Source organism: Daucus carota, chromosome 9, assembly GCF_001625215.2.
Source record: "Daucus carota subsp. sativus chromosome 9, DH1 v3.0, whole genome shotgun sequence".
Lineage (NCBI taxonomy): Eukaryota > Viridiplantae > Streptophyta > Magnoliopsida > Apiales > Apiaceae > Daucus > Daucus carota.
Genome location: NC_030389.2, coordinates 32,289,760 through 32,342,682, shown reverse-complemented (window position 1 = coordinate 32,342,682; position 52,923 = coordinate 32,289,760). Strand labels below are relative to the sequence as shown.

Here is a 52,923-nt window from a genome sequence, read left to right as displayed (position 1 = left end):
TATAATAAGCCAAGATGAGTATAATTTGTAGTCCAAGGTTTTAGTTATATTTTTTGGTTTGATACTCTCCTTTTGGTACTACAACTCTACAAATGTGGAGTCTATTAGTATTATTATATTGTTAAACAGTTTCAAATACTAAAAACACTCCTAACAATCCATTATCATATAATATTTCATTAAAAAAATTATAAATAATAAAATGATGTTAAAATTTAAATTATAAATAATAAATTACGAACTATATACCCGCCCGTGCACGGGTTAAAGGCTAGTTTGTATAAGTCATATTTGTCCAAAAAAAAAAAACTTGCTGCTGATGGTATCACTAACAATCCGCATCCAAATCATTCAATGTGACAAGATCCCAGTTCGGTTAATTTTCACTAGACCAAGACCTATAATTTTCTGCAATATAATTTGGTTTTATATGATTTGTCGGATGATAACATAGATGGCAGAGCATGGAATATTGGAATGAAAGTTTGAGAAGACGATTACATGGGGCACTTGAGTGGGCACACGCATGTAAACAAATTGGTCCCCATGTTCTCTTTAAACTTTTATATGACCTTTTTCATATAAATATGTTAATTAGTTTTTATCCAAAAAGTGTAGATTTTTATAATTCCGTTTCGATATTCAAAGATGTGATGATTACTGTCTGCATCTCCACTAGCTAAATCACGAGAATAAAACAAGGCCTTGTTCGTGGAGGTGGGGTGGGGATTATCATGATCTCAGTCCCACGCTCTCATGACGTTTGCTTTATTTCTCTATTCATCATGTGTGTACGTATAATCTTTTACAAATCGGTTCATGCTCGAACCGGACCAATACTCGTCCGGATCTGTAAGTCATTTTAGCCGAGTATCGGATGTTAATGGAATGGAGAAGAATAAAACAAAAAATTGTATAGAAGTTATATGAAGAAATAAGAAATTATGAAACAATAATATTTAATATGAGTAAGTCTAAATATTTCACGAGAAGATTACAAGAAAAATGATGAAATTTGGAATAAGCATTTTTTCCGAAACACGTGGTTAGATTTTAGTTCAAATAATATAGAATGAAATGATTGAAGTAATGAATTTATTTTTAATATTTTAGCTAATCACCCCAAATTTGTAGCACAAATTTCATTTTATTCTTCTCTCACTTCATTTCATCCAAGTAAACACTTAATAATTTGGTTGAATATTTAAATTTTTATCGATTTCTAGTTTTTGCTATAGTTTTTTGGACTTGCACAACAGAATGGAGATGCCAATTCTTTTTAATCATTTTTCTAACATGTATCATATTCTCGTACACACCCTAATAATAACTTTTAAGTTAGATGGAAAATATTAATTGGTGAAGATTTTTATACATGTATGCATTATTTCTTCAAAAAAGAGGATTTTTCAATAGGAATCTCCCGACTAGCTTTATAGCCAACACATGTAGGTAAATCGGACTAATTGAGCGATAAAACCCCGATGGGTATATACATTATTATTATTAATGAAAATGATTAATATATAATGAACAACTGGGTGGGAACATAGAAGAGGGAGAATCGAACCGGAACAGTATCAGCTTTTCTAATGAATCTTAAAATTTCTTATTTTTAACTCCCTGTAATAATTGGTGATGAAATCTGGGTAGAAAAGTCACTCTCATAAAATTCTTGAGGAATTACTTGATCCTGTAGCGGATCGAAATGAATAGATCTTTCGAAGTGAAAGATCCTTAATACATCAATCACAGCTTCAAATAATCTAACTGATGGATACAGCTAGGGTCTAAAACTGTCCATACGCAAAAGTCAGCTTCTCTCGATTCATAGAATCTCAGAATTGGAACATTCGGGACCATGCTATTGCTGAATATAAAGAATACGACATACTGCGTATGTTGATTCAGTGTACATAGGATATTCTCTTGGACTCGGCGACAAGGCATAATAATTTAAAATGAGGAAACATGACTTGATTCGGTTCGGTTTTCGACTAAAATCGGTACCGTAACAATATATTTTTTAATACCAAAATTATAGAATCAAAATTATAGAATAAGAGACTAGAAAATATATATTGTTGCAGTACCGATTATAGTAATACCAAAAATCTACAATGGAGTCAACTAAGAAATTTCATTCATTGTGTCGGACTAGAAAAGTTTTGCAAATTTAATTCCGTGTAGAAGTATCACTCACTGAAATATTGAGCAAAGACGTTAACATTTCACTGAGAGGCAGGATTGGCCGATCATCGATATTGCATTCAGTGCTACCACCATAATCATTCTCCTTGAATTTGACTAGACTACTGTCATGATCAGGAATTCGACGATCATATATGCACACACCCGTTTTAGGCCACGATGATCTTTAATTACAGGACTACAGGCAGCATTGTCATAAATACAGATGTCATAAATACAGATGTCGTGGTTTGGATCATGTGATTTCTACCTATTTGGATCATGTAACTTTTCCATAGATATTATCCTTTGGATCATGTGATTTCAACATGATTAACGGAAACGAAAATATTAACCATGCCAATGGATCATGTAATTTCTTTATAGATATTATCATTTGGATCATGTGATTTCAACATGACTAGCGGAAACGAAAATATTAACCATGCCACATGCCAGAATCTCACGTTCCAAACGGTCCCGTAGATAAGCAGGCAGGTTGTTAAAATGTTTGTGTTGAGTGCGCTATTTCCCGAGCCTCTGTGCAAATCGGCAAAGCATGGCTATAGAGATCTGAAACCGAAATTAATTGATTAACCTGTATATCCAGAATTTATCTAGACTTTATTGGAGATTTTTTTTTAATAAATGAAGAATTTTGGACAAATCATACCCAATTATGACATCCCTCCTCTCCCACTTCGCACAAAAGTAGAATTGGACGAACGACGAGAAGTAATTAGTAAATCGATGATATATTTTTAAGAATTAGTCAAGGATTTTTCATATGGGGATATTTAGAATATTGCATACAAGCGTAAGATGTAAATAATGGGAAAAAATTGTTTGAAATAAGCTTTCAATTACAATATGCCAGTTTAACGTAATAAGCTTTCTTATTTAATGTGTTTATACTTTAAATTAGTTGGTGAGAGCTAGAACGAGAACACAGCAACTAAAACAAGTCACTTGAGAAATAAACGTATAAACCGGTCACTGCAAGCTTAGTTAACTAAACAAGTCACTTGAGAAATAAACGTATAAACCGGTCACTGCAAGCTTAGTTAACTACTCGCTTGAGAAAGCAAAGTACAAAAACATAATCAATCAACAAACTATCCAGAGTAAAATTCACAAGCATAACAGACGAGCGAATCTGGAAACTCGTGAACACGGTAAGCTACTGAACAAGCAAAGCACACAAACACAATTACCAAACGACTCGAGAGTCCAGAGTAAAATTCACAAACATAATAGCCGAGCGAATCCGAAAACTGAAAACTCAGAAAACAAAATAATTACTCCCTCTGTCCCATTTAATTGTATACGTTTCTTTTTAACTGTTCGACACGCATTTCAATGCTCTTATAAAATATAGTTCCATAACTTATTTTTCAGATTTTCTTTTTCTGAATAAAAATAGAACATCCAAACTTTAATTCAGAAAAAGAAAATTTTAAAAATAAATTACACAACTATACTTTACAAGAGCATTAAAGTCCGTGCCGCGTCCCCGTCCCCCAATGTATACAATTCAGGGGGACGGAGGGAGTAAGCCCTTAAGGATTAAAATATTTTTGTACGAACAACTCCTGAATAAAATCTTGACCTCAAACTCTCTTCAATTTGATTACGAGTCAATTACAACCCTAAATGCTATGAAATTATGGAAAACAAAATCAAACTCAAAAATCTAAAATTTAAACAGGAGAAAATAAAACCAGCATGGATGGTTTATGCAATAATAACACCTAAATTGAAATTCATTCCAAATATTAGTTACACACACATAAATTCAGAAGTCTAGTTCATCTATTTCAAATTCGTACTAATTAAAAAACACTTATATATAATAAAACCTTCTTATTAATATAAAAGATAAAGAAAACAGCAATTTCGTCCATTAACCAAAATCATTAAATATAACATTTAAAGAGTTTGTCTAAAGGTGAACGCAAGCCAGCCTAAATGGTTTGATAGCGATTTTTACCTAAATCCAAACAAAGCAATAATACACTAGTCAAAATTGACATAGATATTAGATAGAGAGATCTATGTCAAAGTTGACTTAGATATAGAAGTGTAATTTTTTTCTTCTCTCTTTTTGCGAAGGTGATCTGATTTAGACATAGATATTACCACTCCCTTCCCAACTTCCTTCACTAGTCAAACAATAATACTAAGATTGCCAGACACCAACTAGTAACTAACAAAGTAACACACCACTGACCAATGAGATATCACATAATACATGCACACAACAGAGATGAGGGGCAGATACAGAGATCCAATGGTATTTGGGGCTTTCTGACTATTCTTCATCACTACTATACACACTGCCACTTAAACTTGCAATAAAAAAAACAAAAACAGAATAAAGTACTGCCATTCACACTTCGGATCCTGTCAAACAATAACTGCCCATTTGAAATTTCAAATTCTTCGCTTACCAGAAGAAGTGGCACTCCTTGCCCATGTTGATGGCTTGAATCCTCCAACCAGTAAGTTGGATGCTGCAGCAGCATCTATTTTTCTTCTTTTGCTCGCCAACTCCAACTGCTTTGTAGTAGACGCAGAAGTATTAGAGAATATTGAAGAAGACCTAATCAAGGCTCGTTTTTCAACCTGGTTCTTGTGGAACTTGTAAGGAAATTTTATACGTGATGCAGTTGCAGTATCTTCTTCAGATGGTGGAAGAAGCCGAATGCCAATTCCCATTTTCCTGGAAGCTGCCTCTTCTTCAGCAACTCTTTTCTTTTGAGCCTGCAAAATGTATCTGGTCAGTATAATTACAACCTAGAAAAAACTAAATGAATTCGAAATTAGTAAGAAGCACACCCTAAGTTTGGAGCGGAGGGCTTTGTTTAAAGCATAATCGTCTGCATGCCTTGCATCAGATACACGTTGCAGGCGCACAAGTACAGGCTCTGCTGCTTTTTTCTTTTTTACATCCTCTTCCTGGTGCTCAAGACGGTAGAAGGGGTCTGACAGCTTACTTTTTTCTAGAAAAATATGAATAAATATGTATTAACATATTGAATGTACTTTCTTGATGTCCATGCAGATATACAAACACACTGTTTTTAAGATAACATAAATTATCTGTAAATGGGGGGAGGGGGGAAGTAACAGGTGAATATTACATGATTTCAGAACCTTTGCAGCACCGATTATGAGGCATATGAGGCATATAAGACTAATCATCATTCCCCCACCCCTCTTTTTCCCAAACATTAGATGTGCTCACAAATGCTTGGACTTGTAAATTTCTATAATGACAACAATACTAGGAAATTCAAAAGACATTCTTGTACTTTTACCATGAACAATATGGTAACCATCAGTAAATAAAAAGTGACCCATAAGTATCACCTTCATCTACCGGAAGTGCCAAGGTTTCAGCATCTTCGTTGTCATAATCTTCAATCTTTTGTTGTGCACCACTAATTATCACATATTGGCAATTCTTTGGATCTGTCTGGATGACAATCTCATGTCTGCAGCATGCAGCCTTCATGGTGAAGCTCCATATCTGTAAAAAGCAAATAAGAAGTCACGACTATTGTCTGGAAACAAGGACAGTGACTAAAGCATCTACAGTGAATTTTAGCTGACCTTCGTGGAATAATAATTTCCAACTTGTTTTTTCTCTGCATTGAACCTCACACCCTTGGCAATCATAGAATTGCACCCACCACACCATATATTGTAAGGCATCTCGAACCTGGAGGGTAAACGGTTTTAATTTCAGATATCTAGCCTTATATTACACAACTCATTATTTGATTATTTTGGTGGTCGTTGCTCAGAAGGAAATACAAAAATAGAAAACCTTCACGTTCTACAAACTTTATGTATAATTCACACGTTTTTACAAGACCTTTCATATTAGCAGAAGAACCAAAACCACTATGCATTTCCCAAGTTACTAATAGCATAGATGTTCCTACAACTAGAAGTTCATGTTGTGCCAATGCTGGAAGTTGTATTCCCTTCAAATCTTTGAAATTATTTAGGCAATTATCATCCTCCAAACAGTTTGGTGGCATTCTAGGGAAAGCACTCTTAAATTGTATTTAAGAACACGAAATTTATTCCAAGGGACATGAATTGAGATTTCATTAATTCTCAAATTTATGCCTAAAGTCAAATGATTTGGACTTTGATCAAATCTGGAACTTGACATGAAATTCAAGTTCCCAAACAAGTCATTAATCCTTATATAAGCAAATGCTCCTTTCTGGAGTTCAAGACTTCTTTTATATGTCCGAACCTTCGAGTAAGTTTCTCGATCAAGTAGTGGTAACACCACCAAAGATATAGGAGGTCGTTCTTTCCTCAATAACAAAACTTGCCAAATTATTAAGGAAACACAGACATGCCCTATCAATAACTTAAAATTGATGATTAAAGAGTTGGGGAAAAATGTGGGTTGCCAAACAAGTCAAAGACATTAAAGCATTGCTCTTCCTTGTACCTTATAATCAATATACCCTGATCTAATTTTCTGGCTCTCTCCCTGAGGGCATGCTGGCCGTTGAACTTGTTCAAAGAACCCTGAAAATTTAATTAGTGTAAGATTTTAAACAATTAACATTATTACAAGGCAATGTAGACACACAGTGACACAGACCTCCATTCTAGCATGCAGTTTGTGGTTATAAAACTTAAAAACCAATATAAACATACCTGGTCCGGTGTCCATTCTGGAGGGTAGTAGAAATTGTCCGCTCTAGCAGCTGCAAGTGAAGACTGGAGGACAAAAAAACTGACTGTCAGCACGAAAGTATATAACTAAAAAAAACACGGTGAGTCGGTGACATATAATTAAACACATAAACAGTATTAAAACACTCCCTTTATCTAAAAATAAGTGTGCAATCATGTCTGACTTTTATAATTGTTGTGATCATTCAACTTAGTTCAGATCCTAGCTTTCAATAATGTTAAAGCCAGTAGACTCGAAGTTTCACATGTTCACTATTAATTTGGAGAAGTACTAGCCGAGAGCACAAAAAGTATAGCACAAATGAAAATTTTAATAATGTATGACATAGATTTAAGGTCCTTTGTAATGTAAGGCACATGATATAATGTCTGAATGGAATTTAAAAGTTTAACATAGAAAGAAGCAAAACCACAGTTAAACCGCAGCTGTAAGAGACTGTTAGCAGCTCAATGTTTAGCTCGTAAATCGAACCTAGCTTGAGCTCAATTCCAAGGTTCCATTAACAAACCAAGCTCGCACATGGCGACACTTAGCAAAAGCTAGTGAGCAACTTGGGTTATACACATCTATAGGCTGGTGCACAAGCTCGATTAGATCTTTATGAACAAGCTCACAAAAACTATTTTGATTACTTGTTACATATAAACATGATTGTCCAATTACAGCTAAAATAAATATCAGACTACAGTAACATGTATATTACATTTGATACATGTTTTCAGTAACAAGCAATCACGTATAAAATGATGATGGTTAATCCATATTCTATTTCCTCTTTATATTCATATCCAATGGTAATTATAATTTATTATATTCAACGACAACCAAATCGTAAACATGATTAATAAAATCAGGTAGCTGGTTTTAAGCTCACAAACACTATAGTTCCTCAACGAGCAGCTCGAGATCAACCTTGTCTATTTACAAACATAATTACAAGCTACAACCCAGAAAATCCCAAAAAACTATAGCAATTTCAAATCAATATTATGCAGCATCAAATCCAAAAAAACACAATTTCATCCAATCAATTATTTCTTGCAACAAATTTCATTTATCGATTCACCGAAAAATCCCTTAATCATAATCACAATCAAATAAAAATCATGAACACAATTGATTAAAATTTGGATAATACACATATAATCATGTCTAATAACCCTAATTCTAGATATATAAATACACCTATACATACAAGAGAGATATAATGGGATCGACTGATCATACCATTTGTTCTGATTGATCTCAAGTGTATCAATTGATCAATTTGGCTTGAGTTATTGAATTTGATCAACTTGTATGATTTTGATTTTTGATAACAACAATATGCTTAAACGACGATGTTATAAGACCGAAGTAGAAAGTCCGGTCAGTTCATATAATTGGGCTTTGGGCGATCTGTGATACTCCCTCCGTCCCACAATACATGTCCCTTTGACTTTTTTCACGTAATTTGAGGTGCAAATAAAACATATGTCTATATATTATTTTTCAAATTTTCTTTTTCTGAATAAAAATATGGATGTTATACTTTTATTCAGAAAAAAAAAAATTTGAAAAATAATGTATAGAAGTATGTTTTATTTGCACATCAAAGTACGTGCAAAAAGTCAAAGGGACATGTATTGTGGGACGGAGGGAGTATTAAATTTAAGGCCCACCAGGCCACTGAATACATGTAGTATTGTAGTGCCTATCTATTTAAGAAAATAATAAAAGAATTAATTACATTAATTACAATATTTTCATTGTTTTTAAAAAATTCAAAACATAAAAACATCAGATGCTGGATATTTTATAATTTAAATCCAACTAAAATAACTGGTATATATAAACACCAATATTAAAAATATAATTTTAATTTATCTAAATGTAAAATCATGATTGTAATAAAATCATAATCAATTACACGAACTAATTAAATCACATGCCACGCTGCAGAGAGAACCAATGCTTAAAATAGAACCACAGAACCACTAAGGTTCTGCTACGGAACCTTATATTTTTCATAAATTTTCAGGATTTTAATCTAAATACATGTTTTGCGTATCATCGTGTGTGTTCAAATATAATTTTAAAATATAATACATAAATAAGATATTTTTTTCATTTCAAGTTCTCTTGCAAAATCGTAACTAATACTCTTTTTCATTTGAAGTTCTGCTGCAGAACCCTAACTAATATTAGAAATAAGGTAATGATTTTAAGGTTCTCTCCCTAATGGTTCTCTCTTGGACATGACCCTTAAATTACATAATGAACAAACACATAAAATAAATTTAACAACTAACTCACATAAATTCATAAATTTTCACATAATACACAAAAAAAATAGAATTTCAATATCTCGTAACGTGGAAAATAATTAAATAATTATTTTTTTAAAACCTCCTCAAACTGGAACAAAATATAATACTCCCTCTGATCCATTATATAAGTCGTTATACTTTTTACACGTACATTTAGAAGTTTTGACCATATAGAAAATATTAATATTTTTGTAATTCTTTTTTTCCGAATAAAAATATAACATAAATATTTTTATTCAGGATTTTTTTTAAATATATCAATTTTAAATATGTAGTCAAACCTCTTAAAGATACGCGTTAAAAGTCAAACGCCCTATATAATGGACCAGAGGGAGTATTTTATTCCTTTCTTAAAAAAAATCATTCATATCGATAATAATATCTGAAAAATCTGGTTTTAGGTACCGATAAATGCATAAATTAAGCTAGAAAGGGGGTTGAATAGCTTAATGTTCAATTTAAAAATTATAAATGTTTTTGAAAAATATTTTCCAAATTTTAAAATATTTTTACCGAGTTATTAAGTGTGCGAATGTTTAGAACAAGGCAAGTAAATACAACACGTTCAATTTTATCCTAGTTCGCGATGACACAACCTCTAATAGATTCGCTCACCCTTAGTCCAGTCCTCGAGCTCCTCTCCGGACTCAAGATTTTTCACTATAAGAAAGATGTACTCCATATAGTTGGCGGAGAAGCCTTTACAATCTAATCTTACAAATATCTATCTTGGTTCGTAACTACCCGTTACAACATCACAATAAATGTAAAAAAATCTCTACGTAACTTATCTTAGAATGTAACTCCCAGTTACTTTCTCAAAGTCGTTATAGAACCTTGGCATAGTCTTTGTATTCCTAAGCTCCTGCTGGTCTTGAATCTTAGGTCTTTTCTTTTTTTCACGGTGCAAAGACGACTAACTCCCTGTTAGTTCGTCTAGGACTTGGGTCTTTGAACAAGAATCACTTCAATTCACTTCAACTCAGTGCAATAGTTAGAATACAATATCTATGACAAACAAACAGTTATAGAAGATATGTGATAGGTGCATATTTTTGTATATTTTAAATGCCTAATTATTGATTGTTCTCACTTATTTATTTGTTTATTTGTCTTTTTTTAGGAAAATTGCAAAAGCTTGAAGAAATAAAAGAATAAAGCAAAAAGGAAAAAAAAATGGGAAGAAAAGGATCATAGGGGAATATTCTCAAGGAAGCATCTAGATGGGATACCTACACCCCCCCTCTACCCTAATTTCCCCCTATAAATACACACCTCCCCATCATGTTTCAACCAACCTAGGAGTTCATATTTTTAATAGCCTCTCTTTTATGTAGTAGATCTAGTAGTAACACTCTAAATTTGTAAACACTTTTATTATATCAATACAAGTATTCATTTTTGTTCTTAAATCTTGCTCTTTACTTTTACTTCTAGGCTATGAAATCTTTCTCTAACCACATGAGACTCAAAATTACTTGTGTATTGAAAGGAGCCTAATTATATGTTTTAAGCTTGCATTTTTTAGTATTTAGATTGAGCCCTTTTTAATTCTCAATATTATTAGTGGGTTCAATGGTTTAGTATTCTAGATTTTGATTTTAGCTTGTAGTTTGATGGGGTTTTGTTAGAGACTTGGTAGATAAGCTAGTTTTGAAGTTTTGTGTGATTTGGAGTTAATTTGGTATGCTTTGGTGTTTCTCTTTGTTCTTGATTTTGGGGCGTTTTGGTGTAAATTTTAGTTTATGATTTTGACTTGAGGTTAGTGGGTTTTGGTTAGTTATATTTTATATAGGCTAGATTTGAAGTTTGGTATAGTTTGGAGTTGTTTTGGTTTGGTTTGAATCTTGTTTTGATCAAGAAATGGGTAGTTTAGGGACTATTTAGTGTAGAATTTAGTGTTAAATTTGGTTTAGAGGTTAGTGGAGTTTGATTAGAAATATTTTGAATGGCTAGATTTTCCGGTCAAATTAATTTTCCGGCGAGATTTAAGCTATTCCGGGCACCTCCATAAATTCCGGTAGTTAGCTTTTGGTGGATCTGCGACAGCGTCAGCGCGTACTCGAATACTACTGATCTGGTTGATTTCTTAGTTTACTGTTCTTTTTTTATTTCTTTTTTTTTACGCCACGCTGCTTTTGTTTTATTTTCTGTTTTTTTTTTTTAGTTTTTATATTATTCTGCTGCCTGCTTGTATTACTGTTTCTCGGTTACATTGCTGTTCTTGTTGTTTTACGAGTTCACACGGTATCGAACAGACACTTCACTGCTGCTTAGTTTTCGTTTTCTTTTGTTTCTTTTTTATTTTCTTTTTGTTGATTTAGAAAAATCAAAACTCTCTCACCCAAAAATTTAATTGTTCTAATTCGCCTAAATTAGAAATTAGGGAATTTGTGAAAATAATTTAGTCTCTTGGGTACGAATCTAAATATACTAAAACGGGATCGTGCACTTGCGATTTTTAGCACATCAATATGGTTTTGAACTAGTATGTTACAATACTAGTCTAGAAAATGACAATAATATTCAAGCTATAAATATTAAAGTCAAGTTAAGTATACTTTCTTTGGATCTATTATATATGATCAGGTATACGATTAATTACTCCAAGAATGATTAAGTTGGGAGTAATTAAAGAAGTCTTACTTTTTAAGCTTCCTTTTGATTCAATATATAAATCAAAGAATACTTAATTTATAAAACTCCGTTTTGAGATATAATGAGAGATCTCGAAGATTGTAAATTATCATTTCTTTAACTTTGTGCACAACTTGTTAAAGCCAAGAAAAATTATACTACACAATATGTGGGTGGCTAACCTCTTTGAGTTTTGATGTTTGAAGTTTAGAATATAAGAAAGCTTTCTCGAACAATTGTTCAAAAAATTCGATATCTTTCCCGAGATAATAAAGTTAAGTTAGTTTGGGATCGAATAAACTTTCTTTAGCTTCTTCAAAGTTTAGCCAAGATAATAACAACAACAAGAAGTTACTAAACTTTGCTTTTGAAGCTATAGTGATCAAAAGCTCTTTTGGTCGTATATATCTCTCTCACACAACACGAAAGCGATAGATGGAAGAAAGACTATGCTTTTATCACAAATTTGGCTCTTGTCAAATATATCTCTTGTAGATATAATATACTCTTTGAAACTTTGTTCAAATCTTTTGTCTCTCGAAGAGATCAAGTACTTTCGCGGATGTTCGTTTCTTTGTTCTCTTTAAAAGAGAAAGATATATCTTACATATCTTAAACCAATCCGGATCTTTTGGTCTCCTTTAGAGAACTTTGTTAGAGCACTTGTAAAGATGAATAGAGGTCAAGTACAAAGTTCTAAAACAAATATGGTCGGTAAGACAAAAATAAGAAGCTAAAGAGTTACCACTTTAAAGAGATGATCGGAAAAGTTCGCCGAAAAAATTCACCAGAGTTTCGGCTGGATTTTACCACCTGGACGAACTTGGGCAGCCATAACGGAGGCCGGAAAGTGCGCGTCTGAATTTTGACAATCAAAACCTTGTATATATTAATATATATTTAAGAGAGAGAAGGTTTTAATGAAGAGGTATTGAAGAGAGAGAATATTAACTTGGATTTATTGAACACTTCTAAAAATCTCAGCAATTTCTTGGCTCTTAGCTTGGGAGCATTTGGTGTGTTGGAGGTAGGTATTTATAGAGGGAATTGAGTGTGGTGAATGATTGAGATGAAAGGAAAATAAAGGGTGGAGATTGAAAAGGTTGTCACATCCTCGTCCCAAATAAATGCTTATTTAATACTTTTGAATTTATTAAAATAGTTTTTGGAATTTTTAGATTTAACAAAAACATTTTGTTTTTAGAATTTATAAGAAATTTGTGAATAGTGAAGTGGCCCTATAAAGGAGAAAGGGCATGAAGGGGTAAAAATAAAAGTCTCAAAACAATTTTTAGATATTTTATAAATTACCAGAGCGGATAAATAGTGTATGAAAATGCAGTCGGAATTTTAAGATTTTGCTCTGAATTGTGACTATAAAATCAAGTTAGTAGAAAATAAGGAAAAATAGAAAAGACCCAAATTGAGCCAAGAATTTTTCTAGAGCCTCTAAATAAATTGAAGAACTCAATTATGAATTTTTGGAAATTTTACGAAGCTCAAGGAAGTCAAAATGAAAAGGAATATATGAACCAGATACCTAAAATTTCCTGACTGCAATATGACCTTTAAACTAAATCGGCGAAATTTCCAAAAGAATACTGAAGAGGAGTGCAGTACGTATATGATCTTTGGAGTTTCTAGAACATTCCTATATTGAGTTTGAAGAAAAATGTCAAGATTAATGATGTGTTATTTTATAACTAACCGCAAGCGCACGGTGTCTATCGTAGTGTAGACTGACAAATGCATTACACTCAATTGTTTTCAGATCAAACGATGATTGAAAGTAATATTTTAACTAACTAAATTAACATAATTAAAAAGACACTAAAATAATATATTAAAAATCCAGGGCAATCGGTCCACCAAACTTACACAATGACTGGCTCTAAGCTAAAGCAATTAAAGCGGTCATGCAACTAGAGTTTGTTAATCTCTCTCAAGTATCAACACTCTTGAAACATGCTTACACAAATAACCACTTTTAGTAATTTAATTAATCGGGCAATTAAAGCAAGGCTAATATCTTTCGAGTTTTAACGCTTTCAGAAATCCAATGATGCTCTCGCACTCAAATTCAATTCTGCTAACTGTATGTGTGCCTCTAGTCGATCATACTCCTATTTGCATGGAATCAATTCATGATATCGACCGATTACATAAATCAATATTAAAACATATCAATTAGAATTAACCAACAAATCAAATCACTATGAAAATCATGCCAACATCATAGTGCAAACATTACTTCCCCTTAAACCCTAGAACACACTACTCAACAAAAATTAAACAACTAAGACAATCAAAAGACATAATAAAGCTAACAAGAAAATAGAAGAAAACTATAGATTAAAACCTTTAACCTCCAATGTTGTCACATCCATGGAAGTCATGACCTCCTCATAAGTCTCTAACCCTAATTCTAATCTAATAGTGTACAATCATAAAAACTAATCCTCTCTCTAATAATAAAAGTCTTTTTAATATTTTAACTAATATGCAAATAAAACTCCAAAACAAGATAGGATTTGTCTTCAAAATCCGTAACTGACTTTGCACAGCAGTTTATGAGCTTTTTCAGTTGGACTTTGCATCTTGGACCACTTTCAAATTAAAGAAAATTTCATGGGCTTCGCGTGGGCTGTAAGATCGTCCAATTCCGACATCCGGAACTCAAGTTATGGTCCAAACAGTGCAGAAATCGGGGGAACCCAACAAATCCGAATTTCAATTGAATTTAGCTCCAAAATAGCTAATTTATCTCCAAGTCCTTCTCAACTTGGAATTCTTTATTTCCTACAATAAAACAATAAAAATCTATTAAATACAATCCAAATCAGTGCAAAATACAAATAAATATGAGGATAAAAACATATAGAATATATATAAAAATATATTCTATCAATTATGAGTGTACAAGGATTAATGAAAAAATATCAGACAAATACACTCCTAAAGAATAGCGAATACCATTTGGACTCCGATTGAGCTCAAATTTTTGGGGGAAATCCTAAATAATATACTAGGAATTATTATATCATTGGAATTCGTCAACGAGATCAAGAATAGAGAGATGATTTCAAGAATTTAAGGACATAGAATAAATAATCATCCAAAAGCATATTCAAAGGAATATTCCAGCAGGTGGCGGATTATGATTGGTTAGCCAAGATAAAACAAAACCAAAATGCAAACAAAGCATACAACCACATTTTCATCTACTACCGAAGTGAAGGAAGAAAGAAGAAATGAAAGAAAATAAGAAAAAAAATCAAGAACAGAAGATTGGTTGTCCGGATTTTGGAGTATAATAGCTTGTTGGAAAGATCTGTTCAAGACCTTCAATTTAAGAGGTACACAGAAGGGTGTAGAAGAACCTTAAGAAAATGAAGTAGTGATTGAGTTGCTGAAGTAAGGTGAGTATACATCAACACTACTTATATATGTGTTATATGTTCTTATGTGCCTAAAGTGATACATTACCATGTTGTGGTGATTATGTGATTATATATATATATATGACTGAAGTTCATTGACATAAATATAATATGATGATATATTAACATACATGTATATGGGAAATGTGTATTGACCTGTGTTATTCTGAAATAATGCAAGAGCATCATAGTATTTGCATATAGAACAGGTCATATGCATATTATGCTTTCACATGATGGTGATAAATAAAACGGCAAAGTGACAGTCACTTGTGTAATGGCCACCTTTATACATGGTACTACGGTTAATTACGGAGCAAACTATATGTCAGCCATAGACGGAGCCGACTTTGTGTCAGACATAGACAGAGCCGATTTCCATGATCGGACATAGACGGAGCTAGCCAAATACACATGAATCCTTTAAGGACATGTGGAAAAACAGGCATTACAAAGTGAACTGTTCACAAATGAAAAAGAAAGGGAAACAGAGATGCATGCATGCATAAATACAAGTTCATACCCACGTTACATACATGTTGGATATGTTTTCAGTGATATATTGATGACTAAAGTATATATTTGATAATTTTATATCATAATATAATTGGGATGATAATAGTATATGAATGAAAGAAAAATACCTGCTCGTATAAGTACGAACATGAAACATATTATTATTATTATTATTATTATTATTATTATTATTATTATTATTATTATTATTTTCTTACAATTGTTTCAAATAATATCATTCTAACTTATTTTTAAACTATTTTACAAAGATGATAGAAACGATTTCCAAATGGTTTAACTTATTAAGGTGTAGTATGATTCATAATCCTAAAGTTGATGTATATTCATTAAATTGCGACTCATTAAAATCGCTCATTCTTTCAGGATGTAAATAGTTAGTAGTTTGCTTTATATAAGTGCTTAGTGGAGATTGTAGATAGTGCATAAGAGACGGTGGTCCAGCAGGATGCTCCAGACTCCTCCAACTGTTGATGCACATATATGTAAATTGAGAGATTGTGTTTATGTATTCTAGACATACTAAGTGTGTAAGATCATTTACTCAACAAAAAAAAAATGTGTAAGAGAATCATGAAAATATATTTATGTTAAGTTCTGAATATGTGTGGTGGAAGATGGAATGGAAATGTATTAAAAAATTTATGTTGCTTGATAAGTGTTGTTGAAGAAATTGAGATTTTGTGTTATGATATAGATCAAGATATAGCCAAGCGACAATTGAAGATTATATTGTCAATTCACACAGAAAAAGATATTTCATAATATTATTAACTAATATATTAAATTAGATGATTTTGCGAAAAGTGCATGAAAATGATTATACAGTACAAGGGTGTTACAAGGTGTGGATTGAGTTGTGAATGTGTTTGTTGCCCACTTTCAGAATAAGACAATGAACTTTATAGGACAATTCTAAACTGATTTTGTTATTAAAGAAAAAACACGCTTCCCGAGAATTTAATTAATAACGTAACTTTGTATCATTATTAAATATGACAATTTTTTGAAACCTCAAATAAATTACACCAAAATATGATAAATCATAGAATATTGGAAAATGGTGATCTGTCAATTTTGATCAATGTTTACTTGACCAAACTTCTTAGAAAATTACGAAACTATTACCATGCATTAAAAATATTATTCAAATGATCTATCTCAAGTTTCAAGTCTACTAGCAAGTAGATATATTTTATTTGGATTTAAAACGATAAAAATCAGTTTCCGAATTTGAGTAAAATACGATTAGCCTTTTACAAGTTTGAACAGAACTTTGGCTAATATTTTGACTTAAGTAAACATTTTAAAATATATTTCCTTGAAGATAAAATATTTTGAGTTTTGAAGGAAACATTTTCAAAAATTAAAATAATTTATTCCCTAAAACGCTAAATTGTATAATTTGGAATAAATTAATTTAAAATATAAGACTTGAACCATAAATTTTTGTCTTTTCAAATAAATTTTAAATGAGTATTCCAAAGAATATAATGGATGTATATTCCTTCTTCAAACTTTTTTGCATTTTTCTTTCGCAATTGTAAAACAAGAACCGCATCATTAATCGATATTTCTTATATGTTGAATTATGGTTTAAAATCTTTGAATACTCCTTAGAAAAATTTTAAAAATCTATTGGTAAAACAAGGGAGTATCATTTATGCAAGTCAATCATCTCTTGTGCGTAATATAAGATGTTGACATATATGTTTATGATTAATGCATAATGCATATTAGTTAATAGGCTTAGATTAAATATATCAACAAGGCAATGAACAATTGGTCAGAGATAGGGAGAGGGAGAGGGAGGGAGCGAGAGAGAGAGGGAGGGAGCAGGAGGGAGAGAGCGAGAGAGGGGGGGGGGGAGGGAGAGAGAGATTCCTACATAAATTTAATCCAAAAAAACCCAGAAACTTACAGCGAGACTCTTGGCGGGATCACCTTCAGTCAAAATCAGAGTACAGTGAGAAGAATTGATCCCGCCAGCTTTTGAGACTGCAGGGCGGTGGGATGTAATTTGTTCAATTTGTGTTGGTGGTGATTTTGTGTAATACTTTTAGTCTTGGTGTACATACTACACTAGTAGAGCAGGCTAATATTATAGAGTAGTGGGTAGGAGACTGGTAGGTATCGAGCAATTTTCAAACTCCTCTATATATAGAGTTTGACTTTTGATAGAATCAATTAAATAATATGTCATATTGGAGATGATTCTAAGTGAATTTAAATTTTATGTGAGTTATACAAATACCTAAATAATCTTTTCATCGAAGATGTCCTTTCATCTGGTTTGTCATAAGTAACATGAATTTCTTAGATTTAAATGTTATGTTTTTTATAAATACTAAAATAAACTAATATCGAAAATATTCTTTCATATATGATAACTGGTCTTGCAATAATTTTCAGAATTAAATAGAGTACTAGATTTAAGTAAAAACATAACATTACTAGTATTATAAATAATGTTGTGCAACAGTCAAGAAATATTGTGAACGGTAAAAAAAATTGTGAACAGTAAAGAATTAATAGTTTGAATATTAAATTTTGTTTAATGTGTTATCAATTTGGTATTGAACATTCTAATCAAAAAAAATATTCACTTAGAAATACTTGTTTATTAGAGAAAGATTTAGATGTTCAAAAAAGATAAACCGGACATAACATTTAATTCAATTATTCAGACTATCATATATAAAAAAAATCGAATAAATGAAGTTGGAACTTTGAAATATAAACTAGTTTAAGTGAAAAAAAGAAGAAAAAAGGTTAATATATAGAAATCAATTTAAAGTTGATTTTAACATAAACAATTAAACGAATTAAACTAAACCGAATGATCGCCGTTATAAAATATTATGTATAACTCCCTTACATTCGGAGCTGGATCCGCCCTTGATTATTGGTACATCCTCTTATTGAAACTATCAAGTGACTACTCAATATCCACGAGAACTCATTTGCATCATTATAATCACTATATATATTATTATGTTAAACATTGAAAAGATAATAATGAAAAAAAATAACAAACACATTATGTGTTTGTTATGATATTTTAATATTTTTTTATAGTTTTCGTTCTAGTTTTCTATTTTTTTAAGTTTTGTATTAATTATTAAGTTTTCTATTAATTATTTTTTAAGATTTAACATAGTGATATATATAATAATTTTAGTGACTAAAGTGATTCCTTGTGAAAATCGGATAATAGACTATATAATAAATCCTGTTGTCTTTTAATAATAGTTGATTATTATTTTTTTAATCTCCCATTACTATTATACTAAATTTTTATAAAATGATTATATTATTATAATCAGTGTTCTAAAAATCTCCGATCTAACAGATTAATCCCCTGCAATGTTGCTAACCGATTTGATGTTTGAAATCCGATTAATCCTTATAAGTTTTACTTAATCGAAATATATATAATAATTTCTTAAAATTAAAATACTATATCATTTAAATATGAACAATTATAGAATTTATGATACAGTAAAGGTAAATTTATTAATAAATAACCAATACAATAATAACTAAATATTAAATAATATTTAATATTAAAATTCATCCGATCTTCACTCCGATTAATCCCCGATTTTCGATCAATTTTAGATCTGAAAATCAACGGATTAGATCCGATTCCTGGTTTCTGTAACACCGATTATAATATGTCTCTTAGTACTCATATTTATTATCATATTTACACTTTTATTTGCATTATTTTAGTAGTTGTTGTAGCTCCGAAATGATAAATATCATATAAATTCATTACAAGAAAAGGTTTTAATTATTGTATATTTAAAATTTATTTCTAACTTCATCTAAAAATATTTATTTTTTAAGCTTAAAAAACGCGGAGCTGTGACATATTTGTATATTTTTATTTGATTAAATAATAAATTTTTGAGTTTTTTGTGGATATTATATTTTGATATAAATTAGACTTAATTGCATTTTGGTGGACTAAACTATAATTTTTTAATAGACAATTGCCTTAATTAAGATAATTAACACAAAATGATCAAACAATTAACTTTTAAGCAGTTTATTGCATTCCGTTAAAAGAAAACAAGCGGCGTTAAGTCTTCTGTCCTGGCAACAAAGTAGGAGGGATAGACAAGTCATTACAGCAAATAAACTAATAGAAAAGCGATGTCCACCAAACTCCCTCCATATTTAAACCTATATTTATAGATTGCATCAGAGTGCCATGAATGGCTAATGACAAAGCCAAGAAATCAGTGGTCTTAATCAGCTTTCCGGACAAATGTTCACAGTGATATGTTTGTCAACAATCACTGTGAAGTTTTCAATAGCACTATTAAGAAGTTCAGGGATCTACCGATAATCTCAATGTTTAGAGAGTTGCACAAAGCTGTGATGCAGAGAATCCAAGTCAGAAGGGACAAGATGATGAGTAAAGACATTGTGATATGTCTTTCTCCCCAGAAAAAATTGAATAAGTCATTATCCAATATCTGTAATTAATTAGGTGGACGAGCAAATTAAATTAGTGTAATTAATTAAGTGTAACCACAGGGCAATACAATGGGCTGGAAATTGTGTGGTAACTTGGTCTGGAGGTACAAGTTATAGTGTAACTTGTATAGATGGTGGCCATGAGTTGGTAGTTGATTTGGCCAGAAAATCATGCACCTGCAGGAAGTGGGAGTTAACAGGAATTCCCTGTTACCATGCTTGTGCTTGTATAAGCCTTAAAAATGAACCTTGGGAGATGCACATTGACTCATGCTACACCAAAGATATGTATCTCAAGGTAAAATTTGGTTCACACACACATCACACATTTATTTCATTATTTATACTTGCAAGATAATTAACACTTAATTATGCATTACTAGTTATATAGCAATACCCTGGAGCCAATTGTTGGGCCAGAGTTTTGGCATCAAACAAGTGAACCCAGGCCTCTCCCTCCTAATGTTAGGATTGCTGTCGGAAGGCCTAAAAAAAATAAGTCAACAAGAAATGACATTCCCCAAGATCCTGAAAAGCTTAGCAAGGTGGGAACCATAATCAACTGCACATACTGCAAAGCTCAAGGTCACAATGCTAGGACTTGTGCAGCTAAGGTAATATCTATTTTGATATTAAATTCCCAAGTCTATAATTTCTAATTTGACATTAAATTGTAGAGAACTGACCTTGCAAAGAAGGCAGCAGAGCAGGGTACTACCCCAGTTGTTCCAAGATCTTTTGTGGTCTGCAAAACTTGCAAGCAACAAGGGCACAATTCAAGGACTTGTGCACTGAAGGTAATAAAATAATATTGCTCTTCACATATGAATTTGACTAGAACCCAACTGATGTGTGTCTTTTAATTTGCAGAACCAGCCACACCAAGCTAGAGACCAAAACCAACCAACCATCCCGGAGCAGATGCAGCAGGGAACTCATCAAAGTACTCAAGCAAGTTCAACCACAGGAATCATAAGAAAGAAACTTGTTCCCAAGAGGCGGAGGGATCAGCTAGAGAATTGAAGCCACAAATTCTACTTTTGTTATCTATTTAGCCCTACAGAACCTTGCTTTTGATGCAGTGTAAACTTTATTAAACTGCTGTTGGTGGTTGGGGGTTGTTGCAAACCTAACATTTTTGGTAGGCCTTTATTACGTCTCTTTTGCTAGGCCTTTAATATGTATTGTTTGGTTGGTTGGTGTAAGCTTTGGGGCTAACAGATTACAAAATCTGAATTGTTTGCTTTCAGATATTATAACTAGTTGAATTGTATGGCTTTAAGCCTTGAAAACATTTATGCAGCTCTAATGCAAATTCTGTTGGATTATTATTTTTCTCTGTCAAATTTAGTAATAATATTAAAAGTTCAGTACATAGATAATTGCAAAGACAACGATGACATAAAGCAAGACACATCATCTTCATTAATCATCTCCATTCATTCATCTTACATATGGTAACAGAAGGTCATTTCATTACACCAACATAGCTATTCCCTAATAAAGATGGACCTTAAATTTCTACTTCCTTTTCACCAGAGCTAAAAATACGGTGAAAGATGTACAACAAGAGAAACACACAACACATTTTCCATTTTCGAGCTTCCTCCTTCGCTTTTCTCGTTGCTTCAACGTGCACATCTGGAACCTCAATCAGCTCAGCCAAGTGTTCATCGTCTTTAAGCTTGAAACGCCTAAGCAGTCCATTAATGGTGGACTTGGCTCTTGCATCCATCTCGGCTTCACTCCAACGAAAAAAGTTACAAGAACCAGTTGCACACGTCAAGAACTTGCGCCCCGGATTGTACTCGGTCCACGATGTCTTCTCGATCGCCCAGTTGCCGCACTAACACTGTTGATTCATTGTAATCGCTTTGGGGGAGATGAATAATTAAGGTTAGGTAGTGAGTGATGGGGGCTGGGGGGTATACATTTATATCTACACCCAACATAGCCGTTCAAATGGTGAGCAGACCAGACTACCCTCAGGAAAGTAACGTCCGTTTGTCTGATTTGACGGAATGCAATAAACTGCTTAAAAATTAATTGTTTGATCATTTTGTGTTAATTACAGTGTTACAGAAATCGGGAATCGGACATAATCGGTTGAGCTACCGATTCAAGGATTTATCGGAAATCGGGGATTAATCGGAAGGATTAATCGGAGTTAAAATCGGGTTTATTCTAATATTAAAATATTATTTAATATTTAGTTATTATTATATTAGTTATTTAGTAACTAATATATTTACTATATTTATAAACTCTATAATTATTCATATTTAAAGTAATATAGTATTTTAATTTTAATAATTTATCACATATACTTCGATTATGAAATATATATAAGGATTAATCGGATTTCAAAAATCGGATCGGTGACCGACCTTGCAGGGGATTAATCGGGGATTTATCGGTTAAATCGGGGATTTTTAGAACACTGGTTAATTATCTTAATTAAGGCAATTTTCTATTAAAAAATTATAGTTTAGTCCACCAAAATGCAATTACATCTATAAATTATACACATCTATACTATACTATTAAAGCCGAAACATTAAAAGTTTGGTCGGTCGGTACTTGTGCCAAAATACGGGCCTATCTATATAACCAATTATTCTGGGACTATCTATATAACCATTTTTTTTTTAATTTGAGCCAAAGTACGAGCTTATCTATATAACCAATTATTCTTTTTAATTGAAATATATTATCTTTTTTATATTTCTGACTAAAAAATTCAATCTTCTAAATAACATTGAGAAACATGGTAATTACTTTTTTAACTAAAATATATCATCTTTTTATGAATTTTCTAACTAAAAAATCAATATTTTACAATTAATACGGACATGGGCGACATATTTATACATAAGGATGTGTGCCAAAACTCTAAACATCAAATAATAAAAAAAATAGAGGGATCATTATTATATTGGTCGGACGGTCGGTACTTGGGCCGAAGTACGGGCCTATCTATATAACCAATTATTTTTTTTAACTAAAATAAATTATCTTTTATATATTTTTTAATTAAAAAACCTCAATCTTCTAAAATAACATCGAGCAACATAATAATTGCCTTTTTAATCAAAACGCGTTATCTTTTCCAGATTTTCCAACCAAAAAAATCGAGCTTTTACGATTAACACGGGCGACATATATATAAAATTATAATATCATTATATATAATTATTAATAAATAACATGTGATATTATTCAACCAAAATACATTAATAACATTTTTTTAAATACTCTAATGATCTCACATTAAAAGAAATATTACATCATATACATATTATTACACTATTAAGGTCGAAAATAAAGAAGTTCAGTTGGTTGGTCAGTTAGTTGAGTTTGGTGAATCGGTTGGTATTCGGCCCACAAAGCTCTTGAATTTATAACATCTTATAGTATATTTTTTATTATCGATTAAACCAAAACATTAAATTTAGGTTAGTATGATGGTCGATATTTGGTTTCATGCGTCCTTTTAAATTATAATATGTTTTATATCATATTATTAATTATTAATAACGAAATATTAAAAGGTTGATTGGTTAGTTTATATCTGAGTTTATAGGCCTCCTTAAATTATAACATGTAAAAAAGATATTAACTTTCTCATTAAAATATATATGTTCGACCTAATTTTTAATTAGCCATTTGACAGATTTAATTATGAAGAATTTATTCAACTGTTAAATAAAAGATTTGTTTAACCACATTATTCTATCATAATTTTTGTTTTACAATACAATTATGTAAATTTAAAATATATACGATAAAATAATAAATATATTAATCGTATGTGCATTGCACGGGTTATAAGCTAGTAAATGTAAATTGTGGGGAGGAAGAACCTCTGGTTTGAAAGTGGAAGGATCGGAAGGAATATCTAGTTATACAAACGATTATTGACGGGAACTGGGATTATGGGATCAAACTGAGTGCCGAATGTACATAAAATAATCCCAAATTCTTCGGTGGCATGCAATTGACCTGAAACTCATTTAGTAAACTAGTGTCTTGGACTGGTTCAAACGAGGTAGGGCTCTACTTAGACAATTCGCAAACCTCTGGAAACTCATGCAACTATGCGAAAAGCACACAGTCAATTATCTTGAAAAGAAGCTGCAATTCAACACTGGCCTCCACCGTACAAATGGTCAACGAGTTTCAGCTTTCATGTTGTTTATTTTAAGCTCGATGCTTTAAAACAAAAACAACTACAGCCCATTGACTCAACAACCGTCCCCATGGCTACATATATTATATAGACGGCCAATCTATACTACTTGCGTTCACATTTTATTTTCTACAATTTATTCCTTCTCATCCTCCCTTCACTTTTTAACTCTGCAAATCAGTTAAATCGGTGGACAGGTTGGGACGTACAACATTTTCCTAACTCGCGTTGACTACTACATTATAAAAATTTATAAAAATTATAGTTACATAGTTATGCCATCTCCAGAAAATAATTCATTGGTTAGCCTTAGAATCCTAAAAATTTAATCGAGCACTAGAATCCTAAATTAATGTGAAAATATGTTTTATATTCGTTATTTGAAAAATAAAGAAATTTTTAGAAAAAAATAAAATTTCATATATTTTTATTCAAAAATTAATTTTCATTTTTGTAAAATAAGATTATTCAAACGGTCCCAATATCGACCAAGTTAACCGCGCATTATGAACTTTCATCACCTGATTGAATAGAAAATGACATATCCGCGTGTTAACCAAGTTCTAAACCATGCTTATACAGACTATAGTGACAACAATCATTTTTATACTTAGAAGTCGATTCCTACCTTCTAACAGCTACTGCAGATGACATAAACTCATACATAACTTCACATTTCTTTTCTTAAACCATATATACATTAGGCTCTTAGCAAGCTAGTCCGAGATCATTTTCCAAAAATGGTTCGTCCCCTACAAATACAAGCAAGTGATCACCACTCAGAAAGTTCCATAGGCCTAGCAATCGGCTTATTTGTATCCGCTTCAGTAGTAGCCACCTTATGCGCCAAGCATGCACGAAAAATCTCGAAAAATTACTCTGCCAATTCACCAAAAATTGATCATGCTCTGCCCTTGCCCGAAAAAAATAGTAGCATGCAAGAAAATTATGAGCAAAAAATGGTTCCAAAGTCACCCTTAAGGTCTCCCAAGAAGTTCATCACGAGTATTAGCAACAAGGCGATCACTCCCTTCTTGATGTACCATAAGAGGGGCGGAGATGGCGACGATGATCAGGCCTCGAGAGGCGAAAAATTGTTGGAAGAGGAGGGGTTTGGAGAAGGGGGACTGTGGCAGAAGGACATTTTGATGGGAGAAAAATGCCAGCCTCATGAGTTCTCTGGTGTGATTTATTATGATTGCGATGGAAATCAGATTTCTGAGATGCCACCGAGATCACCGCGGGCTAGTACTCATGTTCCTGCCTTTTCTTTTCCGGTGGTGGCTAATGATGAACATTAGTTTCTGAGTTTCTCGAAGAATTCATGAGTTTCTGTATGAACATAATTACTTTTTTCTTCCGCGCATTGTTCTTAAAATCGGTGATTAATCACAAATTAATCGTTGTTCAATAGTTCATCGAACTGATTGGATATTCAATTATTCAATTAATCATCCGATTAATTCTTGTTTCGTGTCCTTAAGGATTAAGTCTGATTTGCGCTTTTTATGACACTGCTTATGGCTAATAAATTAGTGTTCAGTTGATTGTTTAAGACTTGATCAGTTCTTGATTGTTGAGTATTATATTGCCTACTCTTGAGTAGGTTTATTTGTCTTTGTGTTTCCTGTCCGTTTCATATTTACTTTGAGGGTAAGCGTATTTTGAAGTCTTGAATATATTGTTATTAAAATGATTATTGATGTCATTACAAAACTGAGTCGAATGACTGCATAGGAGTATTATATCTGGTTATTGGGACGAAATTTTATCAGATGTCATGAGTTTTAAATTTTTAATGACATTTTGATCGGATGGTATCATTCTTCCGTTGCGGTACAGTTTTGCTGCAGGTGTTTTTCTCTGTCATGCCGCATGAGTTTTTCTCTATCAACAAATATATATAGTGATGTCTTGATTAGATGGTATCATTCTTGCTTACTTTATCGGAGGTTGAGAGTTCAAATCTTGTCAAAGACAATATGGATGTGTCAGTGTCTTTAATTATCAAAGAAAACTTTGCTGCATAAACCACATCATTGACACCAATCATCTTTTAAAGGCAAACCAATCTGCAAAATTCCCTTTATAGAACTTTACATATCAATCGCAATAGAAGCATAATTTCTAAAACTTTAAACTAGATTATGAAGTATTGTCTCGTCGTTTCATGAATAAACAGGAAATCGTCTTTCAACCAAAACGGAGTTTAATTAGTTACAGTTAAGCTCTAGAAGTCAAGCAGGCTCCATGCACAGGCTCTCCGCATTACATCTTTCACTTCTGGAGAGATTTTCAACTCAATTGCCGCAACTTTCTCTAAAAGCCTGAATTCTCAATTTCTCATCAACGTGCCAGCGCTCTTTTAATTGTTACAAAATCTTATATGCGCTCCTAACAGAAAATACATCAGTCGCCTCCTTACTCCAGTAAAGAATAAAGATAACCCTCACATTGCTGATCTTTATATGATAAAAGTACTACTTCATTTGGTTGTTGTACAAGCTTCTGATGATTATCATCTCGTAATTGTTATCTTCACATTTCAACCAGCAGCTCCACAAGCATAACAAGCTTAAGGTCTCATGACCATAAATTAAAGTTTTGATATAAATAATCTAATAGAGGTAGAATTTTCCATTTTATAGCTAAAAAATTCTTTTTGATATAAAAATTAGTATCAATGGATTGGAGTGAACTTTTTAAATGATGTGAAACTTATATCATTCTGGTGCCATGGGTCAGAGATGGTCTAATATTCATATTCTCTGTCCCAGTGACTTGAGCATTGTATGTAGCAAAGAAATTATCATGAATATACGGTAAAACAATACTTATAAAATAAACACATTTGAGTAGAAAACGAATTAAACATGTCTTTTCCGCATCATATCCGGTGCTATTTGTTCTGCTGCATTACAAAATAGAACACCACCTATCAAAATGCATCAACCAGAACATTCTCTAAATTATAGAAAAGAAGCAGCAGCCTGTGGCATTACGGATGACACTCTGTTGTCGAGCATTTGGAAGTGATCTAGAGTCTCCATCATCAAGTAGAACCAGGGTCTCAACAAAAGGTATTGCCTGGATAATACTTTTGGTTGAGGAACAAAACTCCTTGAATTTTGATTCCCTTATATCAAAAACCAAAATTGGTGCATCAGTCCCAAACTTCTGAAACAGAACTTCATTGCCGCTGTTTCTCACACCCAGTGGACTAAGAAATTCTAATTCTATATCACTACTTTCGGATTCATACCTATAGAGTTCATTCAAATTTTCATCATACACATGTATCCCCAGATGGTGTGTGGAAGAAAACACAAGAATGACACGACTGCCAGCCCCCAACATATCAAACTTGCCACCTGATCTGCTTTTCCCTATAGGCCAAAGTAGAGCATCTCGAAACATTAGATCTTTCATATTTAAAGAATTAATCCTCCAATAAGAGTCCCACCAATTTTTTCCATCCGATGCCAGCCAATACAAAGTACCATTAACATGTACAACAACATTATCAAAGAAAGTCTTGGTATATGAAGGACCACTAGTCGCGATCAGATCCCATGAATTGTTGCTCAGACTATACACCTCAACTTTAGATATCTCTCCAGAATAGATCTTCACAACCTTGTAATCGTTAGAATATGTGTCGTACCAAAATCCATAAGCAATGCGTTCTCTAAAATAATTGGATTTTGGAAGAATTTTCAATTTCTGAATAGTAGGATTCCATAAATAAATTTGACATAAACCATCATCTAAGTTGGTATAGCAAATTAGCCCATTGCAGCTCCCAAGCACTTTCACCCATCTCACAGGAAAAATCAAGTCACGATAGCTTTCGAGTCTTTGACTGTTATAACACAAAATCGAATGACAATGTGGCTCAATATAAGAAGAGCAGAGAAAATACTCTGCATAACTCTGTGGACGAGAGAGGTGCATGGCAATGAAGCCGCGTGATTTTATCAAAGCATTCCATGATTTGCAGACAGAAGTGCATGTCACAATGGACTTAAAGCATTGTAGTTTCAGGAGAATCTGTTCTTGGATTTCATCAGGCAAGGAGGAATAATCAGGCCAGGAATAATTTTTCTTGCTTCTCCACAGCCACAGGCAGGTCAAACGGAACAACCGGCTGGCCATTCTTCAGCAACTTATGATTCAATAAACTGGTAGTTTTAACTTTTAACCACAGTGACAAGGGTCTAGTTGAACCTTACAATCTGCAAGAACCATGATATATATGCCTGGAACAGATTCCCTTTTTGAGAGAGTTGAAAAAGAAGGTTCCAATCCTATTTTAATTTGATACCAAGATGAGATTCGCAGTTACCAGTTTTAAAAATCGGATTGATTTTGATCTAGAGTTGTTTTGGTTGAGCTTATGACTTATAGAAACCCAACCCATAACATCAGTTCGGTTTTTTGTTTTTCAATTTTGATTTTGGATCGGTTTTTATCGTTTTTTATCGATTTTAGTTCGGTTTTGATTTTTTCTCAGCCCTCCTCGGCTTTATGTTATTTTTTTATATATTAAATAAAATATAAATAATTTATGCGCAAATTCTAGAATGAATGTGAATACAATACAGTCTGACTTTTGCATTCTCACAGTAAACATTAAAGTGTTATGTCTTTTAAAAATAAAATAAAGTTCGTCGAACCATTATCATATATACTTATTGGTTAGGACAATAATTATTCGTTTTTCAATATGAAATATTTATAAATATATCAACTTTTTATAAATTATTTATAAAGATACTGTCAAGTTGCATTTTTTCAAAAATACAATTTTTTTCAAATTATTTATAAAAATACGTTTTGCAACTTCTCCAACCTCATTTGCAACATTAATTCGAACCGATGGTTGTAATTTTCGATTTTAAAAATCAAAAATATATCATTATGGTTTCAATTTTACCGAGAAACCGAGCTGAACCGGTCAAGATTAATTTTTTTTGCAATTTTTTGTTAGCCAAGCAACTAAACAAAATAAATGGGCCTCTTCTTACGTAAAACTACACTTCTAGTTCTCTCAGCCCATTACATGGGCCGAACTTGTGGCTTACCCGATCTCCACCAACTAAGATCATCATCTTCTTGGCACTGACACAACTCATCAAGCTTATATAAACTCAAGAACTGTAATAAAGAAAGTCTCTGTCTTTGTCTTGGTTTTGTTAAAGAATTTCAAGAAATGGGTTTTCAAGATTCCTCACTTGTTATGTTACAGACTTCATTTTTGCCCATACAAAAATGTGGTAAAGACACCCAATTTGTGTTTCAAAGGAATCCAAGAAAGGTTTCATCTTACATTGTTAAGGCTACTATAAGTTCATTACAGGACAAGAACAATGATTATGGTACCAAATTAGTGACCTTTTTGGGTAAAGGTGGCTCTGGCAAGACCACTTCTGCTGTTCTTGCAGCTCAGGTAGACTTTTTTGGTTTGTTTTATGTGTCTTTGTTATTGTTTGCCATTGTTGTTTTAGACTATTTTCAATATTTTTTGGTTAATTAGTGTGATATTGTTTGGAATAATGCATAAGCATGGTATACATACTAAGCCAGGATCATAGCGTGATAAGGTTTTGGGAGAATTGGGAACTTATTAGCGGTATTTTGACTGAGTGGTGTCGAATTTATATCCTGGTAATTTCGACATTAAGGTTGAAATTTGAATATTGGCCTTAAAGATGAGAATGCAAGCAATCTTTTTTGATTCTAGAGGGCTTCGAGTGACACATTACTATAATGTTCATATTAAGCTGTCTTTTTAAAATTAAGGAGTTGTGTGAGCGTTGGTCACGGGACCGTTTGTCTTAGACACAATTAGAACAATTGCAAGTAGTATTGTAAGGAAGGGTTGTATCTGGTTGCAAACTCTTGAAATAAATATAAGAACAGATTGAAGAGCCTTGAAGTGGAAGGTTTTAGTTACAGCAGTTTGCAGGTGCATGGTATATGCAAAAACTAAAGATATATTAAGTGCGGAGTTATATATTGATATTGTATTTAATTGGCCATAAGGAATAAAGAGCTTGCATGATTAGTGCCCCCCTCTATTTGCCTATTTTTCTATGTTTCCTTCACTATCATTATCAAGAGTGACCGGGTTTTCTAGCTTTGCCTTTTTCTTTTGATCACCAGCATTATGCAATGGCCGGGTTCAAAACACACCTAGTGATACATTCTCAAGATCCTACTGCCGAATATCTATTAAACTGTAAGATTGGAACATCTCCTATCACAATCAACAATAATCTTTCTGCAGTCAGACTGGAAACTACGAAAGTGTGTTCTCTGTCCCTCCCTCTATGTGTTGAGACTTCATTTCATGAAAATTATGAATTTAAATAATCTTGAATTGCAGATGCTCCTAGAACCTCTTCGTCGACTAAAAGAAGCTGATGCACGCCTTAATATGACCCAAGGAGTTCTGGAAGGGGTAGGTATGTAATACTGTTTATTCCGCCGCTTTGGAAGCCCTTCATTCCCTTCCCTGTTACTATTTTGAGTACTTCTGAATTCTGATGAACCTGTCTTTATAATGTATCAGGTGGTTAGTGAAGAGCTTGGTGTTCTTCCTGGAATGGACTCGATCTTTTCAGCATCAGCCCTTGAGAGTTTTGTGGGATTTCTTGGTGATGTACCTCAAAAGAGCAACCAAAAAGATGTGTTTGACATAATTATATATGATGGCTTGAACACTGAAGAAACAATACGGATGATAGGTGCAGCCAGCAAAACTAGGTTATTTCTATCTCTTTCTATTCCGGACACCCTTTACCTTACCATTCTTTTTTCTCACTGCGTAGAATGACCTCTTAAACAGATTATATTTGAAGTATCTGCGTGATCTTGCTGAGAAAACTGATCTAGGAAGATTGGCTGGACCCTCTCTCTTGAGACTGGTGGAGGAATCTGTGAGCATAAGCAGTAGAAGACCTCGTTTCACCGGCAAGATGAGTTCAGAAGTATGGGACGACTTGGGACAGACACTGGAGGTATGATTTTACTGTTTTCCTTCTGTGTGGTGATGATACAACCTGCCGAGTATATAATATACTGCACGTGTTATGTGTTGCAGCGAGTGTCCTCTGTGTTCGCAGATCCACATCGTTTTGCCAGCTACCTTGTGATGGATCCAAATAATCCTGCATCTTTAAATTCTGCATTGCGCTACTGGGGATGTGCAATTCAAGCTGGTGCACAGGTTTCAGGGGCACTTAGTTCTGTGTCTCCCAGCTATTGTGTAGAATCAGTAGAGTCGATTAAGAAAACTTTTTCACCCTTGCCTTTTGCTTATGCTCCAAATTTGTCAGTGAATGTCCCTCTAGATTGGAATGAGATCATTCATGGCCATTTAAGTGAAGATTTACGAAGTCTACTTACAGCAAGTGGCAGTAGTTGTGTAACTCCTTCAATCAAATTTGATCCAACCAACAAAACTGTCACTCTTCTCATGCCAGGATTTGACAAGTCAGAAATCAAGTTGTACCAAGTATGTTTCACTTCTTTGTGCATACTGGTCTTTATTGCTGTACTTCTTTCCTTTAGGCCTAAATGATCCTCATAAAGAAAAATACACTTATTGAAAACTTAACTTGATTTTGTGATATTTATTCATCCCCGCCTGTATTTTTTAGCTTTACTATATTATAAAATATTCAATCACCCTGTACAAAAATTTAAACGATAAGAGAAATTCGTACTTCTTTTGTCCCTAAAATATAAATAACAGGGCTTCTGCCGTTCCCTTTCAGCATACTTATACCATTATTTTTATGATCCTTTTAATAATCTTGCAATCATACACCGTGAAAATCTTAGATTTGCCTCAGATATTATATCTAATGATTGCAGTTCAGAGGAGGATCCGAGTTGTTGGTAGAAGCAGGAGATCAGAGACGTGTTATTCGTTTGCCATCTCAAATTCAAGGGAAGGTTGGAGGTGCTAAGTTCATTGACAGAAATATTATCATCACAATCCGGTAGTGTTTAGCTATTTTCTGCTATGACTGTTCGAATGTTGCATGTAGTGCTAGCCTGATGTTGGCCCTCATGTCCTGAAGTGATCTCTTCATGAGTACAATGGAGGAATTTCATCTTGAAAAGAGGTCAGAGATATACACAGCTTTACTATCGAAAATGTAGCATAAACAACATCTATGTACTATGTATTTGAGACTTAAAATTTTGAAAAGAATATATAGACCCTCCTCGTCTGCTTACCATAATTTTGAAAAGAAAGTTCAGTCGATATATTAGCCATAATCAACATGACAAAACTAAAAGCGGAAACTGGAATTAATCGGGAGAGCCATCTTTTAGTGATTAATTGAATAATCGGGGATTAATCTGAATGATTAATCAGATATATTAGGATAATATAATAATATTAAATTTATTAAATCTATTATATCAGTTTTAAAAAATATGATTAATCGGGTTTAGAAAATCGAATTGGTAAAATTTGTTGCAAGTCTTAATCAGGTGATTAATCGGTCAAATCGTCATAATCGGATGATTAATCAGTCAAATGGCGATTTTTAGAGCTAGGACAAAACTATAGTCTTTTTGTAAGGTACAAAAAAAAAAAAAAAAGACTAAGAGCAACTCCAAGAAGCACTCTATTAGTGCTCTTAAGTCAAATATTAAGGAAGTTGTACTATAATCACACTCCAACAGGCTCCTTGCTCCTCCCTACAAGTTTAGGAGTGTTAAATGTTTCCTCAGTAGTGAGGAGGATATGTAGCCTCCTAAACGAATTTTATATTATTAAATATAGTGTTGCTGTGAAGGACAGCTACATTCATTACAATATCAAGTAAATTAAAAAGTAATAGAGATGACATTGAGGAGAGTTGTTGGAGATTGGCTAAATGTTTAGCTTCCAAATGACTTAAGAGTTAATATAATAATCATTTTAATAGAGAGGGTGTCAAACAACTCTTGGAGTTGCTCTAATCTCCTTCTTGCCATTTCTGTTGGCAACACTGCTCGCACTACAAGAGATATACCATTCGATCCTCGCCTCTCCCTTTTTGCTGTTAAAAATATATACTCCGGACTCCAGAGAGGAGCAGGCTAAATCTGCAACAGAAGATGAATTTGAGTGTGATATATAATGTGTTGGGGTCTTGAGTATGTATTCATAGCCTTAAGATAGGGAAATTAGTGTATTCATAGAAATTGAACTTCAGGAATGAGTGTCTAGAAATTGAGTATTATACAAACGAGCATTAGGGGAGAAGAAGCAATGATATAACAGTAAAGAGCTAACAAACACAATCAGAGTGCAGACTATGAACTTAGAACAGACCTCTAAGAGCATTCTTATTAAACTCTAGTTTGCAACGTAAATGAAGGCTCGTCATTACTGCGTATCTTGTTTCCTACTTGCTTCATCCATCGGAATTGTGTTTTTCTACTTGCCTTCATCCATCGGGATTGAGGTCTGTCTACTTACTCGTGACCTGCACAAGTTGTAAAATCTAAGCTATCACTACCTTACTCTGTCGTATCTCCTGTTTCAAATTCTCAGTGACTATCAGAACAAAACCTTAAGGTACCAGACTGAGCAACACTACTAAAACATCGCTTTGCATCCTTAGAAAAACCGTTTCCCGATCCTCCATAATCTCAACATCAATTCTATCATCATAATCAGATGAGACTCCCAGTGTTTGTACCCAAACCACAACGATAACTTGCAGAGAGTAAGCCACCTGAACTCTGATAACTATACTGGGAATTCAATACTACTTTAGCAGAATTTCTGGCCTCTTTTTTTTCGCTAAGCAATTTCTAGCATTTTTAACCATACATTCCTCGATATCACACAATAATAACTAAACTATCTCCATGGAGAAAACACGCCGGTAATGCTTGCAATTTATGAAATAACAAACCCCAGTAAATGAAGAAAATTCAAACAAATTGTTCATATCATAAACAAAAATCCAAAGTCTGCTTTTCTAATACCACATAGGCACATACCCTATTGGCATCAGAAAATCCACCACAAACCATCTTGTAAAAAAGCTAAAAATTTCACCATCTTCTGATTTGGAATAAACTGAGGATGCTATCAAATTGTGACTCAGAAACAAAAAAACGGGAAACTACAGGCAGAAACCAAATCAGTTCTGTCATGGGAGACCAATAGGGCATTCGAAGCCCCCTTAATGAGAGACATGTTTCAGTGATCACGCTGCGGCATATTACAACCACGACCACGACCAGCATACCCGTATCCTCTTCCATTATAACCTCCTCTATAACGACCACCCCTTCCACCCTGATGCCTTGTGTATCCCCCAAACGTCTGCAATGTGGAAACAGGTGAGGAGGGGACACACAAAACTATAAACATATTACTAAAATTTTTAGAGAATTCAAGTACAATGATGCAAATGTACCTCGGTGTCCGACTTCGTTTGTTCAGAGAACCCGGGCCTTTCATTATTTGACTGATTTTCACGAGTATTGTAAGAAAGCGCATCAAAAAAGTCATCCTTCTTGTATACAGGCTGTATAATGGTATTAAAAAGAACATCAGTTTCTTCTTTATGCCATTAAATATTGAAATATGATGCACATACACAGAATGCTACTAACCTTCACCTCAGACTTGTGTGATTCGGCATCTTCTTCAGTAGCGTTTTCATCCCCTTCTTTTTCCTTCGAATTGGAATTCTTACTTCTACCAAAATAGCCCCAAAGTTCATCCTTGTTAAATTTCTCATTCATTGCCACAAAATCAAATTCTTCAGTAAATTTCATAACCCCTCCTCCGGAACTCTGCAAGCCAAATGTTAATCAATTCATGTCAACTCATATTATCATATTTTCAGAAATTCTACTCTAATCGCCTCTATGGAGTTGCCTAAAGCTCGTCTGCCAGAAACTTTAAGTGTGCATGCACATTCAACCATCTATCTACACATCAACAGAACAATTGCCAAAAAGAATGAAGGTTTCCAGGAATAGGGAAAAGATGGGACGGGGCTACTGCTGCTCAAATTAAATGTTAAAGTAGATGGTGATCGAAAAATTCCCCCAATTGTTGGATATATCACGTTGATGCTAGTTTAAAGAAAATGCAGGCCCAGGTTTAAGTGAAAACTGCTAGCCTAGCATCCTTTCTTATACGTTACCACTTGCTATCACCGCGCTTTAGCAGAGCATCCATAACTGTTTATAAACTAGTAACAAGAACAAAACCCTCACTCGCAAACAAAAGACGGCACACATAAGCCAACCAGGGTTAAACACACACATGGTCTGATGAGCTAACACAAAAAACTACATACACATTTTTAGTGTTCATCAATCATCTTTCTATCTACTCCGCATTACAGAATAGAACAATTGTGTTACTTAACCACTGCAAACGTTTGTTAACTAGTAGTTTGAGATAGTCACTTCCATGTAAATGTCCCAAATATACAGTTTTCGATATATATTAATCATATAAAGTAAAAGCGACAATTACCCCTGATCCCCTTCCTCTTTCATGGCCTCTGTAATTGTTGTAACGAGCTTGCTGAGGGCATCCATTTGGCTACATCAAACCACAAGGTGAAACAATGTAAGCCCACATCATTGTAGCACAATTACATTACTAAAGTACACTTGACAAGTAAAAAAATAAGTGACTATAACCCGAAAAATGAGAACACTAAGTGCGTTACAAGCAAAACCAAGTTAAATTAAAACTCTATATATTCTTCCTCGCTAAGTAAATATACTATGATTCAAAAGATAGCAGTTTAGCATCTATGAAGGCTAAAGATAAGCAAATACAGAAATGGTGGTGAAATATTTAACCGGAAGATCAAAATGAAAGATGCCTAAGCCTTCACAAGTATTTAACCTCCAACTGAAATTGCTCAATTGTTTTTTACAAGTTTCTCCCAAACTGAAACAACATGATTATTTTTTAGAAGTTTCTGCCCTACATCTATGCAGAAAACATTGTCTGATCATACAACCATTGTGGCAAAATTAGCGGAACAGCAGGAAACTTCCAGTCAAGATAGAACAAAAGACTCCCACATGAACTGGTCATAATCTACATGTTTTCAGAAACAAATAATTGGCGTTCTCATAATTTCCTTGTAAGCCTACACCTATGCAGAAAGAAGTGGCGGATCATATAGCCTTTTTAGCAAAAATAAGAATCATAGAAGGAAACTTCCAGTTAATTTAGTAAAAAATATAGCCCGTGCATGCTGTTCTTGTAATCTTCTGTCTCCTCTAGACAGAAGGTACAACCGTATTTTCCACAAATAACCACCAATGTTCATGAGCACAAATTATGTCATTATTTCACTAAACAAGGCCTATGCAAATACAGTCAATAACGAATATAATGTAAGATACCTAATGCAAAGTAGGAACCATAGGAATGTAAGGGATAAAGGAATATATATGCCAGAAGAAAAAAAAAAAGGAATTTACAAGCGCCAGCAAATAACTATTTACTTATTCTAAAAATTAATATCCACACCTTATACACAGCGCGGGACTGTTGCGGTAATGGCAATATTGGTGGCTGCGCTTCTGTGGCGACCGGAACTGGCAGTTTTGGTAATGTCTGGCGCGATACTTGAACCACTTCCGCGTCTTTATGAGCTATTTGTGATGATGGATCTGATGAAACATTACCTTTACAAGATTGCAACAGCTGCCCAGGGGTTATAAGTGACGGTGCTGCTGTGTAAGTTTGGACTGAAGTAGATATTCCAACAGATGGAAAGGGTTGGGATGTAGTTGAATACTGTGAACTTGAGCTAACCATAGGCTTTTTAAGAAGAGATACGATGGTATTCATATCTGAATTTGAAGTACCCAATGGTGCTGCAGGAATTGCAGCATTAGGAGCCTTACTTTGCATAAAACTGGGTAATGATGCGGGAGGAAATAGACTTGAAGGCAAAGAGGTGTTTGTTGCACTGAGGGGACTAGTAGTGGTTAATAGCAAAGGTGAGGGAAACTGTGGCCTGCTTGAACCTGACAAACTTGAAGTTCCGGTTGGAAAAGACGGAATAAAAATAGGGTACTGCATTGAAGGTGGCATTGCCAGACCAGGCGGTGGCCAGAGCAAAGACTGCTGGTGGAGTTGAGGAGGCCCATTCGGTGGGGTATAGTAACCTGGTCCACTATTATTTGCAATTGAATGAGGGGGTGGGGGACCCAACAATCCCAAATTTCCTCCTGGTTGATACAATGGCATAGCTCCCTGGTAAGTTGAACCAGGTGGTGCAGTATGAGAAAGACTGTCAGTCGAAGACCCAGTAATAGGTGGTGGCAAGCTTGGAGGTGTCAAAGATGGCCGAAGATAGTGAGACTGCATTGATGATGTAGAATAATCACGAGTCAAAGACAAAAAGACGCATGCATAAGATGTGTATACGCATGTAGGTTTCTCTTAACAAACCTGAACTATGGCTGGATCACTGTTTATGGCTGTAGTCTGCGTAGGGGTCTGAACGTCCGGAGTTGATTTTACCTGCAGATCCTGCAAAAGGCACAATACAACATCTGCATATTAGCTTCTTTTATTTTTTAGATGCTTGTAATGGTAAGAAATTGACACCATCCAAAAAAATTACAACAACATTAAAACATCAAAGAAGCAAGTAAACCAAGTGTAAAAACAAAACGTTTAACAACCATATTTACGAGAAGCCCTGTTGCATAGCAAATCATTATTACTACACCGCCCCGACCAATTCCCCCCACCCCCCACCCACCCCCCAACCCCGCATAAGACGGTACCATATTAATAACAGAGTCATCCTAAATGTGTCTTCAGTCATTATATTTCCAATTAAATGATAAAGAAAATGCAACACATATTATTGAAAATCTCAACCATTTCTTAATCAGAATTCCAATAATTACATGTAATAATATCTGCACCATTTTTCCAAAAAGAAGACAAACTTGCTCCTAAAGAGCAAAACCAAAAAATGTTGCGCGGAATATATGGTATCAATATAGGAAAGCCTACATGAGTACACATTCATTTTTAAAGTGTCTAATATTATGGAAACCAACTCAGATGTTCCCAACCTATTACCTTGATATTGCTTCCACGGAACTCTATGCATCCATAGACCTTCTCATCGGGCAAAACTTGTGGACCATCTTTCTTACGCCCTTCTGTTCCAAATGATCTAACTGCATTTACAAAGAAAAATCAGATCAGTACTAAAGAACTCATGGCTTAAAATCATATATAACACGATGTATCTATTGACATTTTTGTAATATATGCTTCAAAAATTAAATCATAGTTATTAAACGTGCAATGAGCACCCAAGCGCGAAGGAATCACAGGGCATAAGCGCAAGGCGCAGATATGAAGCACAAAGCCAGGTGTGAAGCACAAAGCCAGGTGTGAAGCGCAATGCGCAGGCGTGAAGCGCAAAGTGCATAAGAATCTAATACATACACATATGTAGATGCTAGAACATAATAAAATTGATAAAAAAAATCAATGACTAACCAAAAATATAATTAGTAAAGCAAGAGGTGGTTGATTTAATTTAATTAACAGAGGTCGATATAGAATCTGTGTTCATAATAACATATCAGATGAACTAGTAAAGTGTGTTCATTCTTTAAGATAAATCAATCCTCTTCTTCATCAAGGTTATCAAAATCTCTATTTAAGATTATTGTCATGATCCTCATCTAATTCCTCTTCTTTCTCCAAGATCTCCTCCACATCAACTTTCAGAAGAACCATGCTTCGCTTTATTTGGTGATATTTGAGTAAAGAACTGGCGTCTCATTTATCAATCATTTATACTAAAAAATAAATTGTGAATTTCAAATATGTTTGGTACTTATTAACCAAGTACATACAGTAAAAAACAAATCTTTCTAACACAGTATTCATCTATAATCTATAAACACAATTGACTACAATTCACATAATACAACGCAGAAAACACAAAACTAAAACTGAACATAGAAGTATTAATTCTCAACAAAAAAACATTAAAAATCCAATCTTTTTACTAAACATTCATGTACAAATACAATAGACTACAATTCCCAAACAATCAAAGAAAAAAACATGAAATTTAAATTTCTCGCCGAAAAGACAGTAAAAATCTTTTTACTACAACATTATGTACAAACACAAAAGACTATAGTTCACATAAAATACAACAAAAAACACAAAATTGAACATAAAATTTCAATATCTCGCCGAAAAGACGGTAAAATCCAATCTTTTCACCACAACTTTCATGTACAAATACAATAGACTACAATTCACATACAATCAAAGGAAAAAGTAAAAAAACTGAACATAAAACATTAATTTCTCGACAAAAAAAACAGTAACATCCAATCTTTTCACTACAACAGTCATGTAAAAATACAATAGACCACAATTCACATACAATACAAAGAAACAAACAAAAAATAGAACATGAAATATTAATTCATAGCCGAAAAGACAGTAAAAATTCATTATTTTTACTACAACATTCATGTACAAACACAATAGACTACCATTCATTCATGTATAAACATAAACGAAAAAATTCACATACAATCAAAGTAAAAAAAACCAAAAAACCGAACATAAAATTTCAATTTCTCGATAAAAAGACAGTAAAAATCCAATCTTTTTACTACAAAATTCACGTACAAAAACAAAACTGACCATAAAAAACACATTTCTCGCCGAAATAACGTAAATTTCCAATCTTTTCACTAAGAAACATATGTCAACCACAGATTCGAACAATTAAGTACCATAAGACAAGGTGATACTAGAGTCATCAGTGTTGAGGCTGTGCAAAATGCCCTCGTATCTGATTTCGCTTGTGGAAGTCAAGCTGATTAAGCTCCCCACGTACGCATCAGCGCGTGCTTTAGATTTAGAAATCTCTTCAGACATGATTAATCATCAAACGAGCGCTGCAGAATGTTGTGTCTCTCTGTGTGTTTTGACGAGTGTGGCGGTGCTTTCGGGGGTTTTAAATATGAGTTTTGGGGGGTTTTGTTGCTTTTTTATGTCGAGAGGCCGCGGTATCTAGAATTTTTATATACCGATAGTATATTTGATATTGACTTTTTGAGATTTTTTTTGAATATATTCGATTTGGATTTGGGGAGTTATACTAAAATCTTGAGTATCTTGTAAGATTGTAAATAAGATTTTATATTATTGCAAAAAGTATTTTAGGATAATACTCTATCTTCTAAACATTCAAATTATCTTCAAAACTATTTGACTGAGATTTTAATAAATTTTATATAATTATGGATTTTGTAATTTTAATTTTATACGAATTCTTGATAAAATGTCGCAGAGTTTAATAGAGTAAAAAAATCTATCATTTTATGAAATCCATAAAAATTTATTATCATTTGAATAATTTCAGATTTTAATGGGTTTCAAATAATCTCAATTGAATACCATTGAATTTTAATACATAATTTAAAATCCTGATTGAATACTTTTGTAACATAATTTAAAATTTTAATTGAATACCTAAAAATGTTGATACATTTTTAAAATCTGAACTGAATATCCTCAAATTTCATTAATGAAAACAAATCTTTTAAAATCTCAATTGAATACACCCGTCTTAGTACTCTTCGTTATCCAAATTTACTTTTTAAAGATCAAATTGATTATTTTTAAATCGAAAATTAAGAATAATTTTTTCATTATTTTAAGAAATAAAAAAATATTTTTTAAAATAGATTGTATATATTTTATAGTGATATAATTTTTAATATTTTTTCAATAATACATAGATAACTGATTCAAACTTCGCTCAAATCATTGGAAAGTTAAAACTGGACAACTAAAAAGAGATGGTGGCAACGGGTCCGATCATTTCGGATATGTGAGATATCCAAATCTAAATTCAATTATTTTTAAAATCCAAATCCAAATCCAATTAAGTTTCACATATCAAATCCACGGGTTTCGGATTGGGTTCGGGTTTATCCAAAACCCGACTCTCGAAATGTTAGTAGTATTGTAAAAATATTATTTTTGATTATTTTTTTTGAAAGATACCTATTCATTATTTTTAAAATCTAAAAATTATATATTAAAATAGATTAAATATCTTTTTTAATAATCTCAGGAGCATATTGTCAATTTGACCGGTTAACTTAGGGGTGTCAAACGGATAATTCGGATACGGATCTGCCTGTATCTGGATCCGAATCCGAAAATTCATATCCGAATCCGAAAATTCATATCCGTATCCGAATCCGAAATTTTTTAAAGGATGATATCCGAATCTGGATCCGACGGATACTATCCGGATTCGGATAATATCCGGATCCGAATCTGATATTTAATTAGAATTTTTATTTTTCTATTAAAATTTCTAAAAAATAGTAAAAAATAGTAAAAATTAAAAATTGATTTTTAAAAACTGAGTAAAAACAATTAAAATCATCAAAGAAGGTTTATATTAATTCAAAAATTAATTCTTATTTATCTTTCAATATAAATTTGTTATCTTTAAAATATTAAACTCAAATAAAATTATGATATATATCTATAATATTTTAAAATTATACAAAATTTATATAAATATATTATTTTATGTATAGATATTTAAATACAAACATTATATAGTTATTGAATAATAATAATATATACATAATATTCATTCTAAAAAAAAATATATACATAATATTTAATATCATATATATTTAATTTCGGATTCAGATATTATTGGATAGGAATGGTCGGATTCGGATGCGGATAATATCCGCTTTGTCTCGGATACGGATAATATCCGCTTTATCTCGAATACGAATGCGGATTTTTCGGACGAATATCGGATTTTTCGGACTTTTTTGAACTTAAAGGATTTGTAGGGTTTGTCTAGTGTGTGTCTATGGGCACATGTAGGCCTGTAAACGGATCGGATTTGGATCGGATCTAGCTAAATCCATATCCTAATCCATTTAAATTTATCGGATTCGGATCGGATCGGATCAGGAGTCGGATATTTTACAAGTCAATCCATATCCGGTCCACTCGGATCATGGATAATCGGATCGGAGCCCCGATCCACTAAAAATTATGAAATATATTTTTTCACCGTGAACAATGTTTTAACTTCCATACAAAAAAAAGTGATATTTTCTAACTATATTAATTCATAACTTTAGCGTAATAGGTAAAAAAAACTAATAAAGCAGTATTTAATAAAAACTTTGTTGGTTGTTCCTATAAAAACTTTAACATAGAATTTATCATGTAAATCAGAAAGATAATAAATAAGTTGCTTAATACTTTTGGAGGAAGCAAATTATGATTTGCTCCTCTATTAATAAGGATTAAAATCGATAAATATGTCTTAAATAGAGAACGAGGTGATTGAGGAGGTTTTAAATGGAAGAGTTAGCTCATGTGTTTATACTCACTCTACATAAAAAAAAAGTGATTATTAGATTAACTGGATAACAAGAGTGAGAGCCAGGTCAAGAATTAGGAGCGGTTGATCGGTTATAAGAAAATATGATTTAGGGTTTTGTTTTGTATCTTTAGTAGAAATTTTTATTTTGTATGTAATATATTAATAATAATATATTATATTATAATACAATATAATATAAAATATATAATATAGTTAGGCATGAATCGGACCGGATCGTTAAGAGATCGGATTTGACCATATCCATATCCATTCTTTATCGGACCGGATTATTAACTGATTGGATTTTTTTAATAAAGATCCATATCCATTTATTTAATCTCGGATCGGATATCCGATCCATTTACAGACCTAGGCACATGCTAAGCACTACTTCATCCAACTTTTTTGAGAAAAAGCTTTATTTCAAAATAGTTGATTCTCTCTCTTTTCGGTGCCCATATTAAAAAAAAATTAAGCCAATAAAAATCATCTAAATTTATAAATTTTGGTAAGTAGGGTGAGGTGGAGAAACCGTAGAAAAACCGAAACTAAAATGTTGGAGGGAACATAAGTTATAGCATCATCTTTTTACCGCAGCTTAAAAACACACACACGCACTTGGCCTGTTGGCCACTTGAATCTAGTGCCGTAGTACTTTTTGAAAATTCAGTTCAATTTAACAACTATACTTACACATATACATACAGATCATTTTCTAGGGGTTAGCGATGTTCACTCCACAGAAGAGCAACACCAATCGGTCCAATCTCATCCCCACCACGACAATGTCGCACACGAACCCTAGGTCTACTAATAAGGCGAAGTCCGTCGTGTTTGTTGATGATCCGGCGCCGCCGCGGGCGCTTTTGGGCGGTGATTACGTGGCGGTGGAGAGAGGTGAGGAGGAGGATTGGAGGCGGTTTCGGGAGGCTGGATTGTTGGATGAAGCTGCTATGGAGCAGAGAGATCGGGATGCGGTGGTCGAGAAGGTTGCGAAGCTCGAGAGAGAGGTAGGAATGTGTTGATTGATGTCAATTGGATGATGAATTTGTTTGATTTTGTATATGGCTAGCATTTGGTACTGTAGAGAGAGGGGGGGGGGGGGGGGGGGGGAGAGAGAGAGAGAGAAGCATTAGGAAGTGCAGATACACAGAGAGAAGGATTAGAAAGCAGCGCTTTGTAAGAGAGAGAGAGAGAGAGAGAGAGTTGAATTTAGTAGATGTGCATTGTTGGTTGTACTTATATGTTGTATTTCACTATGTGAAAAATGGTTTAGGAAAGTGTGTGTAACTTGGAAGGGAGTATAAATGTGTAAAATGAATTTAGTAATCGATGTAATCGGATAATATAGTTGCTTATTTAGTATGTGTATTGTATATGCATTGTTACTCTGTGTGTGTATGGATTGTTCTATCATGTGAAGGATCAGGAATGATGATGAATTAGCATTTGAGAAGATTGTGGAACTCGAAAGATAGGTTGCACAGTATATGAATTTAATAATTGGTGTTAAATATCGGTTGTGAATAGTACTTTATATTTGCTTATATTTATGTGTGTGTATTCATCGCTACTGTGTGTATAGTGAGAAGATCAGAAGATTGTGTTTGCTTGTTTGTATGCATATACATGCTTTGCTACTGTTTGTGTGTCTATGCATTTTACAAATTTGTATGGATTTTTTGGGATGTAATTATTTGCTGTATATCAGCCTTTTTTATGTAAGAGTTTTTTTATTTGAAGGAAGGATCAGAGAGCAGTGATTGAGAAAGTTGCGTAACTTGAAAGATGGGTTATATTTGTATAGATGTGTTTAGTTCCCTAATTTATTGAACTGTGTGATGTATTTGGCTGTTCTTATGTGCTAAAACCTCACTTAATTTATAACCAAGATTAGCTCATTACATTTTGTTAGTCCTGATAAAATACAAGATGTTTTCCATCTTGAATAATTAGTAATTTCTTTTAATTGATAAAATTATTGGGCAATGAGAAGCATTGATTTAGAGAGTTTATGCTGGTATATCAGTGTATGCATATTTATATCTACTCTGTATTTTTTTTTGCTACATGTCAAGAAATATGTGTGCTTGTTCATCAAAGATTCAGAATAGGTGAAAGTAAATATTTGTATGCCTAGTGTTATTAACTTGTACAGTTTCAGCTGCATTTTAGATTTTTTTTAGAGGGTTATTAAATATCCAATTAACTTGTTTGCTTTGTGCAGCTTTTTGACTATCAGTATAATATGGGACTTCTACTAATGGAAAAGACAGAATGGACTTTGAAATATGAAGAAATGAGACGAGCGCAAGTAGAATTGAAGGAGGTGCTAGAACAAGAACAGACAACACATCTTATTTTGCTATCCGAATCTGAGAAGCGAGAGGAGAATTTGAGGAAAGCTTTGGACATGGAAAAGAAATGCATTACAGATGTAAGATACTTTTTGCTATTCAATAAAGTTTTATCATCCTTTAAGAATTATTTTGACCGTCTAGCTTGTGCTTATATGTAATAAGAATGCTAATGCATTTTACTGGCTGCCACAGTGTTTCATCATTCACCTCATTATTTTCTTTAAGGCAAATGTATATAGTTGTCCTTTTTTTAGATATGTATATATCCTTCTGACTTTACATGATTATATGCTGTGATATGTGGATATATGTATTAGGAACTTATGCAGCTTGTTGGTAAATCTTAAATTCTTAAAAGACAATTCACATATATATTCAAAGGTGATAGTTCAGACTAATTAAGTTAAAGATCTGTATACTTTAGTTATCTAATTTCCTGCACATTATTATGTATAAATATTTTATGGATCAGTCTGTTCTATCGCTGCAACAGTGATTTTTTTTGTTAGCAATTATTAGGTATATGATTTGTTTGTAGCTTTATCCATTTATATATAGACGTTGAAACTTCCTTTTTGCAGCTCGAGAAAGCTTTGCGTGATTCTGGTGCAGATAATGCGCAAACAAAGCAATCATCTGAGGCCAAAATGGTCAAGGCAAATGCTTTGTTATCTGGATTTAAGGAAAAGTCTATGGACGTGGAAACGAAGTTGCATGTTGCTGATGCGAAGCTTGAGGAGGTATACAAAACGAGCTTGGAGTTGGAGAGGAAACTGCAAGAAGTTGAGACTCGAGACAGTTTGCTTCAAAGGGAGCGTATGTCCTTTATTGCAGAGTATGATATGTGAACATCTTCTCTACACCTTGCATTTCTTACAAACTGGAGTTTATATTAATAGCTCTCTAATCTGCAGGCGTGAAGCACATGAAGCCACTTTCTCTATACAGAAGAAAGATCTGCAAGAGTGGGAGAAAAAATTGCAGGAAGCGGAAGAGAGATTATGCGAGATCCGGAGAACCACTTCTGTTAGGGAGGTTAAGGTAAATGAAATGGAGATGGCTTTAAACCTGAAGAAGCAGGAACTTAATAAAGCACAAAAGGAAAATGATTTGAGCACCTCAGTTTTAAAGAAGGAAGCTGATGATATAAATCACAGACTAGCAAATTTAACAGCGCAAGAGCATGTGAGTCATATTCTTCTTGATTTTCAGCCATTTTTGTTTGTCCAATATGTTGTTTATTGTTATATGTTGTTAATATTTGATTACAGAAAGCTGAGACTCTTAGGAATGAGCTGGAGATGAGGGATAAGGAGTTACTGGCTTTGGCGGAGAAGCTAACTGCTAGAGAAAGTGTGCGTATCTACACTTGAGCTCTTTTGAATGGTTATCAACTCAATTTACATTGATCTTAGTTGCTCCATTGATGTGTCTCTTTTTTCTTCTCTCCAATATACTTTATTGTCGTGTCTCTTTTTTCTTCTCTCCACTGTACATCTTACATCTTATAGTACAACTTATTATTATTGAGCAATTTTATTGTACTTCTTGTAGGTTGAGATTCAGACGCTTCTTGATGAACAACAAGCTGTTCTTGATGCAAAAATGCAAGAGTTTGAGGTGGACATGGATGGAAAAAGGAAGTCTCTTGATGAGGAGATGAGAAGCAAGCTAGATGCTGTACAATACAAAAAGGATGAGATCACCCATATAGAGGAAAAACTGAATAGGCTCGAGCTATCACTGGAAAACAAGTCTGAAAGAATTAAAGAGAAAGAGAAAGACCTGGAATCGAAGTTGAGAACTTTGAAAGACAAAGAGAACCTACTCAAATCAGATGAGAAAAGGCTGGATTTGGAAAAGAAGCATATGCTTGTTGACAAGGATACTCTTCAAACCCTTAAAGACGAGATTGAGAAGACAAGAGCTGACATTAGCCAGCAGCAGAGTAAGATTCAAGAAGAAATTGTGAAACTCAAAATTTCTGAAGATGAAAGGGCAGAATATATTCGTTTACGCTCGGAACTGAAAGAAGAGATTGAGAAGTGTAGGTTTGAGAAGGAGTTGCTCCTGAAGGCACACAAGAATCTGAAGGAGGACAGGAAAAGCTTTGAAGAGAAATGGGAAGCGCTTGATGAAAGAAGTAATGCTCTAAGTAGAGAGATAAAGTTAATTGGTGAAGAGAAAGAAAAGTTTGAGAAATTTCGACTGTCCATGGAGGAAAAAATAAAGAATGATAGGCTTGCTACAGAAGATTATATTAGAAGGGAGTTGGAAACTCTTGAAACAGAAAAAGAAACCTTTGCCACTATAACAAGGCAAGAGCAGTCCCTTATATCAGAAAAGGCCGAACTTGAATATAGTCAAATGCTCCATGAGTTTGAGCTTCGCAGGAAGGATCTTGAGGTCGACATACAGAAGAAACGAGACGAACTGGAGTCACATATGAGTGAAAGGGAGAGGGAATTTGAGGAGGAGAGGGAGAAAGAACATAACAATATAAGTCGCTTAAAGGAAGTTGCTCAGAAGGATATGGAAGAATTGAGATCTGAAAAACATAGAATAGAGAAGGACAGACAAGAGATTGCCTTGAAAAAGAAGGAGCTAAAAGAGCACCAACTTGAAATGCACAAAGACATCGATGAGCTTGAAGTTCTCAACAAGAAGGTTAAGATTCAGCGAGAACAGTTCATTAAGGAAAGAGACCGATTTCTCTTATTTGTTGACACGCTAAAGAGTTGCAACTATTGCGGAGGATGCACCCGAGAATATGAGCTCTCTGATCTCCAGCTTCTTGAAAAAGAGATTGATAATTCTCCTATAGTGGAGCTGGGACCTGGTGTCTCTTACGAGTCCCAGGATAGGATAAATCTAAGATCATCAAATTCTGGAGGTCATATATCGTGGCTACAAAAATGTACCTCAAAGATCTTCAAGTACTCTCCCGGTAAGGCTGCTCAGGATTCAGAGTTTCAATCTGATATGTTGGCGACTGTAGAAGAGGATGAACGACCAAGTGATGGTCACTTGGAAACAAGGGGTCTAAATATTGCTAATGATGGTCCTGAACCATCCTTTGGTATTGCAAACGAGTCTTGTGAAATTCATTTACTTGCTTCGAATGACAACAAAAGAGATGCTGATCAGAGACATGAAATCTGCACCGATGAGTTAAGCAATATAGACAGCAAGGCACCAGTAGCTCCAGAAGATTCTCAACAGTCAGAGCTTAGTAGCGGTCGTCGCAGACCTGGAAAAAAAACCAGAGGTGGAAGTGTAGCAGTTGGTACAACTAAGAGGAAGCGACAAGCACAGCCCTCCAGAGTTATGAAGAGTGCAGTGACGGCTGATCACAGTGAAGAACATTCAGAAAGTGTCTCAGAAGTTGGACGAAGGAAAAGGCAGCAAAGTGTAACTTCATCTGTTCAAACTCCAGGTGAAAAGCGATATAATCTCAGGCGAAACAAGATGTAAGTTTCTCAACTCATTTTTGTGAATGATGAGTTAGGCAGATGTCATTGCTTTTGATCACCTCATGGCATAAAATTGTTAAGGGTTTATGACTTAGAAATAGCTTGTGGATTAGTATGTATGTTGATATCCTTGGCAGGTATTTTTTAACCGACATCCTGATTATGTCTTTTTAATTTAAATGATGAGGTCGCTGAAATTTGTTCTCGTTCTTCATCAATCTCTAATACCCTTGTATGCATTTAATTGATTATATTGCATCCTAGATTGTATTTTTGGTAGTTACAGTTAAGTGATTTTTATGTCATTAAATATCAAGTAAACACATTGTTACCATTAAAAGGTGCACGATAATCTGATGCGAATAATATGGTACAGTGCAAAAAAAAAAGAACATGTAAATATATTTTTTGTGCCTTTTTTTCCAAGCAAATTAACAAATCTGAAGATGATTAGTATTGAATAACTTGGACTTGCAATGGAAAATTGCATTAAAATTTGGCTTCACTTCTTAGTCTGAAATTTTATAAGCTTAATGAGTAATCTTTCATTTGTCTTCTTTTTTTCCTTTTATATGATGGAAATATTTCCTTTAAAATTTGCATTATGTTGGATGTGCTTGGGCCTTGGGTATGAGCACATGAGGTAATACAGTCTCTTAATTTTGGTAAACATCATTATTGCCAATAAACACGAGTGATATGGTTCACAAAGTATGTGTCCAGTTAGTCCAAAGTCTCTGTAGTTAATTTGAACTGGAAGCATCTTTCTTGTGTATGCATTGCACATATGCAATGAGGTAGAAATTTCTGTTAGCTGGAACGAAGGAAGAATATCATATCAATCCCAATATGATAATTTAATGAGAACCATTGAAGATGGGTGCTAGACTGATAGATCTAAAAATAATTTTGTAACAACTATGAGAGATGGCATGTACAGTTATATTGAGGATCAGTATGGAGCTAATTCGATTTTGGTATGTATTTGACTTAATGACTTGTCATCTAATAGATTTTCCATTGATTGGTCAGTGTGGGAACATCTGGGTCAGCACTAGCTTCAGTTGATGTTCTGAAGGTGGAAAGTGAAGTTGATGTTAACAAGACGGAAACGGTGCAAGATTATGCTCTTGCGTCATCGCAACTTATAGCTTCTGAGAAAGACAATCCAACAGGACCTCTAGAGGATATGACATGTAGAAGTCTTGAAATTTATGATCTCTCAACAGAAGGGGATGTTGAGGTACTTCCTTCTTTAGTTTTCTCACTTTGGGAGGAAATCATAAATTTCTCAATTATATATTATGTTTGATACTCTTGTTATTTGTCTTTGTGTTCCCCCTTGCATTTGTATGTTTACAAATTCTTTTGCTTTGATGCACAGCTCAAAACATCTAAATCTCGTGACAAGAGTATTGACCCAGCAATAATGGGAAATATAGAGTTCAACGAGGAGGTAAATAGTACGATCCCTGAATGCAGTATTGAAAATGGAAGGGGAAGCACTTTACATGAAGATAGAGATAATGAAGTTGAAGTTGAAGTACTCAATGAGGATGAGGATCTGGATATTGATTCGGAGGGTGATGTGTCGATACATAAAAAGCTCTGGACTTTCTTAACCACATGATTGCAAATTTTGCAAATTGTTCTTTGGGGTCGCTCCCTGGCAGTATTATCCAATTAGAGAGTAACCAATTATATGATGATCATAATACTTGTAATTGTTGATAGTACTAAAGTTTAGGTTGCAGGATTTAGAATTTATCATATTCTCCTCAATATTTTGACAAAGTTTTATAGAGCTTCTTGCAGCTGTGGTAGCCACTGAGCTGAAGACAATGCAAACATGCCCAAGTATTTTGGTTCCATTGAATTTGTGTATAATTCTTTTCACTTTATTCTGATAATTGTAGTTGCAGTGAAAATCTTCTAATTCCTTACATTTCTGTTTCATTTTTGGAACAATTTATCTTTGCTGGGATGTCATAAACAGGATCCTGTAATCCAAACATAAACATAAATGTGCCTTATTTGCAGCTGCTCATGTATGGAAGTGCACTCATTCATCTTCTACTGTCTGTGATTGAAGTTAAGTCTTGCTGATGTTATCGCCCTTGTTTATCCATATTCGAGAATTCCGTAGTTATAAACCATACTTGTAAGAATTCACAGTAGTAAAATTGGCATATTCTGTGTGCTTGTTTCTTCCTTTCATTTTACCTTTGCCTTGGGTTCAGACATGGTTCCACTGTATTTGTTTCATCCTTAGATTTCTTAAGGGGTTTTTTTTTAACTTTTTATATTTGAGTTTTGTCTTTTGTCTATAAAATTCTCATTCTATGGTGAAATGGAAATCAGTAGGATTTGTTGATGAGAAAGATTCATCTGTTTGTCCAATTTTGTAGTTCTGTACACTCAAGGTTGGGACCAGTATGGTCACACACTAGCACAGCAAGAACACACTGTCAGAAGCTACTCTTGGGCATTTTAATGGAAGCTCAAGGGCTCACATGAATTCTTCAGAGGAACTTGCATGTACTTTTCTTGTTTAGGTAATGCGTGTTCACTTTTGTTATACATAAATTCACCTTGCAGGAATCCTATTTACACCAATTCAAATTTTAGAAATCTTATCTCTCTCAGCTTATAAGTTACTTACAAGTTAAACAAAATAGGGACGACTTCGAGAAATGAACCGCATAAGATATACGGGGCGGATGGGTAACAGTGAAAATCTTTTATAAGAAAAAAATTTCTCAATGTACTCGAAATTCCCAGGTCCATGTAAAACTAGTATAAATAAACCAATTTTCTCTTTAGGAGTCATTAGCCTTATAAAAGCATCTACTAATATCATACTTAAGTAATTAGGTGCAGCAAATGAAATGTCATTATCCTGTAGCAGAGTATATATAGGCTGACAAAGTTAAATGTCAATTGATTTGGTATTTAATTAGAGAGTGATAGATGGAATGGACAGGACTTATATACATTTTTGTAATTATTACTCCCTCCGTTTCTTTTTTCTTTTCCTGTTTGTGATGTCAGTACTGTTCATAACATGAGACAAATTACTAATTTACATCTAATCTATAAAACTAAATATAGTCATGAGTGATCTTATTAGATTCGGATTCACGAGTACTTTAATACAATGAAGTTTTTATATTTAATGCTACTACGAAATGAAAGATGTTAATGATCTAAAATGTGTGTTGGCAAACGTGAAAAGTACAAACAGGAAAAGTATTTAGGGACGGAGGGAGTACTAGTTGCCATACAATGGTATCAATCCTATGTAACAATAATGAGTATACTAAATGAAGCCTAGATAGAGTAGATGTTATGTTAAAAGTCCACACTTGTGAGCTCAATAATCTATTGAAATGTAAAGAAAATAAAGATAGAAAAGGACCACTCATTCTATTAGGCCTGTTTGGCTACTAAGAAATAAATTAGTGTGGCTGTGAAATCTCTCTATCCATAGCTTCCTTCTCTGCTCTTATGAAACCTGGTCCAGTCAGCTAAAGGCTAGATTTGCATTAATAATACTCTATTTACTTTATGCTCTGTTGTTATAGTGTTGTTTAGTCCCTTTAATCCTTTAGTCTCTCTTTCCTTCTGATATCTTGCTGTATTTGCATAGAAATATGACATTTGTGCCCCTGCATGAGTGTATGTGCTCTGGAGAGGACTGGGGGTTCATTAGGGATGGCAGAAAAAACCGATCCGAATGGATACCCGACCGTTTCGACCCGAATGGATCTTACCGAACCCGATATTTTGGATTTGGATTTGGATTTGATTTTTAGACCCGAACGAGTTTGGATTTGGATTTGGATACTAGGTATTCCGTATCGAAACCCGACCCGAAATCCGAATCCGATCCAAACCCGATCCAAACCCGAAACCCGAAAAAAAATCCAAATATATATATATATATATATATATATGTATATGTATATGTATATGTATATGTATATGTATATATTTTTTTTCAATTTTAAATTTACTAAATTTTGTTTATATATATATATGTAGAGTGTGAATGTGTATATTCTTGGGTTATAGTGACTTTTTTGTTTAACTAATGAGTTACTTTAAAATTTCATACTCCATATAGTGGAA

At 33.5% G+C, this 52,923-nt stretch overlaps 7 protein-coding genes across 9 annotated transcripts; 4 read left to right on the top strand and 3 right to left on the bottom strand.

Annotated features, from left to right (window-relative positions):
• Window positions 1-2,661: 2,661 nt before the first annotated feature.
• Window positions 2,662-8,303, bottom strand: LOC108200475 (uncharacterized). Of its 2 annotated transcripts, none has more exons than XM_017368644.2 (8): window positions 8,147-8,303; window positions 6,880-6,942; window positions 6,668-6,747; window positions 5,806-5,914; window positions 5,563-5,722; window positions 5,029-5,192; window positions 4,641-4,953; window positions 2,662-2,763 (listed from the first exon to the last, which is right to left on the bottom strand). In XM_017368644.2, the coding sequence occupies exons 1-8, from the start codon at window positions 8,147-8,149 to the stop codon at window positions 2,693-2,695; spliced, it is 963 nt and encodes a 320-aa protein (XP_017224133.2). In that variant the 5' UTR covers window positions 8,150-8,303; the 3' UTR covers window positions 2,662-2,692. The 2 variants fall into 2 exon arrangements, with proteins under 2 accessions (XP_017224133.2, XP_063940987.1); XM_064084917.1 differs by lacking the exon at window positions 2,662-2,763 and adding an exon at window positions 2,843-2,889.
• An 11,743-nt stretch (window positions 8,304-20,046) lies between these two features.
• LOC135149622 (uncharacterized) lies at window positions 20,047-21,350 on the top strand. Its single transcript, XM_064085378.1, has 5 exons — window positions 20,047-20,311; window positions 20,388-20,625; window positions 20,711-20,941; window positions 21,005-21,124; window positions 21,198-21,350. The coding sequence occupies exons 1-5, from the start codon at window positions 20,130-20,132 to the stop codon at window positions 21,348-21,350; spliced, it is 924 nt and encodes a 307-aa protein (XP_063941448.1). The 5' UTR covers window positions 20,047-20,129.
• A 3,906-nt stretch (window positions 21,351-25,256) lies between these two features.
• On the top strand, window positions 25,257-25,817 carry LOC108201975 (uncharacterized). The gene has a single exon (XM_017370327.2). It carries the CDS (start codon window positions 25,257-25,259, stop codon window positions 25,815-25,817), a length of 561 nt encoding a protein of 186 aa, XP_017225816.1.
• Window positions 25,818-27,480: 1,663 nt separating this feature from the next.
• LOC108201418 (F-box/kelch-repeat protein At3g23880) lies at window positions 27,481-28,671 on the bottom strand. Its single transcript, XM_017369703.1, has one exon. The coding sequence runs from the start codon at window positions 28,669-28,671 to the stop codon at window positions 27,481-27,483; it is 1,191 nt and encodes a 396-aa protein (XP_017225192.1).
• Window positions 28,672-29,604: 933 nt separating this feature from the next.
• LOC108200582 (uncharacterized protein At1g26090, chloroplastic) lies at window positions 29,605-32,771 on the top strand. 2 transcript variants are annotated; one of them, XM_017368789.2, is made up of 7 exons: window positions 29,607-29,965; window positions 30,682-30,825; window positions 30,905-30,979; window positions 31,091-31,284; window positions 31,367-31,538; window positions 31,622-32,035; window positions 32,398-32,771. In XM_017368789.2, exons 1-7 carry the CDS (start codon window positions 29,729-29,731, stop codon window positions 32,527-32,529), a joined length of 1,368 nt encoding a protein of 455 aa, XP_017224278.1. In that variant the 5' UTR covers window positions 29,607-29,728; the 3' UTR covers window positions 32,530-32,771. The 2 variants fall into 2 exon arrangements, with proteins under 2 accessions (XP_063941095.1, XP_017224278.1); XM_064085025.1 differs by lacking the exon at window positions 30,682-30,825 and having other exon boundaries at window positions 29,605-29,965.
• Window positions 32,772-33,947: 1,176 nt separating this feature from the next.
• Window positions 33,948-40,527, bottom strand: LOC108202088 (protein decapping 5). Its single transcript, XM_017370465.2, has 8 exons — window positions 40,318-40,527; window positions 38,624-38,724; window positions 37,979-38,059; window positions 37,049-37,888; window positions 36,032-36,100; window positions 35,155-35,337; window positions 34,956-35,066; window positions 33,948-34,861 (listed from the first exon to the last, which is right to left on the bottom strand). Exons 1-8 carry the CDS (start codon window positions 40,460-40,462, stop codon window positions 34,736-34,738), a joined length of 1,656 nt encoding a protein of 551 aa, XP_017225954.1. The 5' UTR covers window positions 40,463-40,527; the 3' UTR covers window positions 33,948-34,735.
• A 3,003-nt stretch (window positions 40,528-43,530) lies between these two features.
• LOC108202905 (nuclear matrix constituent protein 1-like) lies at window positions 43,531-50,735 on the top strand. Its single transcript, XM_017371511.2, has 8 exons — window positions 43,531-43,969; window positions 45,187-45,396; window positions 45,901-46,154; window positions 46,234-46,504; window positions 46,591-46,674; window positions 46,874-48,789; window positions 49,825-50,035; window positions 50,177-50,735. The coding sequence occupies exons 1-8, from the start codon at window positions 43,688-43,690 to the stop codon at window positions 50,420-50,422; spliced, it is 3,474 nt and encodes a 1,157-aa protein (XP_017227000.1). The 5' UTR covers window positions 43,531-43,687; the 3' UTR covers window positions 50,423-50,735.
• The last annotated feature ends 2,188 nt before the right edge of the window (window positions 50,736-52,923 follow it).

Coding starts and splice junctions, on each gene's coding strand:
- LOC135149622 (XM_064085378.1), top strand. CDS start 20,130: ATGTTTGTCAACAATCACTGTGAAGTTTTCAATAGCACTATTAAGAAG. Junction 20,942..21,004: donor CTAGGACTTGTGCAGCTAAG/GTAATATCTATT, acceptor ATTAAATTGTAG/AGAACTGACCTTGCAAAGAA. Junction 21,125..21,197: donor CAAGGACTTGTGCACTGAAG/GTAATAAAATAA, acceptor TTTAATTTGCAG/AACCAGCCACACCAAGCTAG.
- LOC108201975 (XM_017370327.2), top strand. CDS start 25,257: ATGGTTCGTCCCCTACAAATACAAGCAAGTGATCACCACTCAGAAAGT.
- LOC108201418 (XM_017369703.1), bottom strand. CDS start 28,671: ATGGCCAGCCGGTTGTTCCGTTTGACCTGCCTGTGGCTGTGGAGAAGC.
- LOC108202088 (XM_017370465.2), bottom strand. CDS start 40,462: ATGTCTGAAGAGATTTCTAAATCTAAAGCACGCGCTGATGCGTACGTG. Junction 38,725..40,317: donor TAGTATCACCTTGTCTTATG/GTACTTAATTGT, acceptor TTGTAAATGCAG/TTAGATCATTTGGAACAGAA. Junction 34,862..34,955: donor AAACGAAGTCGGACACCGAG/GTACATTTGCAT, acceptor TCCACATTGCAG/ACGTTTGGGGGATACACAAG.
- LOC108200582 (XM_017368789.2), top strand. CDS start 29,729: ATGGGTTTTCAAGATTCCTCACTTGTTATGTTACAGACTTCATTTTTG. Junction 31,285..31,366: donor GGTGCAGCCAGCAAAACTAG/GTTATTTCTATC, acceptor CCTCTTAAACAG/ATTATATTTGAAGTATCTGC. Junction 32,036..32,397: donor CAGAAATCAAGTTGTACCAA/GTATGTTTCACT, acceptor TAATGATTGCAG/TTCAGAGGAGGATCCGAGTT.
- LOC108202905 (XM_017371511.2), top strand. CDS start 43,688: ATGTTCACTCCACAGAAGAGCAACACCAATCGGTCCAATCTCATCCCC. Junction 43,970..45,186: donor TTGCGAAGCTCGAGAGAGAG/GTAGGAATGTGT, acceptor TGCTTTGTGCAG/CTTTTTGACTATCAGTATAA. Junction 48,790..49,824: donor AATCTCAGGCGAAACAAGAT/GTAAGTTTCTCA, acceptor TTGATTGGTCAG/TGTGGGAACATCTGGGTCAG.
- LOC108200475 (XM_017368644.2), bottom strand. Junction 5,193..5,562: donor GGCACTTCCGGTAGATGAAG/GTGATACTTATG, acceptor ATATTTTTCTAG/AAAAAAGTAAGCTGTCAGAC. Junction 4,954..5,028: donor CCCTCCGCTCCAAACTTAGG/GTGTGCTTCTTA, acceptor TACATTTTGCAG/GCTCAAAAGAAAAGAGTTGC.